The 72089-nt window shown below is 37.5% G+C and overlaps 1 pseudogene across 1 annotated transcript; it reads right to left on the bottom strand.

Moving 5' to 3' along the window:
- Positions 1–37683: 37683 nt before the first annotated feature.
- Positions 37684–38541, bottom strand: MGC134179 (ubiquitin conjugating enzyme E2 D3 pseudogene; annotated as a pseudogene). Its single transcript, NR_038137.1, has one exon. The product of NR_038137.1 is annotated as a ubiquitin conjugating enzyme E2 D3 pseudogene (transcript).
- Positions 38542–72089: the final 33548 nt, after the last annotated feature.

Genomic DNA, 72089 nt, shown 5'->3' with positions numbered 1-72089 from the left:
GTAGAATAACAGAGGCAGAAGATAGGATTAGTGAATTAGAAGATAGAATGGTAGAAATAAATGAATCAGAGAGGATAAAAGAAAAATGAATTAAAAGAAATGAGGACAATCTCAGAGACCTCCAGGACAATATTAAACGCTACAACATTCGAATCATAGGGGTTCCAGAAGAAGAAGACAAAAAGAAAGACCATGAGAAAATACTTGAGGAGATAATAGTTGAAAACTTCCCTGAAATGGGGAAGGAAATAATCACCCATGTCCAAGAAACCCAGAGAGTCCCAAACAGGATAAACCCAAGGCGAAACACCCCAAGACACATATTAATCAAATTAACAAAGATCAAACACAAAGAACAAATATTAAAAGCAGCAAGGGAAAAACAACAAGTAACACACAAGGGAATTCCCATAAGGATAACAGCTGATCTTTCAATAGAAACTCTCCAAGCCAGGAGGGAATGGCAAGACATACTTAAAGCGATGAAAGAAAATAACCTACAGCCCAGATTATTGTACCCAGCAAGGATCTCATTCAAGTATAAAGGAGAAATCAAAAGCTTTTCAGACAAGCAAAAGCTGAGAGAATTCTGCACCACCAAACCAGCTCTCCAACAAATACTAAAGGATATTCTCTAGACAGGAAACACAAAAACGGTGTATAAATTCGAACCCAAAACAATAAAGTAAATGGCAACAGGATCATACTTATCAGTAATTACCTTAAACGTAAATGGGTTGAATGCCCGAACCAAAAGACAAAGACTGGCTGAAAGGATACAAAAACAAGACTCCTACATATGTTCTCTACAAGAGACCCACCTCAAAACAGGGGACACATACAGACTGAAAGTGAAGGGCTGGAAAAAGATTTTCCTTCCTCTGCTTCTATGATACACTTTTCTACTGGTTTTTCTCTATCATTCTGGTGTTTTTATCTTACTCTCTTTTCAAGTACTTCTACATGGACATCCCTAAAATATTGATGATGTTCAGAGACCCAGCCTCACCTCCTGAACTTTTGACTCCTTGGCTTCTTCCTGGACAACTGCAGATATGCCCACGTCTACACTTTTATGCCTATAACCCCAAAGTTTCTACCTGAACTCACTACAGAATTCCAATCAACTTAATTCAACTTCCAACTGCACATTTCCATCAGAACATTCCAGTGACATCTCAATAAACAAACCTCTTTTCTCCAATTTTTTCTTCCTGCGTCCTGTCTTTCTTGTTTGTCTAAGCACTATCCAGTGCCCACTGAAGTTTAGGCTTAAAAAAACCCCAAAACCTCTGTGTTCTAATTACATGCATCCATGCCCCCTGGTGGCTGAAATGGTAAAGCATCTGCCTGCAATGAGGGAGACCTGGGTTCGATCCCTGGGTCGGGAAGATCCCCTGGAGAAGGAAATGGCAATCCACTCCAGCACTCTTGACTGGAAAATCCCATGGACAGAGGAGCCTGATAGGCTACAGTCAATGGGGTCTCTAAGAGTCAGACATGACTGAGCGACTTCACTATTACTATGCCCCTAAAAGTAAGAAACAATGCATAAGAAACAATGCAAGATAGAATATGAAATACCAGAAATAAAAGTGACTTCTTTTAAAAATATACTAGAACATGTTGGCTCATTATAATAATTGTAAAATTCAAGATGGACAACATATAATTATAATTAATATAGTGTCATGTGGCCTTCAAAATATCCTAGTTTAATGAGAGTCTTTAAGTGACAGCATATTAGCTAAAGACATATTCACTTCAGAAAGCTAAAGAAAACACCTTGAAATTATAGTGGCAACTTAATATTTCATTTGGGATAATCTAAGAGCATGTTACAGTTTACTTTTAAAATAGATTTCTAAGAATACCACTAATTATTATAAACTAATAAGCAAGTAGAGTTAATAATTATTTTCTTAGTCTTCTTCCCAAGTATATTCTCAAAGCAAGGGGAGTTTCTTGAGAGTAGTACCATTTTAAGCCAAATGCATGTTTTGGCTTAGGTCATAATTGAAATGAAATTGTGTGTTCTGATCTTATTTTCTAAAACAGTCTTCAGCTTCTTAATTTCTGTTTTTTATTTATAAAATATGTTTCTTCAGTTTCCTCATAACTTGCAATCAAATTTTGGGGTAGGGAGATGAAAAAGAAAAATAGTCAATTTAACATGGTTTATTCAATGTAAGATAACTGGCTTACTTGTTGGTTTTATATTAATTTATACTGAATTAATTTTCTCATAGAAATGTTTGAATTTTCTATTTATGTCAGTTTCCAATCCAGAAGCAGAGAATATAAAATAATTCTCTTATTGAAAAGTCCTAACTCATGTCATCAAGTTGAAACAAAGGATAAGGTATAAAATGGAGTCAGCAATAACTTTTGCCTACTAGAAATTAATAAAGTACCAGTTTTCACATTAGCTATAGCTGTTACTTATGTTCACCTTCTAGCCAGCCAATGTGTATGCTCTTTTATACCATATAGTACATTTTAAGTTGTTTATCAAAATAGCATATAGCTTTTTTTTTGCTTATACTAGCAGATCTTCAAGATATTAACAAATGATGTGCTTAAGCCTGAATCTCTTATTTTTAATGCATTTTTGGGTATCTAATGATCTTTGTGTTTCTTTCATTTATATTATTATCAAACATTTATTGAATAAATACTCTGTCAATTGCTGTTTTCTGAGAGATATAAAATTGAAAAAAAAAAAGGCAAGCTCTCTAAACATCAAGTTATTATAGTCAAGTGAAAGAGAGAGATATACCAACAACAATAAAAGTTTTTAGTAGTAAAATGACAGTGGATATTCCAAAGTTAGGAGTAGTTAATTTCTACCACAAGTTTAGATCAGGAAAAGCATCATGGAGGGAGTTTTTGAAAAATTTTAAGCTGGAAAATGACATTGTCAAATGGATATTATATATAGATTACTTTGATGGATGAATGAGGATCATTAGATAGATGTAAAAATGAGTCTGAGAAAAACCAGTTGCAATTATCTAGACAATAAGAATACAAAGGCCTGACTTAAAGTGCCGAGCATAGAGAAGAGAAGACATAAACAATGTGAAGGATGTTAAATCAGTTGGGTATGTGGAGGTTGAGGTAAGTTTTTGGAATGATTCCTAAGAAATGACTTGACATAGTAAGACATTAGTCAGGATATGAGATACAGGAAAACACAAGTATAAGAAAGGATGTTATGATAATGTAATTAATTTTGGTCATTTTAACTTTGAGAAATATGTGGGACATCCAGGTGAAAATGTCCAATTGAAGTTGGTTTTATTCATTTTAATCTCAGAAGCAAGGTCTGGGAGGAAGGAAGATTAAGACTTTTTGAGTTGTTAGCATATTGATGGGAATTGAAGCACTGATAGTGAATGAGATTATTCAGGGATAGTAAGATAAAAGGATTGAAGACAAAACTATAAAGAATGATTGCACTAAATAGAAAAAAATGAAAACAGTCAAGGAGAGAAGCTATTCCCCAAATGGTAAAATGTAGGAAAAAAGGCAGGGCAATGTGTTATCAAGGAAGCCTAATGCAAGAGACAGTTTAAAACAAAACAACAAAAAAAAGAGTACTTAGCTGTGTCAAATGTCTTATTCTGCCTGAGACTGCTTCTGAATAGGAGTGGAAAAGGAATATTTGCCTTATTTTCTTCATAGCAGCTCAGTTACCAAAAAGTGATATTTGAACCAAATATAATAATTAATTCTTGCTATATCTCTATTTATGGGAAGTTTTAATGGAGATGTGTGTGTGCTCAGTCGTGTTCAACACTTTGAGGCCCCATGGACTGTAACCCACCAGGCCCCTCTGTCCATGCAATGAAGGGGGTTGCCATTTCCTCCTCCAGGGGATCTTCGCTGATTCAAAGATCTAACTGGCCTCTCCTGCGTCCGACTCCTGCATTGGAAAGTGGATTCTTTAGGACTAAAGAATTCCCACCTGGGAAGCCCATTTTAATGGCGAGAGACTAAGCAAAAAGAAAAGAAGAATGGTTGGCTGGATTTATGTAAACATTCCTGTCGACCTAAGGACCAGAGTGGAATGAGTTGTGAAATTAAATTTTCATGTTAATTAATTTACTACCATGAGTTTCTAGGTTCAAAAGTGAATATGATGTGACTTTTATCCTCAAGGAACTTTTGGTTTAACCTAGAAAACAGATAGATTTTTAACTCTGGTACCATACAATGAGAGATAATTACACGTATTACTTCCTTTGAGAATTTACTCTTTAGTTTTCTAGTTCTTCCTGATTTCAGTGTTTACATCATATTTCCAAGTTTTTTGAAGTCTTACAAATTCCAAAAATACAAAACACATCATAGTCATATGCATGTTTAAATGACTTTTGGAATGTGCCATGAGTTTCCTAACTTCAAAATAACTTCAAACACTTCAAAATAGCATTTATATACGTATAGACAGCAAATACCTGCCTAAATTTCTCCCTACTAAAGAAAAAAGAGAGAGAGAGAATGAAATTAATCATTCCAAATTTAATAATTGTATTCCTCTACACATATACTCTCTCCTCTGGAATTGGAGCTTAGCTCACCAAAACATTTGATAGCAACAAAATATGTACATGATGTACTTTTAAGCAAAAACAGTAAAACAGACAATGCATTATACTGGCATGTAACACAGTAGAATACTGTTAACTTACATTACAAGAATAAGAATAACAACAATTTTAAAACTAAATTGTTTTTAGACATATGATCTATGTAGTATTTACTGTAGCAAAATAATGTGTCTGGTGAGCTAATCACCCAGTCTCATGAATTCATACTCAGCTGAATTTAAAGAATATTCCCCAAAGTATAATTTTCTCACTATTTCTCTCATTTCAAGAGTCTGAATTTTTCTTTATCTGGGGAACCATAAACTAAAAGATTGATATTAAAATAAAAACAGGTTCGTGTAGTGGAGAATATAGCCTATGTACAGCTATGAAAACCTGGAAGATTTAGAGTAATATTTAAACTTCAAGTCAAATGCCTTGATTAAAACATATTCTGTGAATTGGAATATATTTTTACTGAGAACATTTTGGCCTATTGTTTCTGTAGCATTAGGACCCAAGCATTAGGGCCTTGCAAATTACCTTGGTGAAACATTCTCTTCCTATGGTTATATTTCCTTTTCTGCTTCTTACATCTCTGGCAGCCATCTATTCCAGCTAGCTATTAACTTAATAATTTATCTGAGAAAATATTTTGAATCTTATTTATAGAGGTTTTTAGTCTATAATTTATTTTCCTTTGAATGTGATTCAGAACATAGTGTTTCAAGGAAAAGGATACATTTAGTTATTTAGTTATATGCTGTGCTGTGCTTAGCTTTTCAGTTGTATCAGACTCTTTGTGACCCCATGGACTGGAACCCACAGGCTCCCCTGTGCATGGGGATTCTCCAGGCAAGAATGCTGGAGTGGGTTGTCATTCCCTTCTCCAGAGGATCTCCCAACCCAGGGCGATCCCTGGTCTCCCACACTGCATGTGGACTCTTTACCATCTGATCCATCAGGGAAACCCTTTAGTTATTACACTAGGGATTAAAAGGTGACGGTGTTTCTGCTTTGGTCAATGTATCTCCTTGGAAATGTGGTAAATCCAAATTCTAATGAGAATTAATGCCCATCCACTGGGGCTTTTACTTGAAATTTATATATTTATAAATCAAATAATTTCTGAATTTATAAATTGAATCTAAAAAGGAAGCTGAGCATTAAGATATCCCAATATACAAAAAGAGGACTTCCCAAGTGGTAAAGAATCTACCTGCCAGTGCAGGAGACGTGGGAGATGCGACTTCGATCCTTCAGTCAAGAATATCCCCTGGAGAAAAAAATGTAACCTACTCCAGTATTCTTGCCTGGAATATTCCATGTACAGAGGAGCCTGGTGGGCTACAGTCCATGGGGTTGCAAAGAGTCAGACAATGACTGAGCGATTAAGCATGCATGTGATATAAAAAGTTTTTGTGGTTAGTTGTGGTTGAATTCAGTCATTGTTAAATATGATTATAAACCCTTAAATAGATGATTATTTCATGTTCAAGTCACTGTCTAATAACATGAAAGATTTAAGCTGTGACTGAGGTCCAGAGGGATGCAAAGAAAAGAACAATAAGGAAAGCTATCACACTCTGCAGTCCTCTCTCATGTCAACACTTAGAGAGGACAGAGTCCTCAGAGTCTTCTAGAAGCTGTTCTTTCAAACACTCAATAGGAGAGTTGGAAAGTGAGATTGAAATCGAATTATACATTTGTATTAAGGTTGGTGATGGACAGGGAGGCCTGGCGTGCTGCGATTCATGGGGTCACAAAGAGTCGGACACGACTGAGTGACTGATCTGATCTGATCTGATTCAAGGTTTTGAGTTTTCCATGCTTCCCACTCCAAGGATCTATCATGTTTTTATCACAATTTTCTATTTTATTCAAAAGCCAAAACAACTATATTTCTTCATGCCAATTAGGACAAGTTTAAACTACCAGTGTGCTTAGTTGCTCTGTCATGTCTGACTTTGCAACCCCATGGACTGTAGCCCACCAGGCTTCTCTGTCCATGGTGATTCTCCAGGCAAGAATACTGGAGTGGGTAGCCTATCTCTTCTCCAGGGGAAACTACCAATACATGTATTTGTTTACTTAAACATTCTTTAACATTGTTTAAATTGGAAAGTTGGAATAGAAATAGCACAAGAGCAAGGAATGTTGGATAGATCATTCATTAGCAAGTAATTAATTATAATTATAAAATGTAAATAATTATAAACCTATTAATCATCTCCTAAATTGACATATGTATATGTGTGCATGTGTGTGTGTGAATGGGTATATATGAAAATGAAACACTCAGTTTATAAATTAGGAATATCTACCCAATCTTTATTATTAAACAGATGGCTTACACTGTCTGCTAAGTCACTTTAGTCGTGTCCGACTCTGTGCGACCCCATAGACGGCAGCCCACCAGGCTCCCCCGTCCCTGGGATTCTCCAGGCAAGAACACTGGAGTGGGTTGCCATTTCCTTCTCCAACGCATGAAAGTGAAAAGTGAAAGTGAAGTTGCTCAGTCGTGTCTGACTCGTAGCAACCCCATGGAGTGCAGCCTACTAGGCTCCTCCGTCCATGGGATTTTCCAGGCAAGAGTACTGGAGTGGGGTGCCATTGCCTTTTCCTTACACTGTCTAGACAGTATTTATTGAATAATCATGCATAATCACAGAAGTGGTTCAATAACAATGAAGTGAAAAGGTCAAAATATTTGCACAAATAATTACTAAGATTGATTTTATAAAACTGATTTTTAAGTAATTGTGTTATGTTTCACATCTGCTTTAGACTCAATTTTCACTTCAATACATTTCCCCTAACTCTTTATATATTCTACCAGCTGTTCTCTACAGTTAAGTATTGTGCTTTGTGGCTTACTTAATTCTGGCCCCTCTAAATCAGGCTCTCTCTTTCACTGGGTTTGCACTCTTCTGAGTGTCCCTTTTCTGCCTTACCCATTTAATTTGTACTTCTCCTTTATTTCTGAAATTGAGTAAAATTCCTCTAGGAAACTTTCTCTGGGCTTCCTGACTAGGTTAAATTCATACTATATGCTCCCATAGCACTATTTTGCTGTCCTTCATATCAGTTTTCACAATTCTAATTTCACTATTTCTGAGAAATATATTTAATATATTGGATGCAAAGGTCATGACAATATTTCTCTTACTCTTTTTTAATGAAAGCATTCTGGAATGATGCTGACTGTAAACACATAGATAAATGAGAGAACCGATACATTCTCAAATGCTCAGCAGTGCTTCTTCTTTATTTGGGGATTAGTGGTTTGCTCCACTAAAAATCATAAGTCAGATGGAGACTGAAAATTTTTGTTTGAATATTTTTTAATGTTCAAGCACCCTTTAGGTTAAAATTTGTTTATTCAGTTCTCACCTTAACACTGTTACTTTGTTATTTCTTTCCCAATTGAAATTATAAATCTTGTTTTAAGAACCATTTAAACCTTTTGCATTTATGTGTTGTTTTCAATGTAACTGAAAATCTTTTTACCTTTGTCAATCACAACAACTGTTCTTCCTTTAAAAATTACAGTAAAATGTCAATCAGATGTAGAGATGAAAGTAGAGAGTGAGTGATAATATAGAATACAAAGGGCTCTTATATATTTTATTGATGATCAGATTAAATAGAACTTGAGAAAGAGGTTCCAAGATGCATGGCTCACTTTACCAAACATCCCCTTCCTATGGTCACCTTCTATTTTAAATGTAATTTAATGCAGAATTGGTTACAAAGTGCAGGGAAACATGGGCTTCCTAAGCAAAACCAAACAATATTGACTAAGTGTTGTGTCACTGGAAGCAGACATTCAGACTCCCCAATGTTTTAATTTTTGATTTAATTTTTGATAATGCACATAGTTGCATCTCTGTATCTCAGACAAGAAATAGAAAAAAATGACAAGCTAAACCATTAAAGCATTTGTATCTACTTGCCAAGGATTTTTATTTATTTATTTTTTAGTACATTTTCTATTTTTAATATCCCAAACCTTAAGGCCTCCCAGAATACTAAAATAGATGTGACTGGGTTATTATCTGTCAAAGATAAAATACAGTGACTCATACAACATGAAATCAAAGAGAACTGTAAAGTCTAAAATGATCTCACTATCTCCACATTCTCATAATCAAGTTCTCATTTACCTTGGGTATATAAATATGCAGTTAGGTGCTCTATCTTTCCCTATTTCCTGCACTCTGATCAATGTCTCTGTGACCTATATTGCTATATAGAACACACCTACTTCATGAGCATATATTTGGATCATAAAACAAAGCAAATAGAAAAATACTTTTCTCCTTCTAAAAGCATCTAGTTGATCATAAAAAGTCAAACCCACTGAAAGTTTTCCAATTGCTTGATTTCCAAACTTAAGGCCAAGGTCCAACTCCTCCACACTTTTAGCAGTTTATGAAGTTGTATTTTTTCTGTATCAATTTAAATCACTGGATTTTACAACTCAAGTTCTTAGATCCGAAAATTGTATGCTTTGATATATTTATTTCAAATAATAGCAAGGGGTTTTTAATAGAAACGTTTTCATGATTAATTAAAATTATTCTGTTACCTTTGGGGTTAGAATTAAAGAGCAGTGAGAAAGAGATAAGAGCTAGAAAAGGTAGTAACAGCCACTTTTTAAAATTATTACACACAAACACTACACATAATGGGCTTCCCTTTAGCTCAGCTGGTAAAGAATCTGACTGCAATGCAGGAGACCTGGGTTCGATTCCAGGATTGGGAAGATTTCCTGGAGCAGAGAATGGTTACCCACCTCAATATTCTACTGTGGAGAATTCCATGGACTGTATAGTTCATGGGGACGCAAAGAGTCAGACACGACTGAGCAACTTGCATTTTCACACACAAAAAATAGTTTGTCATAATATTTTTTGCCCACCTTGATAAAATGAATAGCAAATTTCTTTATTCAATGCCTATGTGCCATGAACTGTGCACTCAGTATCCATTGTAGATAGGTATAATTATTCATATTTTACATATAGATCAAGCATCTACATAATTAGACCTCAAGTCCCTCAAATAAAATTGGCTAAGGTTAAATTTGATTCAGTTAAACATCAAGGCTTGCTCAAATTGTTTCTGCACTTCACTGGCAGAGTAGGGTATAACCCATTCTTCATATACTAGTGACATTCAGCTTACTCCTTTAGCACAAATCAGGTGAATCTGTTATTTTGTAGCAAAGGATTCTGCTTTTCAATCTACTAACACAGTCAGATAAAGCTGCATATTTTTATACTTGGTGGAAACATTCAAGGGATGACTTGATTCTTAATTAGCAGGTAAAGGATTCTCACATGGAAGGTGTTTTCTCCCACCATAGCAGAGAATATATATTTATTCCTAGTAGAGTGGTTAAAAAAAAAAACAATGGGGAAGTCTGTGTATGTGTGTATAGAGGAAATTTTGTTACTCTCAGAGTTAGATGCCAAGGAAGGAAATATAATCTATTTAGTACAACACTAACAATCTCTCTTACAATGTTACAGAGAAGATTCTGCAGGCAATACACTGAGAGAGCTTGGAATTTTGACCTATCTTGACTGTTGATTTTGATAACTCTCCCTCTTAGCAAGTTTTACTTTAGTAAGTAACTCCTTACAAATGGTTAGTGACTTTCGAGTCCATGGACTGTATAGTTCATGGGGTATAGTTTTCTTCTGGATATAGTTTTTAGTTAATATGTTGGAAATGAATTCATAACTGATTTCACTGTGCTTTCCAAGATTATTACCACACTGAGTTGTGTGAAGAAAAATATGTGGTATTTTCTCATTGTCATTCTGGCTGTATTGTCCCAGGTCACCTAGACATCTGTTATGAAAATCATAGGTAGGTGTTGCTTGATTCTGCAAGGGGTGAAAAAATTAGGAGGCAAGGAGTTGTGTGCTGCTGCTGCTGCTAAGTCGCTTCAGTCCTGTCCGACTCTGTGCGACCCCATAGATGGCAGCCCACCAGGCTTCCCTGTCCCTGGGGTTCTCCAGGCAAGAACAGTGGAGTGGGTTGCCATTTCCTTCTCCAATAAGGATTTGTCTAGAGACCTAGATTGGAGAAGGCAATGGCCACCCACTCCAGTACTCTTGCCTGGAAAATCTCGTGGATGGAGGAGCCTGGTGGGCTGCAGTCCATGGGGTCGCAAAGAGTCAGACACGACTGAGCGACTTCACTTTCACTTTTCACTTTCATGCGTTGGAGAAGGAAATGGCAACCCACTCCAGTCTTCTTGCCTAGAGAATCCCAGGGATGGCGGAGCCTGGTGGGCTGCCATCTATGGGGTCTCACAGAGTCGGACACGACTGAAGTGACTTAGCAGCAGCAGAGACCTAGATAATTTCTTGCAGTGCATTTTGATGCTTTGATTCCACAATTTTGTGGTAATGGAGATGAGGATAATTTCTATGCTTTTTAGCTCCCCAAACCATTGCAGAACACATTCTGAAATTTCCCAGATGATGGAAGTTAAAGTTTCATTAATTTGAGAGTTGTGAAATAGTGCCTAGAGGGCATGCAGCGCAGTTAGTAAAATAATAAATCTCAAGTGAAAGTTTACTGTCTTCCTCAAAAGAAGGCCTAGAGTTAATAGTTCTGTTCTTGCTCCATGAATATCTGTAGTGCTGGGTCTTTTTTATTTTCCTGATGCTTGGTTAGTACCATAGAGTGAAATATGAAGATTATTGAATGAGAAATTAAGTCATGAACTGATTTGACTATTTCATATATACATTTGACATTTGGCCAAAATAAGGAAAATAAGTGATCGGGACTCTGTGTTAGATAATTCTTCACAGGAGAAAGAATATGGGAAATGATTCCATTTTTATCTATTATAAAGTCTTAGCCTTAGATTGGGAAAATTTCTCTGAAGAATAAGATAATAAATTTAATTTAACAAATACCTGAGTGCCTAATATGTGCCAAAAAGGAGGCTTGGGAGAATGCAAATATGAATTAGAGGAGAACTTTACTTTTGAGAAGATCTCAGTACAGCCAGAATGACAATGAGACAATATCACATTTTTTTTTCCCCACACAATTCAGTGTGGTAATAATCTTGGAAAGAACAGTGAAATCATTTATGAATTCATTTCCAGTGCATTAACTAAAAACTATACCCAGAAGAAAGGATTCAATATTCCTTTAAAGGATCAGGTAAATTTCATTTTTTTCAGAGTTTTCTCTTTCCTTCAAAGTCCACACTCCATTTTTTTTTTTAACTGTGGTGTTCGGTACTGCCTAAAATATATACATAAATTTGGTGCCATTCTGTCATGATTTACAATCTTTATGAATAAAATTTCCTATATTAGAATGTAAGCTATATGAGTAGATTTTTTGGGGGGGCTCTGGTATAATGTTTTGTATGGATGAAGTACTATGGATGGAAGTTCCTAACACTGTATAGGAGGCACTGATCAAAACCATCCCCAATAAAAAGAAATGAAAAAAGACAAAATGGTTGTCTGAGGAGGCCTTACAAATAGCTGAGTGAAGAAGAGAAGTGAAAGGCAAAGGAGAAAGAAAGAACTATACATCTGAATGCAGAGTTGCAAAGAATGCCAAGGATAGATAAGAGAGCCTTCCTAAGTGATCAGTGCAAAGAAATAGAGGAAAACAATACAATGGGAAAGACTAGACATCTCTTCAAGTAAATTAACTATACCAAGGGAACATTTCATGCAAAGATGGGCACAATAAAAGACAAAATGGGATGGACCTAACAGAAGCAGAAGATATTAAGAAGAGGTGGCAAGAATATACAGAACTGTACAAAAAAGATCTTCATGACCCAGATAATCACAATGGTGTGATCACTCACCTAGAGCCAGACATCCTGGAGTCTGAAGTCAAGTGGACCTTAGGAAGCATCACTATGATCAAAGCTAGTGGAGATGATATAATTCCAGATGAGCTCTTTCAAATCTTAAAAGATGATGCTGTGAAAGTGCTGCACTCCATAAGCCAACAACTGTGGAAAACTCAACAGTGGCCACAGGAATGGAAAGGTCAGTTTTCATTCTAATCCCAAAGAAAGGCAATGGTAAAGAATGTTCAGACTACCACACATTTGCACTCATCTCACATGCTAGCAAAGTAAGGCTCAAAATTCTCCAAGCTAGGTTTCAACAGTATGTGAACTGAGAACTTCCAGATTTTTAAGCTAGATTTAGTAAAGGCAGATGAACCAGAGATCAAATTGCCAACATCTGTTGGGTCATAGAAAAAGAAAGAGAATTCCATCAAAATGTCTACTTCTGCTTCATTGACTATGCCAAAGCCTTTGATTGTGTGGATCACAACAAACTTTGGAAAATTCTTAAAGAGATGGGAATATCAGACCACCTTACCTATCTCCTGAGAAATCTGTGTGCATAAGTAGAAACAGTTAGAAACAGACATGGAACAATGGACTGATTCCAAATTGGAAAGGAGTATCTCAAGGCTATATATTGACACCTTGCTTATTTAATATATATGCAGAGTATATCATGCTAAATGCTAGGCTGAATGAAACACAAGCTGGAATCAAGATTGCTGGGAGAAATGCCAATAACCTCAGATGTGCAGATTACACCACCTTTATGGCATAAAGTGAAAAGAAACTAAAGATGAAAATGAAAGAGGAGAGTGAAAAAGCTGGCTGAAAACTCAACATTCAAAAAACTAACATCATGGCATCATGATAGTCCCATCATTTCATGGCAAATAGGGGGAAAAAATGGAAACATTTTCTTGTTTTCTTGGGCTCCAAAATCACTGCAGATGGTGACTGTAGACATGAAATTAAAAGACGCTTGCTCCTTTGAAGAATAGTTATGACCAACTTAGATAGCATATGAAAAAGCAGAGACATTACTTTGCCATCAAACGTCCATCTAGTCAAAGCCATGGTTTTTCCAGTAGTCATGTATGGATATGAGAGTTGGGCCATTAAAAAAAAAGCTGAGTGCTGAAGAACTGATGCTTTTTTTTTTAATTTTATTTTATTTTTAAACTTTACATAATTGTATTAGTTTTGCCAAATATCAAAATGAATCCATCACAGGTATACATGTGCTCCCCATCCTGAACCCTCCTCCCTCCTCCCTCCCCATACCATCCCTCTGGGTCGTCCCAGTGCACTAGCCCCATGCATCCAGTATCATTTGAAATGTGATGTTAGAGAAGACTCTTGAGAGTTACTTGGATAGCAAGGAGATTAAACCGGTCAATCCTAAAAGAATTCAGTCCTGAATATCCATTGGAAGAACTGATGCTGAAGCTCCAATACTTTGTCCACCTGATGCGAAGAACTGACTCATTGGAAAAGACCTTGATGCTGGGCAAGATTGAAGGCAGGAGGAGGGGACAACAGAGGATGAGATGGTTGGATGTCATCAACCACTCAATGGACATGAGTTTGAGGAAGCTCAGGGAGTTGGTGATGGACGGGGAAGCCTGGCATGCATCCATGGGGTTGCAAAAAGTAGGACAAAACTGAGCTACTGGACTGACTGTTGTATCTGCTGCTGCTGCTGCTGCTGCTGCTAAGTCACTTCAGTTGTGTCTGACTCTGTGCGACCCTATAGACGGCAGCCCACCAGGCTTCCCCGTCCCTGGGATTCTCCAGGCAAGAACACTGGAATGGGTTGCCATTTCCTTCTCCAATGCATGAAAGTGAAAAGTGAAAGTGAACTCACTCAGTCGTGTCTGACTCAGCGACCCCATGGACTGCAGCCTACCAGGCTCCTCCATCCATGGGATTTTCCAGGCAAGAGTACTGGAGTAGGGTGCCATTGCCTTCTCCAAGGTACTTCTTACAATTGCCTAATTCTATTTTTCTTTTTGGTTCAAAGCAGTAGGATGCAAGGAGATGCCTCCTCCTTCCTTAAGGTGAGACTGATATACAAAACAATGAATTGTCCTTCAAATTATTTCCCACCAAAATGTGCCAAGATTTTGATCTTGAGATAATTGAAGATTCACAAACATCTGTAACAAATATTATAGACTGATGCTGCATACTTGTTGTTGTTATTATTGTTTAGTCGCTAAGTCATGTCCAACTCTTTTGTGACCCCATGGGCTGTAGCCTGCCAGGCTTCTCTGTCCATGGAATTTCCCAGGCAAGAATACTGGAGTGGGCTACCATTTCCTTCTCCAGGGAATCTTCACAACCCAGGGACCGAACCCATGTCTCTTGCATTGGCAGGTGGGTTCTCTACCACTGAGCCACCAGGGAAGGCCTGCATATGCATTACTGTATTTTAAACTATAAACACAATGTTATACAACATATCTTTACAACTTTTTCATCTTGTATGACTGAAACTTTACATTGAACAGCTATTTCCCATTTTCCCTTTTCTCCAGCCCCTGGCAACCCCTAGCTCCTGGCAAAACTACCCCTAACCCCTTAGCCACTAGCCCCACGCCCCTGGCAACACTCTGCTTCCATGAGTTTGACTATTTTAGATTCCTCATGTAAGTGATATCATGTAGTATTTGTCTTTCTGTATCTGGTTTATTTCACCTAAGATAATATCCTCCAGGTTCATCCATGTTATTGCAAATGACAGGATTCCCTTCTATTGTAAGACTGAATATTCCCTTGTTTATGTGTGTGTATACACACACATCATCATCATCTTCTGTATCCATTCTTTTTGTTGATGGATATTTAGGTTGCATGGTGGATGATGTATGGATAATGCTAGTGTGGATAATGTTTCCATGAACATGAAAATGTAGTTGCCTCTTCAAGATCCTGGTTGCAGTTCTTTTAAATATATACCCAGATGTGGGATTATTGGCTCATATGTCAGTTCTATTTTCAAGCTTTTCAGGACTTTCCATGTCACTTTCCATAGTGGCTGCACTAGTTTACATTCTCATCAACATTGTACAAGGGTTGTCTTTTCTCAACATCCTCCAACAGTTGATATTTTTTTAAAATAATAGCCAATATAAATAACAGGTGTGAGATGATATCTCGCTGTGGTTTTGATTTGCATTTCCCTGATGATTATATACCTGTTGACCATTTGAATGTTTTCTTTAGAGAATTGTCTATTCACACACTTTTCTCATTTATTAATGTTGTTATTTGATTTTTACCATTGAGTTCTAAGAGTCTCATATACTTTGCATATTGACCCGGCATCAGATATATGGTTTGCAAATATTTTCTTCCATTGTACAAATTGCCTTTCATTTTGTTAACTGTTTCTTTTCCTGTGGATAAACTTTTTGTTTGATGTAATCCTACTTACCTGTGTCAGCTTTCATTCCCTGTACTTTCGGCATCATATTCAAGAAATCACTGCCAAAGCCAATATAAAGAAAGTTTTCCTTTCTGCTTTCTTCTGGGAATTTTATGGTTTCAAGTCTTGCATTTTAGTTTTGATCCACTTCGTCTTACATTTTAGTTTTGATCCACTTCGACTTCATTTTTGTGTATAAGATAAGCGTTCAGTTTCATTGTTTTACACACAGATACCCAGTTTTGCCAAAATGTCAAAATATCTGATTAAACCTATTATATATTGGTTTGTCATCCTATAGAAGGATAATAGAAGTCACATATCCTTTAATTCCCATGTATAAATATTCTTATCTTTTATACTGCTCCAGTCAAAGAAACATTCATTCTTAATATTTTTTATCAGTTATGTTCTTTTTTTCTATTTAAAGATAAAACATCAATATTTTTCTGTTTACCACAAAGAATAAGGTTGGGAGATTCTAAGTTTAAAACTTTATGATTGAAATTTTATATGTCTGTTCCTCTTGTCTCAACATCTTATAGTATTTCAAATAAGGTAGCCCATTTCAACAAGAAATTAGTGGAAAACAATAGATTATTTTATACTCTGATTTATTAGATTATTTGTTCCTTTCCAATTGGGATGTCCTTTATTTATCTTTCTTTCTTTATGAACTGGCTAGAAAACCCAGTGCTGTGTTGAATAAGAGTGGTGATAACTGATATCTTTGACTTGTTTCTGAACCTAGAGGGAAAGCAGACAAGTTTTGTCCCATTTAGAATGATGTTAAATGTAGGTTTCCTGGTAAATGCTTTATATCAAGGTGAAACACTTTCCCTCCATTCCTAATTTGTTGAGAACTTTTTTTATGAATGAGTTTTGTCAAAAGCTTTGTCTGCTTCAATTGATACAATCATATGATTTATCTTTTTTAGCCTATTGAAATGGTGGATTACAGTGATTGATTTTCAAATATTGAAGCAGTTTTACATATTTGGAATGAATCCCCTTTCTAGTGGTGTATTATTTTAATATTGCTATATATGATTTGCTTATTTTTTTAATGTGGGACTTTTAAAGTGGGACTGGGGAACTAAAGTTTTGATTTTAAAGTGAAAGTCGCTCAGTCGTATCTGACTCCTTGCGACTCCATCGACTATACAGTCCATGAAATTTTCCAGGCCAGACTACTGGAGTGGGTAGCCTTTCCCTTTTCCAAGGATCTTCCCAACCCAGGGATCGAACCCAGGTCTCCCACATTGCAGGCAGATTCTTTACCAGCTGAGCCACAAGGGAAGCCCAAGAATACTGGACTGGGTAGCCTTTCCCTTCCAGTGGGTCTTCCCCACCCAGGAATCAAACCAGGGTTTCCTACACTGCAAGCAGATTCTTTACCAACTGAGCTATCGGGGAAGTCCAGTTTGCTGGGAATAAATTTTTGATTAAAAAAATCAAAAGTTTAAGGTTTTGATTTAAATTAATTTTAATAATTTAAACCCTGGTGGCTCAGTGGTAAAGAATTGGCCTGCCGATGCAGGAGACACAGTTTCAATTTCTGGGTCAGGAAGATCCCCTGGAAAAGAAAATGGCAACCCACTCTAGTATTCTTGCCTGGAAAACGCCATGGGCAGAGGAACCTGGTGGGCTACAGTTCATGGGGTTTCAAAAGAGTCAGACATGACTTAGTGACTTAGCTGCTAAACAACAACAAAACAATCACATATACCTAGTGGCTACCATATTTGACAGTGCAGGCAGCCCCTTCAACTGATATTTTGTTGAATTGTCTTTTTATTAACTCAAAAATTATTGAGGTATAATTGACATAAAACTTTATATTACTTTCAGGTGTATAACATAATTATTTGATATCTGTATGTATTATGAAATGGTCACAGGGTCTAGTGCATTGTTATCTTCCAATAAGTTGTATTATTGTGGGTCCACTGGTCTGCCATGGAAATGCCAAGGACCATGGTATGGAGTGGTGAAATTTGTCTGCTCATATCTGAGTGGTTTGGGTTAGGCCTGACTGAAGTGGTAGCCCTGACCATGGCTTCTGTTTCCCTAGGTCTTGCTGGCAATATCATGCTGCTTCCTACCTTTGATGTGCCCTGTGTAGGTTTCCAATAAAAAAGAAAGTGAGAGGGTGGGATGATTTGGGAGAATGGCATTGAAACATGAATAATATCATATATGAAACAAGTCGCCAGTCCAGGTTCGATGAACGATGCTGGTTGCTTGGGGCTGGTGCACTGGGACGACTCAGAGGGATGGTACAGGGAGGGAGGAAGGAGGAGGGTTCAAGATGGGGAACACATGTATACCTGTGGCAGATTCATGTTGATATATGACAAAACCAATACAATATTGTAAAGTTAAAAAATAAAATTAAATTTAAAACAAAGAAAGTGAAAAAATTTTAGACAAAAAGTAAATGAAAAATCACCTTTTATGCTCAGTGCCTTGCTGTGCATGATACTCAGTGATCAATAAATATTTGTTGATTACTAAGATTTTGTTAGAAGTTTTAGTTGGATAAGTTCTTATAGGCAGAGTTTGTTTTAGATATCTTAAAGAGATGTCTTCAGATTAGAAAAATTCCAGCTATGATGGAATATAGAGGCATGTTAGCCAGTACAGGAAAGTGTAAAAGGTCAACTGGGTATGATGATACAAGTGTGAAAAAGTTTTAAAAAGAAAGCAGCAAACATCCAGTATAAACTTGCAGCATAGGCTAATTTACTACACAGGCTAAAGGCCACTTTTTCTATTGATACCTAGGGAGTCAATAACAAGTACAAGTGCCTTTCCTACTCCCTGTTGGATTGCACCTACAACTATTTCATTTGTTCTTACCATTTCAGTGTCAGTTTATTGGACTATTGAATGCACTGTATGATGGCAACAGCTGGACAACTGCTGGACTATTGTGTCTAATTGTTGTAGCAGATGGTTCTGCCATGACAATTAGTCTTGAAATGTGCAACATGCTGAGGATATGAATTTTATCCTATTTATGTTTATAGTTTTAAGCTGTAAGAATCATAAGAAGCAGTACATATCAATAGGTCAGTACTAAGTTAAAACGACCACTGTTAACTATTTATTTTTAAATCACTTTTTAAAAAACCCTGATAATGAACTCATATCTTTAAATCCTGCCTTAGTTAATGAAACCAATGCTATATAATGATAGTTTTAGTATATTGCTAAGTTTGACTTTTTTCCCTTCAAAACACACTCAAAACAAGAATTTTATGGAGAAAATAAGTCATTTACCAAGTAATAAAAACTACTTCCCATTAATAATAAAATAAATAAATTTATTTAATGAACACCTATATTTGAAAAAAAAAACAAAAAACCAGCCTTTCTTTAGTGAGAAAATTCCTATAAAAAGAAATTTTTTTCAGGATAGAAATAAGTTCAGGAAATTCTTTAAGTGAGATACTTATTGCCAATGAGAGGCTTATTTGTATGACCAATTTTGTTTGCTATGGTGAAACCTTGTCTGATGGTATTAAACATTAGTAAATCAAATAAACCCCATCAGGCATTATTCATTTCTAAATTATTAAAAGTTCTTTATCTACTATTATAGTTCAGTCTGTGTCATTGTGTTTATTTTAATTTTATAAAATTTAAATTTATTTATTTTAATTAGAGGTTAATTACTTTACAATATTGTATTGGTTTTGCCCCAAACCACCCACTAGTGGAAAGCAACATGTTTGAATAGAAAGAACAATGGATTAGGAATTAGAAAATATAATTTTAGCAATATCTCTTGCTGACTAATCATACCACTTTAGTAAGAAACAGTGCTACTGAATTTCAATTTTCTAATCAGTTAAAAAAGTATATTCAATAATATCAGTCTTGTTCTCTTCAAGGCTGTTCTGATATTTCAAATGAAGTCATGTCAAAGAAAACATTTAGAAAATGTAAATAAAGGTATAGGTATAAAGACAGAATTTTACCATTACTGCATTACCAACTACTGCTCCTTCTTTAAAAGTTATCAAAACAGCTGAGTCTTCAAAGAAGTTAACTCATAGACACCATAGTCACTGACAATTTAAACAATGAAGACATTCTAAGATTTGTACAGGTAATTTGGATTTATAAATTTAGCAGTCTTGCAGATTTATAGATCTTAAAATCATAGACTCTAACAAGAAAGGACTTTCAAAATTATGATATCCCTCTGCAGCATTCTTGACTTCTCATCTTCCACTGCAGGCTCAAGTATATAGAGTAAAAGAGAGTTTATTTCCTTAAGTAAATATTAGAAAAAAGTTTCTTTATACTGACCCGAAAACTATACATCTTCTTTCACTTGGGGTTCTGGCTTTCTTGAAGACCACAAAGGATAATTCTAATCACTTTTCTCCATGACAGCTTTTCAGATATTTAAAAGTAGCTTTCAAGGCTATCTACTTTTGTTTATTCCAAGTTAAACGTTTGGTATTTCTTCAGATGCTTCCTATGTTCCCAGTTTAGGTCATAAGGAAGCTATTGCACTGATCAAGAGGAGAGACAGTGAGAACCTAACCTAGGGTACTTACTCTGGGTATGAAGAGGAAGGATCAGTGCAAAAATATGTTATGGAACTTGAAGCAATAGTACTTGAAAAACAATTAATTTTGTGTGACAAAGAAGGATTCAAAGATAAAACTGAAGTTTCAAGCCTAAACCAATGGGACAATATTAAGTAGGATGATACTGACACAGCATGAATTAAAATATTAGAAAGAAGAGTTTTAGAGAGGAGGAGCTAAGCTGATTTTTAGAAGCATAGCTTTAGATGCTAAAAGATAAAGAAATGGGTAATGCTAGGTTTTAGAACGTAGATTTAGAACTCAAGAGACTATAGACATGGAAAACAAAGTATTTGAGACTGATTGGCAAAAATAAGTATGCAAAATAGATCAGTTATAGCACAGTGGCAAACTAGAGAATAGTTTGCTCAATTTGAATGCTTAACAAACATCCTGTAATTCATGTTTGGTGTAGAGACTGCCAGTTTATATGTTATCTATAGAAAAGAGAGCTAAGAAAAAATACTCCCAGAAAACATACATCTTGCTTGGGAGGAAATGAGAGCAGAAAAGCGTACTGTATCATGCATGAGACTGAGAGGGAAGGGAACAGCTGGGAGAGTAAACAGAATGGCAACAGCCAGGAGGGTGTCAACATTGTAAATCAACTATACTCCAGTAAATTTTAAAAAATGCACATACTACTATATGTAAAATAGATAACCAACAAGGACCCACTGTATAGCACAGAGGACCATGTACTCTGTAATAATCTATATGGGAAAATAATCTGAAAAAGAATAGATATGCATAATGAACTCACTTTGCTGTACACATGAAACTAACACAACATTGTAAATTGACTATACTCCAATATAAAATTAAAAACAAATAAGTTAAATTTAAGGCAGATGATAAACAGTCCCAAGATGAAGAATGAGAAGAGATTCCTGGCCCTGTTTGATAATATTTAAATCAAGAAGAACTAGAAATACAATTAAACATCAAAAGACTATAAGCTGAACATGTTCCATATAAGCTTTATTACCTATTGATATAGTAACAAATTTCTAATTAACAGATAAGTTAAATTTAACAGCTGTAATCATAATGACAAGAATTGTATTCAGTATATTTCTTAATAGTAAGATATATTTAATGCTTACTTGCAAAAACAAAGGCTCTTAACCAAGAACACAAAGAATAAAACAAAACTCCAGAATAATTTTATTGAAGTGTAGTTGATTTACAATACTCTGTTAGTTTCAGGGTAAGAACAAAGTGTATATATATATATATATATATACACACATATATATATACATATATATAAATATGTATATATAAATACATATATATATATATATAGAGAGAGAGAGTGATGGACACTTAGGCTATTTTCCATTATAGGTTACTATAGGATATTGAATATAGTTCCTTGCAACAAATCATTGTTGCTTATCTATTTTATGTATAATAGTTTGTATCTGTTAAAACTAAACTCCAAATTTGTTCCCCCACATATACACCTTCACCCTTTGGTAATCATAAGTTTATTTTCTATGTCTTTGAGTCTGTTTCTATTTTGTAAATAGATTCATTTGTTCATTTGTATTATTTTTTCTTAGATTTCACTTTTAAATGATCTTATATAATATTTGTGTTTCTCTGATGCCACTCAATATGATATTCTCTAGGTCATTCTGTGTTGCTGCAAGTGGCAGTATTTATTCTTTTCATGCCTGAGTAATATTTCATTATATGTGTGTGTGTGTGTGTGTGTGTGTGTGTGTCTTCTTAAACTAATCATCTGTTGATGGACACTTCGGTTGTTTCCGTGTCTTAGCTATTGTAAATAGTGCTGCAGTGAACATTGGGGTGCATGAATCCATTTGAGCCCTGGTCTTCTCTGGATATGCCCAGGAGTGGTATTGCAGGGGCATATGGTAACTCTGTTTTTAGTTTTTTAAGGAACTCCCGTACTGTTTTCCATGGTGACTGCAGCAGTTTACATTCCCACCAACAGTGTAGACAAAGCTCTAGGATATTAACTCACTTTGTGTACATAATATTTTGTGTTGTAAAATATTTACTAAGATAAATTTCACCATTTTTTATCTTCATGTTTTTTCTTAAAATGAATCACCAAATAGTATATTATGAACAGTTTTTGACATTGATTGTCTTAGTTCCTGTGCAATATACCCCTAATGAAAAAGTAATAAATGGCCAAAGAAGTATAGTTATCCTGTGGTACATTCATTTCTTAAGCAGTAAAGAGGTTCAGGCAACGTATTGCTTTTCTCTTGTGAGATTTTTTTTTAGCAGCTTTATTGAGGTTTAATTGGCACATGAACTGTATATACATTTAACATGTGAAACTTGATGTTTTGGTATGTATACATTATGAAATGATCACCAACCATAATCAAGCTATTTAATATATCCATCACCTTCACAGGTTTACAATTTTCTTCTGTGTTTATATATGCTTGGGGGGTGGATAAAATTACTTAATATAAACTTTACTTTCTCAGGAAATTTCAAGTATATGACAGTGCTTTCTTAACTGTAATCTCCAAGCTTTATATTAGAATATATTTACCTTGCATAACTGAAACTTTGCTGATGTTGGTCAAAGAATACAAAGTTTCACATAATTTTTGGTCAGATTTTCCAGAAACTCTGATGCCTAGACCTGCTTCTGAAGCAATGGATTGATAATATTTTATGCCAATGGAAGATAAAATTTACAGCTTATAAATATGAACATCTTTTGTAATTTAAAGTGATTTTCTTTGTAGGTATTCTTTTTTCCAAATAGTTTTATATAATTCCATTAATATATCCCAAAATGTGTGAATATGGCATGAATTATTTACACTAACAGATTGGAGTTTAAAACAACATATCTCTAGGGATCTCAGAAGGATGCTTTTGTTGCATATACTGTGCACAATAGTGTGCACCAGCGTCATAGTGTGATGTTCTTACAGAGACCAAATTTTATGTTCTTTTTCAGAATATTTGGTCATGGCAAACCTCTGAAACGTGTTTTTATTATTATTTCAAGACCTGTATTGGATATCAGATTTCTCTATGGATAAAACCAAAAGCAGTGTGCAAATGCACACATTTCTGTGAACCCACTTTTTCTCTATAAAAGAAATAAGTAAATGTAAAATCATTTCTCCTAGCTCTTAAAAAAAAACACCAATTTTCTCTAGAACTCATTTAGTAATTATACTCTATTATCTAGACAATATTCTTATAATGAAGAAGAATCTAGTTATAGGCATAAAATCGTGATATTCTTATGTATGCAATTTCTTGAATGGAACAGCTGAAACAATTTATCCTCCCAAATAATATTACTGAAAACTCTGTATAAAGTAAGGTATATTGAAGACATAGAGTCTTATTCATTAAACTAGAAGTGCCAGAGTCATACTGACATTATGGAATGCTGCTACTAAATACGGGAACACTTGCATACAACACCTGAGTCATTCAGTTCAGTTCAGTTCAGTTGCTCAGTCGTGTCCAACTCTTTGCAACCCCATGAATCGCAGCATGCCAGGCCTCCCTGTCCATCACCAACTCCCGGAGTTCACTCAACTCACGTCCATTGAGTCAGTGATGCCATCTAGCCATCTCATCCTCTGTTGTCCTCTTCTCCTCCTGCCCCCAATCTCTCCCAGCATCAGAGTCTTTTCCAATGAGTCAACTCTTCACATGAGGTGGCCAAAGTACTGGAGTTTCAGCTTTAGCATCATTCCTTCCAAAGAAATCCCAGGGCTGATCTCCTTTTGAATGGAGTGGTTGGATCTCCTTGCAGTCCAAGGGACTCTCAAGAGTCTTCTCTAACACCACAGTTCAAAAGCATCAATTCTTCAGCGCTCAGCTTTCTTCACAGTCTAACTCTCACATTCATACATGACCACTGGAAAAACCATAGCCTTGACTAGACGGACCTTTGTTGGCAAAGTAACGTCTCTGCTTTTCAATATGCTATCTAGGTTGGTCATAACTTTTCTTCCAAGGAATAAGTGTTTTTTAATTTTACGGCTGCAGTCACCATCTGCAGTGATTTTGGAGCCCAAAAAGATAAAGTCAGCCACTGTTTCCACTGTTTCCCCATCTATTTCCCATGAAGTGATGGGACCAGATGCCATGATCTTCATTTTCTGACTGTTGAGCTTTAAGCCAACTTTTTCACTCTCCTTTTTCACTTTCACCAAGAGATTGTTCTGCCTATGTTTTTCTCTAAGAGTTTTATAATGTCTGGTCCTCCATTTAGGTCTTTAATCCATTTTGAGTTTATTTTTGTGTTTGTTGTTAGGAAGTGTTCTAATTTCATTCTTTTACATGTAGTTGACCAATTTTCCCGTCTCCACTTTTTAAAGAGACTATCTTTTCTCCATTGCATATTTTTCCTTCCTTTGTGAAAGATAAGGTGTCCATTGGTGCATGGATTTATCTTGGGACTTCCTATTTTGTTCCATTGATCTATATTTCTGTCTTTGTGCCAGTACCATACTGTCTTGATGACTGTAACTTTGTAGTATAGTCCGAAATTCGGAAGGTTGATTCCTCCAGTTCCATTCTTCTTTATCAAGATTGCTTTGGCTATTCTGGTTTTTTATTTTGTGTTTCCATGCAAATTGTGAAATTATTTGCTCTAGTTCTGTGAAAAATACCATTGGTAGCTTGGTAGGGATCTATAGATTGCTTTGGGTAATATAATCATTTTCACTATATTGATTCTTCCAATCCAAGAAAATGGTATATTTTTCCAGCTATTTTTTTGTCATCTTTGATTTCTTTCATTAGTGTTTTATAGTTTTCAGTATAAGGTCCTTATTTTCCTTAAGTAAATTTATTCCTAAATATTTTATTCTTTTTGTTGCAATGGTGAATGTGATTGTTTCCTTAATTTCTCTTTCTGATTCTGCATTGTTAGTATATAGGAATGCAAGTAATTTCTGTGTATTAACTTTATATCCTCCAACTTTACTAGTAGCTCTAGTAGTTTTCTGGTGGCATCTTTAGGGTTTTTTATGTAGAGGATCATGTCATCAGCAAACAGTGAGAGTTTTAATTCTTTTTTTCCAATCTGGATTCCTTTTTATTTCTTTTTCTTCTCTAACTGCTGTGGCTAGGACTTCCAAAACTATGTTTGATAGTATTGGTGAGAGTGGGCACATTTGCCCTGCTCCTAATTTTAGAGGAAATGCTTTCAATTTTTCACCTTGAAGGATAATGTTTGTTGTGGGTGTGTTGTACATGGCTTTTATTAGGTTGAGATATGTTCCTTACATGCCTACTTTCTGGAGAGGTTTTTTTTTTTTGGATTATAAATGGGTGCTGAATTTTGTCAAAAGCTTTCTCTGCTTTTATTGTGATGATCACATGGTTTTTATCTTTCAATTTGTTAATATGGTGTATCACATTGATTGATTTGAGAATATTGAAGAATCATTTCATCTTTGGAATAAAGCCCACTTAATCATGATGTATGATCTTTTAAATATATTGTTGGTTTCAGCTTGATAGAATTTTATTGAGGATGCTTGTATCTATGTTCATCAGTGATATTGGCCTGTAGTTTTCTTTCTTCCTTTTCTTTTTTCTTTTTTTGTGGCACCTTTTTCTGGTTTTAGTAATAGTGTGATGGCGGCCTCATAGAACGAGTTTTGGGGTTTACCTTCCTCTGCAATTTTCTGGAAGAAAATTGAGTAAGATAGGTATTACCTCTTCTATAAATTTTTGGTAAAATTCACCTGTGTATCAATCTGGTCCTGGGCTTTTGTTTTTTGAAAAATTTTTTATTACAGTTTTGACTTCCATTCTTGTGATTGGTTTGTTCAAATTTTCTATTTCTTCCTGGTTCAGTTTTGGAAGGTTATTGTTTTCTAAGAATTTGCCTATTTCTTCAAAGTTTTCCATTTTACTGGCATATACTTGGTCATAGTAGTCTCTTATACAACTCCGTTTCATGTTAACCTAAACTATGTTGTGATGTAAATATCCTAATCTTCTATATTTCAAAAATCTTTCCTGTTGTTTCTGTCTTCTGCATCCTTATTGACACTACTTTCATTTAGACCCTAATCATCTCTCATCTAGAGTCTCAACATACTTTTCAGTCTAGTCTGTACTTTTTCTTTCTGGCTTACTTCACTCTGTATAATAGGCTCTAGTTTCATCCACCTCATTAGAACTGATTCAAATGTATTCTTTTTAATGGCTGAGCAATACTCCATTGTGTATATGTACCACAGCTTTCTTATCCATTCATCTGCTGGGGTTCAGGAAGGGGAACATGTGTACACCTGTGGTGGATTCATGTTGATGTATGGCAAAACCAATACAATATTGTAAAGTAAATAATAATAAATAAATGATAAATTGTTTAAAAAAAAGAAATGCTACTTCCTATAGTAAGTGATGATGAAAATAACTCAGTATTTTAACTGGAAAGCAATATTTTTTAAGAGCTCACTCAAATTTTCAAAATGATTTAAACATTTATTGCATTCATTATTTGATGAATCAAATGGTACACTTAATTCCTACCTTTTATGTAGTCTGTAATGAGATCTAAAAATCTCTTATTTGCATAGCTATGAAATATTTAAGCTATGTCAATAAAATAAATGGGTCCAAATATTGCAAGTAAAGTTAGTCAAAACATCCTTATGAAAAAAATAAATGCACTTGGAAAGAGTAATTTGTAAGTCAATCAAAGTACATTAAACCTTGGCAACCTGGGAACTTCTTTGGTGGTCCAGTAAGTGTCCACCTTGCAATGCAGGGGACATGGGTTTGATTCCTGGTTGGGGAACTAGGATCCCACAGGCTCTGGAGCAACTAGGCTTGTGTGCACAAGGAAGATCAATCTACTTTAGTATAGGTCTCACTCTCTTTTGTTAATAAATGATAACTCAAGTAGTACACTGAAATGCATTGTCATTTAAGTGTCATTTAAGTCTAGTTTCTCACCTGTTTAAAAATCATTTTTGGTGATTGCAAATGCAGATCACTGGGCCCTTCTAGAGGTAGGATTCAGGAATTTGCATTTTTTTAAATTTGTTTATTTTAATTGGAGGCTAATTACTGTACAATATTGTAATGTTTTTTTTTTTGCCATACATTGACATGAATCAGCCATGGGTGTACATATGTTCCCATCCTGAGCCTCCCTCCCACCTACCTCTCCATCCCACCCCTCTGGGTCATCCCAGAGCTCTGAGAACCCTGTCTCATGTATCGAACCTGGACTGGTGATCTGTTTCATGTATGATATTTCATGTATGTTTCAGTGATATTCTCTCAAATCATCCCGCCTTCTTCCACAGAGTTCAAAACACTGTTCTATACATCTGTGTCTCTTTTGCTGTCTCACATATAGGGTTATCGCTACCATCTTTCTAAATTTCATATATATGCGTTAGTATCCTGTATTGGTGTTTTTTTTTTTTTTTTTTTTTTTCTGGCTTACTTCACTCTCCAGTTTCATCCACCTCATTAGTACTAATTCAAATGCATTCTTTTTAGGGCTGAGTAATATTCCATTGAGTATATATAACACAGCTGTTTTATTGATTCATCTGCTGATGGACATATAGGTTGCTTCCATGTCCTTGCTATTATAAACAGTGTTGTGAGGAACATTGGGGTACACGTGTCTCTTTCAATTCTGGTTTCCTTGGTGTGTATGCCAGGAGTGGGATTGCTAGGTCATATGGCAGCTCTATTTCAAGTTTCTTAATGAATCTCCACACTATTCTCCATAGTGGCTGTACTAGTTTGCATTCCCATCAACAGGGTAAGAGGGTTCCCTTTTCTCCACACCCTCTCCAGCATTTATTGTTTGCAGACTTTTGGATAACAGCGATTCTGAATGGCGTGAAATGGTACCTCATTGTGGTTTTGATTTGCATTTCTCCATGGCAACCCACTCCAGTATTCTTGCCTGGAGAATCCCATGGACGGAGGAGCCTGGTAGGCTACAGTCCACGGGGTCACAAAGAGTTGGACACGACTGAGAGACTTAACTTTCACTTTCACTTTCAATAATGAGTGATGTTGAGCATCTTTTCATGTGTTTGTCAGCCATCTGTATGTCTTCTTTAGAGAAATGTCTGTTTAGTTCTTTGGCCCACTTTTTGATTGGGTCATTTATTTTTCTGGAATTGAGCTGCAGAAGTTGCTTGTGTATATTTGAGACTAGTTCTTTGTCAGTTGCTTCATTTGCTATTATTTTCTCCCATTGTGAAGACTGTCTTTTCACCTTGCTTATGGTTTCCTTCATTGTGCAAAAGCTTTTAAGTTTAATTAGATTCCATTTTTTATTTTTGCTTTTATTTCCAATATTCTGGGAGGTGGGTCATAGAGGATCCTGCTGTGATGTGTCAGAGAGTGTTTTCCCTATGTTTTCCTCTAGGAGTTTTATAGTTTTTGGACTTACATTTAGATATTTAATCCATTTTGAGTTTATTTTTGTGTATGGTGTTATAAAGTGTTCTAGTTTCATTCTTTTGCAAGTGGTTGACCAGTTTTCCCAGCACCACTTGTTAAAGAGATTGTATTTTCTCCATTGTATATTCTTGCCTCCTTTGTCAAAGAAAAGGTGTCCATAGGTGCGTGGATTTTTCTCTGGGCTTTTTGTTTTGTTCCATTGATCTATATTTCTGTCTTTGTGCCAGTACCATAATGTCTTCACGACTGTAGCTTTGTAGTAGAGCCTGAAGTCAGGCAGGTTGATCCCTACACTTCCATTCTTCTTTCTCAAGCTTATTTTGGCTATTCAAAGTTTTATATATTTCCATACAAATTGTGAAATTATTTGCTCCAGTTCTGTAAAAAATACCGTTAGTAGCTTGATAGGGATTGTACTGAATCTATAGATTGCTTTGGGGAGTATACTTATTTTGACTATATTGATTCTTCCGATCCATGAACGTGGTATATTTCTCCATCTATCTGTGTCCTCTTTGATTTTCTTCATCAGTGTTTTATAGTTTTCTATATATAAGTCTTTTGTTTCTTTAGGTAGATATATTCCTAATTATTTTTTTCTTTCATTGCAATGGTGAATGGAATAGTTTCCTTAATTTCTGTTACTGTTTTCTCATTATTAGTGTATAGGAATGCAAGGGATTTCTGTGTGTTGATTTTATATCCTGCAACTTTACTGTATTCAGTGATTAGCTCTAGTAATGTTCTGGTGGAGTCTTTAGGGTTTTCTATGTAGAGGATCATGTCATCTTAAAACAGTGAGAGGTTTACTTCTTTTTTTCCAATCTGGATTTCTTTTATTTCTTTTTCTTCTCTGATTGCTGTGGCCAAAACTTCCAAAACTATGTTGAATAGTAGTGGTGAGAGTGGGCACCCTTGCCTTGTTACTGACCTTAAGGGAAATGTTTCAGTTTTTTAACCATTGAGGCTAATGTTTGCAATGAGTTTGTCATATATGGCTTTTATTATGTTGCTATGAGTTTGTCATATATAGCTTTTATTATGTTGAGGTATGTTCCTTCTATCCCTGATTTCTGGAGGGTTTTTTTTTTTTTTTAAATCATAAATCGATGTTGAATTTTGTCAAAGGCTTTCTCTGCATCCATTGAGATAATCCTATGGATTTTATTATTCAATTTGTTAATGTGGTATATCACATTGATTGATTTGCAAACATTGAAGAATCCTTGCATCCTTGAGATGAAGTCCACTTAGTCATGATGTATGATCTTTTTAATATGTTCTTGGATTCTGTTTGCTAGAATTTTGTTAAGGAATTTTGCATCTATGTTCAACAGTGTTATTGGCCTGTAGTTTTCTTTTTTTATGTGATCTTTGTCTGGCTTTGCTATTAGGGTGATGTTGGCCTCATAGAATGAGTTTGGAAATTTACCTTCCTCTGCAAATTTCTGGAAGAGTTTTAGTAGGATAAGTGTTAGCTCTTCTCTAAATTTTTGGTAAAATTCAGCTGTGAAGCCATCTGGTCCTGGGCTTTTGTTTGTTGGAAGATATCTGATTACAGTTTCAATTTCTGTGCTTGTGATGGGTCTGTTAAGAATTTCTATTTCTTCCTGGTTCACTTTTGGAAAATTGTACATTTCTATGAGTATGTCCATTTCTTCCAAGTTGTCCATTTTATTGGCATATAGTTGCTCATAGGAGTCTCTTATGATCCTTTATATTTCTGTGTTGTCTGTTGTGATATCTCCATTTTCATTTCTAATTTTGTTGACTTGATTCTTCTCCCTTTGTTTCTTGATGAGTCTGGCTAATGGTTTGTCAATTTTCTTTATCTTCTCAAAAAACCAGGTTTTAGCTTTGTTGATTTTTGCTTTCCTTCTACTAACCCTGGGGTTTTTCATTTCTTCCTTTTCTAGTTGCTTTAGGTGTAGAGTTAGGCTATTTATTTGACTTTTTTCTTGTTTTTTTTTTTTTTTTTTTTTTTAGGTAAGCTTGTAGTGCTATGAATCTTCCCCTTAGCACTGTTTTAAAGTGTCCCATGGGTTTGGGTTGTTGTGTTTTCATTTTCATTCATTTCTATTTTGATTTCTTTTTTGATTTTTTGGTTAGTCAGCAGCGTGTTGTTCAGCCTCCGTATGTTGGAATTTTTAATAGTTTTTTTCTTGTAATTGAGATCTAACCTTACTGCATTGTGGTCAGAAAAGATGGTTGGAATGATTTTAGTTTTTTGTTTTTTTTTTTTAATTTACCAAGGCTATATTTATGGCCCAGATGTGATCTATCCTGGAGAAGATTCCATTTGCACTTGAGAAAAAGTTGAAATTCATTGTTTTGGGGTGAAATGTCCTGTAGAAATCAATTAGGATAACTGGTCTGTTGTATCATTTAGAGTTTGTGTTTCCTTGTTAATTTTCTGTTTAGTTGATCTATCCATAGGTGTGAGTGGGGTATTAAAGTCTCCCACTATTATTGTTTTATTGTTAATTTTCCCTTTAATACTTGTTAGCATTTGCCTTATATATTGCAGTTCTCCTATGTTGGATGCATATGTATTTATAATTGTTATATCTTCTTCTTGGATTTATCTTCTGATCATTATGTAGTGTCCTTCTTTGTCTCTTTTCATTGCCTTTATTTTAAAGTCTATTTTATCTGATATGAGTGTTGCTATTCCTGCTTTCATTTGGTCTCCGTTTGCATGAAATAACTATTTCCAGCCCTTCATTTTCAGCCTGTATGTGTCCTTTGTTTTGAGGTGGGTCTCTTGCAGACAACATATATAGGGATCTTGTTTTTGTATCCATTCAGCCAGTCTTTGTCTTTTGGTTGGGGCATTCAACCCATTTACATTTAAGATAATTATTGATAAGTATGACCCTGTTGCCATTTAGTTTGTTGTTTTGGGTTCCAGTTTATACACCCTCTCTGTGTTTCCTGTCTAGATAAGATCATTTAGCATTTTTTGGAGAGCTTGTTTGGTGTTGGTGAATTCTCTCAGCTTTTTCTTGTCTGTAAAGCTTTTGATTTCTCCTTCATATTTGAATGAGATCCTTGCTGGGTCCAATAACCTGGTTTGTAGGTTTTTCTCTTTCATCACTTTAAGTATGTCCTGCCATTCCCTTCTGGGCTGAAGAGTTTCTATTGGAAGATCAGCTGTTATCCTTATGGAATTCCATTGTGTGTTATTTGTTGTTTTTTCCTTGATGCTTTTAATATTTGTTCTTTGTTCTTGATCTTTGTTAATTTGATTAATATGTGTCTTGGGGTGTTTCACCTTGGGTTTATCCTGTTTGGGACTGTCTGGGTTTCTTGGACTTGGGTGACTACTTCCTTCCCAATTTTAGGGAGGTTTTCAACTATTAGCTCCTCAAGTATTTTCTCATGGTCTTTCTTTTTGTCTTCTTCTGGAACTCCTATGATTCGAAGGTTGGGGCATTTAATACTGTCCCAGAGGTCTCTGATTGTGTTAATTTCTTTTAATTCTTTTTTTCTTGTTTCCTGTCTGCTTCATTCATTTCTACCATTCTATCTTCTGCATCACTTTTCCTATCTTCTGCCTCCATTATTCTACTGTTGGTTCTCTCCAGAGTGTTTTTTATCTCATTTATTGCATTATTCATTATATATTGACTCCTTTTTATTTCTTCTAGGTCCTTTTAAAACATTTCTTGCATCTTCTCAATCCTTGTCTCCAGGCTATTTATCTGTATCTCCATTTTGTTTTCAAGATTTTAGATCATTTTTACTATCATTATTCTGAAATCTTTTTCAGGTAGACTCCCTATCTCTTCCTCTTTTGTTTGGTTTGGTGGGCATTTATCCTGTTCCTTTGAAATGAAGTGAAGTCACTCAGTAATGTCCAACTCTTTGCTACCCCATAAACAGTAGCCAACCAGGCTCCTTCGTCCATGGGATTTTCCAGGCAAGAATACTGGAGTGGGTTGCCATTTCCTTAGATTGCTGTGTTTGGGGTGACCTTTCTGTATTCTGGCAGTTTGTGGTTCCTCTTTATTGTGGAGGTTCCTCACTGTGGATGGGGTTGGATGGGTGGCTTGTCAAGGTTTCCTGGTTAGGGAAGCTTGTGTTGGTATTCTGGTGGGTGGAGCTGGATTTCTTCTATCTGGAGTGCAGTGAAGTATCCGATAGTGAGTTTTGAGTTGTCTGTGGTTTGGTGTGATTTTTGGCAGCCTGCATATTGAAGTTCAGTGCTATGTTCCTGTGTTGCTGGTGAATTTGCATGGTATGTCTTGCTCTGGAACTTGTTGGCTCTTGGGTGGTGTTTGGTTTCAGTGCAAGTATGGGGGCTTTTGGATGGGCTCTTTTCGATTAATGTTCCCTGAAGTCAGGAGTTCTCAGGTTTTTGAATTAAGCCTCCCACCTCTGGTTTTCCATCTTATTCTTATAGTAGCCTCAAGAATTCTCCATCTATACAACACCAATGATAAAACATCTAGATTAATGAGGAAAAGTTTCTCCACAGTGAGGGACACCCAGAGAGGTTCACAGAGTTACATGGAGAAGAGAAAAGGGAGAAGGGAGATAGACACGATTAGGAACAAAGAGGGGGAATCAACAGGGAAGAGAGCAAGCTAACAAGTAATCAATTCCCTATGTGCTTTCCAGTCTGGGCCCCTCAGAGAGGTTCACGGAGTTACACAGAGAAGAGAAGAGGGAGGAAGGAAACAGAGGTGACCAGGAGGAGAAAAGGGAGAATCAAAAGGAGAGAGACAGATCCAGCCAATAATCAGTTCCCAAAGTGTTCTCCACAGCCTGAAACACACAAAGAGATTCACAGAGTTGAGTAGAGAAGAGAAGGGGTAGGGAGGAGACAGAGGCAACCTGGTGGAGAAAAAGGAGATTCAAAATGGGGAGAGAGAAATCAAGCCAGTAATCACATTCCCAAGTAAAAATGGGTAGTGAAGATTGGGTTCTTAAAGGTACAAAGTTTGATAACAAATACCAAAAAGCAAAGATTAAAAATCTAGAGTAGGGGTTAGACTCTCAAAAATGCAATATTTAAAAAAAAAGTCACAAAACTTATAAAATATATATATGAAGTTTTCTTTAAAAATAGGGTCTTTTTTTTTGCAAGGTAATAGTAGGTTATAAAAATAAAAATTAAAGGAGTAATAGAGGACTTAAAATTTAAAAAATAAATAATTTAAAAAATGATAATAGTAAAAATATATCTAGGAATTTCTCCGGAGCTGTTGAGGGCAGTGTGGGGTCAGTTCAGTAACAGTTAGTTCCTTGATCCGGTTTATACTTCTCAAGATCTATACGCCCCTTCCAATGTAGTTGGTGCTAACTACAGGGTTTTAATTTGTTGCACCTGTCACTTCCAAAGCTGTTCCTTCTGTTTATTTTAGCTTCTTCTGTTTGTTGGTCTCTTCAGTGTCTAATTTCCACCCTGACACAAGGGGGCAAAAGTGGTCACTTATTTAGGCTCACTTGTTCAGTCGTGCTGTGGGGAGGAAGGAACACTGCAAACAAATATCCCTGTCGTGTGTGGGGATTGCTCACAGTGTCTTGGCCACACTGGGTTTGCCCCCGCTCACGGTGTTTGTGCTTTTCCAGTCTACATTGCTCAGGCTTCAGGCTGCGGGCCCTGGGTTGTATGCACTTCCCAGATCTAAGACACTCAGGTTCAGGTTCTCAGGTACTCTGCAAAGGTGCAGACTTGGTTGGGCCTGTGTTTTGTGCCCTTCACAGGTCCTAGCAGCTCAGGCAACCAGGTGTTTGGTGAGTGCAGTCTCCCCCAGGTGGGGGGTGCATCGTATCTCCTCCCCCATCCCAGCCACTAGGTTTTCTGGGTGGCTGAGAGCACGCCCCTCTCAGGTGTGCTATGTATCTCTTCTGGGGAGCTAGTCTGGCTGCGACCCTCCCAGTGGATGTCAACCACACAGAATCCCAAGAACTCTTGGTTAGCAACAGAGCCTGCTTGCAGTTTAGTAGAGGATGCCTCTCTGGGGCCGAGTTTGCCCCTTTCTGTCTCTGGCTGCCACCCACCTGCCTGACTCTGGTGGGGGATGTGCTGGTCTGCAGCCTGCTAAGTCCTTTGTTCTGTGAGCCAGCCTGGTAGTGCCTTAGGTTAGGGCTTTTCATGGGATAGTTCTCCCTCCCTCCCTCTCTCTCTTTCTTTTTTTTTTTCCTCTCTCTGGCTATCCCACAGTTTGGGTTTCTATCTTACCTTAGGTCCCTCAGATTGCCCTCAGGGCATTCAGGCCTGGTCCTTACCCTGAATAATGCATCCCACACCTCTCTGTTCAGCTCCCACTTGCTGGTGGCAGCTGAGAGCACTGGCAGTTGCCATTACCCAGGTAATCTGTGGGGTTTATTTATTTATTTTTCCTCCCGGTTATGTTGCCTTCTGAGATTTCAAAACTCCCCACAGACCCAACGCTGAGAGGGTTTTCTGGTGTTTGGAAACTTCTATTTTAAGACTCCCTTCCTGGGATGGATCTCTGTCCCTATCTCTTTTGTCTCTCTTTTTATCTTTTATATTTTGTCCTACCTCCTTTTAAAGACAATGGGCTGCCTTTCTGGGTGCCTGATGTCCTCTGCCAGCATTCAGAAATTGTTTTGTGGAATTTGCTCATTGTTCAAATGTTTTTTCGATGAATTTGTGGGAGAGAAATTGGTCTCCCCATCCTATTCCTTCATCATCTTAGGACCACCCAGGAATTTGCATTTGTAACAAGATTTCAAACTGATATATTTTTTTTTTTTTTTTTGGATTCTAAAGTTTGTATGTATTTCTTTTAAAAGTTGAGAAAGGATACTTTTTGACATCCTTGTGAATGCACCCTTTCATGAATTACCAAATCAATTAAGCATCGAGATTTTCTTAGTCCCTTCCTTCTCCCCCAACCTTCCTAGGGATATCTGAAGTACAGATTTGACATGTGAAATCATCTTGCTGGCTTCCCAGAACAAGGTTACCTAAAATTATAAATACAATGTAGAGAAATAATAAATACAACACCAATTATTAAATGTGTATTCAATGTTACTGGTTAAGTGTTTTTTCAAATATAATCTTACTCTTCAAACTAGGAAGTGTAATAGACCATATTCTGATTTAGTATTTGAAGAAACTAAGGTTCATAAGGGTTGCATGCCTGTTCAGTAATATCTGACTCTTTGCAACCCCATGGGCTGTAGCCCACCAGGCTCTTTTGTCCATAGGATTTCTCAGACAAGAATACCTGGAGTGAGTTGCCATGTCCTCCTCTAGGGGATCTTCCTGACTCAGGGATCTAACCTGTGTCTTCTGCGTTGGAAGGCAAATTCTTTGCCACTGAGCCACTGCTACTGCTGCTGCTAAGTCGCTTCTGTCATGTCCGACTCTGGGCGACCCCGTAGACGGCGGCCCACCAGGCTCCCCCGTCCCTGGGATTCTCCAGGCAAGAACACTGGAGTGGGTTGCCATTTCCTTCTCCAATGCATGAAAGGGAAAAGTGAAAGTGAAGTCACTCAGTCGTGTCCGACTCTTCGCGGCCTCATGGTCTGCAGCCTACCAGGCTCCTCCGTCCATGGGATTTTCCAGGCAAGAGTACTGGAGTGGGGTGCCATTGCCTTCTCCACAATGAGCCACTAGAAGCCCTCATATGGGTAAGATAACATGTTTAGAGTCACAATTAGTTATTTGTGAAGCCTGGATTAGAACACAGGTTTTTTGCTCCAAGCTCTCGTGCTTTTTCCACACTATCTCTGAAAAATGTCCCTATGTCACTAAATCCTCAATTTCTTTCATGATGCAGTAGCAACTGGCCATACATGTCTATTCTAATGTAATTTAATATTTTAATTTAAAATTGAATACAAATCCAGTTGCCTGATCACACTAAGTAGATTTCTCATCTACCTAGTAGGTTTCAGGAAACATTTTTAAAAGCAAGCTGAAGGATAGGAGTTGCAGGATTTGTGATCAGCTTGTGCACAGTTTGCTGGTTGATGGTGAGGTAAGAGGGTAATGTCACAGGGGTTAACATCAATGCTCAGGCTCCAGTAGGTCAGAGTCTACATGTTCATGGTCATCAAGTAGTTAACTTCTTCCATTTGGTGGGGTTTTTATCATCTGAAAAACAACTCATGAAATATGCCTCAGACACTGTTATCTATGTATTTCAGGGACGAGCTAAAGATTCTGTAACTGCCACATGGCTGCTTTACCATTTAAATTATTGCCACTTCTCCTGGTCTAACTGCTACTTTTGTAATTACATGGTCATATCCTTTCAATCATTAATTCTTGTGTTAGGCTTTTGTGATTCAGGGGAGGCCTAAGAAACTGGCTTTTCTACAAATAAGAGGCAGGGAGAGGGAATGGCGGTAGGGGGTCTGTCCTGGGAAGGCCTCATATAATCATGATCAAAACCAAAATACCTAAAGTTTCTTCAGAATAAAATGGATACCTATCTAGCTTTGTAATCTTTACTGTTTTCCTCAGCATTGTCAGTTCTAAAAGACTCTACATTAAAAATTATACCTCAGGTTGGTGAAAATTGCTCTCCTTATCCTAAAGCCACTAACTCCTTATTCTTGCTTTCCCAATCCTCAACAAAGCAAACTTTTAGTTAAAACTGGATTAACCCTGGTTGTAAACCCAAACCCCAACCTTATCCCCATCCACTAATCCTTCCTCCAACTCACCAGCATCCTCAGACTCCCTTCATCCCCTCCACACCCTGATATAGAAGCTGTAACAACTGTGCCCAGAAGAATGAGGAGACCTCCTTTCATACAAAACAGACAAAAGACAACAAATTGAACTCCCAGCTTTATTAGGGCGATGGAATTATCATTTATTTTTAAATTACATGAGGTATTTCTGAATCTATTCCAGAGCAATTCTATCAAACTTCCACTTATCCTTTCTGTAGAGCTAATCTATTTCAGGCACCAAAGGATCACCTGAGTTGGGATAGCACAACATGGAGCAAATGAATAACAGTACTTTCGAGATGGTCAGTGCTGGCAACCACTCAGATCTAAGAATGTCCAGACAGATGTTTCCATTTCTGTTAATGTTTGGATGGTAAATTCAGGCGGAGAACATGATTTTCAGTGGTTTGAAAGGATACTTTGAAGGGAACTGTATCCTTAAGAAGAAGACTCCTCCCTGATAGGGGCTATCCTTGGGCCCCATTATCTTCACTTGCCAGTGAAACATGTCGTTGTCCACTGGCCCTCCCGAACATGGGGAGTGGGGGTATCTGTGGCACAGGTTTAGAAGCTCCTTGCAGATGCAGTTTAGGGCCATCATCTGCTACATGTGACCAGTCTTTGGCTCCAGGCCTGGCGGCAGGAAGAAGGCCACCAGGATGGTCACGGGGTGGAAGGAGCAGCAACAGACTATGCAGGCAGATGGGTGGGCTGAGGGTCTGCTAGCGGGAGGGTTGAAGCAGGCTTCATGGGAGGTGGATGGGTGGCAGAGAAGGTAACTGAGGAGGGAGGGAGTGGAACCCTTGACCAGACCTGATGAGCTACTGGATGCTAGTTGTTTGTGGCCACTGCCTCCTCCTGCTGTCCAGAGTTGGAGACTGCCGCCTAGAAGCCACACAGCTGGGAGGACACACCGCCCGGAGCTGCCAGCCTCTGCTGCTCACCTCTGCTGACTACACTGGGGCCTTGGGGCCAGGCGAGGAGCATTTCCGTGAGATCACAAAGGCCACATTGATGACGCAGCTCAGTGTCTCGCCTGGGTGGCAGGGGGTGGAGTTTACTGTAAACGGGGAGGGGTGGAGTAGGTGAAGAGAGGAAGGGATTGGGTTGGGAATGGAAGAGGGAGAAGACAGAGAGGGGAGGTTCAGTGTCGAGGACTGGGGAGTGAGTGAGCATTGGACAGGCCGGGATCTGCCTGACACACTAAGCCCTGGTGCTCTGGGCTGGGAGGGTGGGCCACACAAACTGTCCACCAGTGAGAGTTACCTCGTTAGGCAAGAGCAGTTCAATGTATTCCCCTCTTCCCTCTCAATAACACAGACTCGCCATTGGTTTTCTACACATTCATCCTCTGTCTCATATATATATATATGTATGCTGCTGCTGCTGCTAAGTCGCTTCAGTCATGTCCGACTCTGTGCGACCCCATAGACGGCAGCCCATCAAGCTCCCCCATCCCTGGGATTCTCCAGGCAAGAGTACTGGAGTGGGGTGCCATCGCCTTCTCCACATATATATGTATATATACATATAATTGTAAGTTAACTACATACTTCTGGCCTTTATTTCAAAGTATTTCTATGTTTCCTAAGAGAAACATTGTTTTATATGAGCATGAAATTTAGCATCATTCAACATGTTTATTTATTTTTTTAAATTCATTTATTTTAGTTGGGCCCCCTTCCCTGGTGGCTGCCTACAATGCAGGAGACCCAGGTTCCATCCCTGGATTGGGAAGATCCCCTGGAGAAGGAAATGGCAACCCACCCCAGTACTCTTACCTGGAAAATCCCATGGATGGAGGAGCCTGGTAGGCTACAGTCCATGGGGTCACAAAGAGTTGGACACTACTGAGCGACTTCTTAGTTGGAAAATAATTACTTCACAATATTGTGATGATTTTTGCCATATATCAGTATAAATCTGCTGCAGGTATACATGTGTCCACCCCTCTTCATCTTGAAACCCCCTCCCACCTCCCTAACTACCCTATCCCTCTGGGTTATCCCTGAGCAGTGACTTTGGTTGCCCTCCTTCATGCATCGAAACTTGCATTGGTCAGCTATTTTACATATGGTAATATGCATATTTTAATGGTATTCTCTCAAATCATCCCCTCTTGCCTTCTCCCACTGAATCAAAAAATCTGTTCTTTACATCTGTGTCTCCTTTGCTGCCCTGCATGTAATATTGTTGGCATTGTTTTTATAAATTCCATATATATATGTGTTAATATACAGTATTGTGTTTCTCTTTCTGACTTACCTCACTCCATGTTAGTTTTCTTTCCCACTCCTCTCTACAAACCATATACTTTGGATAGAGTTCTTATCTACTCAATATTCACTCCTCTCCCAGAACACAATATTCTTGTCTGTACATCACAGTGATTCTCAGAGCAATGTGGGCTGGGACCTAATGGGATGAATCTTTGGGAGTGAAACTACTGTGTTTTATCCATCATTAAAATTGATATACTCTTTATCTGTGAATTTGAGGAACGCTGAGTATAAACAGCAATATCACAGATGGCAGTGTATTTTATCTGTGAATGTTCTGTACAAATTGGAATCATGCCCTTCTTTCAATGTCTGATGTTCTTTTGTCTCTTCCTTTTGAACGTCCGAGAATTCATTTCATGTTGCTTTCAGTTAACTATATCTTTCAGCAAGAAAATTATAAAGAAGATAACTTTCATATCCAATTTATTCTGAGCATCCATATATAAGTTATCTAAGTTTTGTGTATCTCAGTCTTTACATCTGTGAAAAGGAATGAGAAATACTGAATATATATCATTAGCTATTTGTAACTAAAGTAATGTGTTTGAATATAGAATGCTTCTTGAAATGAATATACATGCTCCACTATTCACCAGTCTCATGCTGATTTTGTATCACTAATTAAGATCATGTATATGAAATCTCTTTTTAAAGCTGTAAGGCATTGTACAAATATAAGGTACCATTATAAAAGAACAATATGATATTTTCATCTTTGCCAAGTATTCTCTGTAATATTATCTCATTTAAAGTTCTTAGCAAAATTATATTCAATGAGTGCATGGGCATTGCACTCAATTAATGCAATTACTCTAAATAATAATAATTTACATATAAAATGTTAATATTATTATATATGAAATATACTTAGCTTCAAGCTAAGTGGTTAGGGAAGCTTAAATTACAGATAGAACATATTTTGAACTATCTTGCCCTAAGTATAAATGGATATATAGTTTAATATGTTGACATATAAACACTAAGATAGTATCATCCTTAGAAATTTAGTGACTAGAAAAATAAAACCACTTCCCTAACTTAAATGGTTAAATGGTTTGTCTCTATGTTTAAAAGTAGACAAAAAGATAACTACAGGTTCTTGTTTCAGTGAGTTAAAAGCAAGTGTAACCCAAAGTGGATGACATCTTGACTGACATCCAATGAGTACTGTAATCTGCATACATGGATTTGTTTGTATATATTTTAAGGAGTATAGCCTTTTTCAGATATGAATTGAGTGTCACTGGAAGATATTCCATATCAATGAAAGCTAGTTTGTTGAGAAAATTGATACAAAGCATTATTTGGATATTATTTTACATATGTATATTAGTATATGGATGTGTGTAATGCATGTGTGTATACATATACCTGTGTTTTGTATTGATTTGCAGTAACTTTGACATATTTAGCATAAGAAGAAAGAACACAGGACAGAAAGATAACACATTTCATTAGTCAATTGAAGGAGTTGGAGATTTATGAGCCCTTTTCTAGTCCTTGGTTTGAAAATTATAGTAATAATGACAATGACAATAATAGCTCCACTTATAAGTACATACTGCATCTCAAGATTTTCTCATTTTATCACTTAACTATGTTGTTGTTCAGTTGCTCAGTCATGTCTGACTCTTTGTGACCCCATGGACTGCAGCACTCCAGGCTTCCCTGTCCTTCATTATTTCCCAGAGTTTGCTCAAACTCTTGTCCATTGAATCGGTGATGCCATCCAACCATCTCATCCTCTATCGTCCCCTTCATATTTGATATCACTTGTGGTAGCTTAGTGGTAAAGAATCTGCCCGCAGGAGATGCAAATTCAATCCCTGGGTCAGGAAAGTCCTCTTGAGAAGGAAACAGCAACCCACTCCAGTATTCTTGTCTGGAGAATTCCATGGACAGAGGAGCTTGGCGGACTACAGTTCATGGGGTCACAAAAGAGTTGGACAGAGCTTAGCAATTAATAACAACAGCACATCTCCTAAGTAGATAACAAAAATCAAACTCAGAGAGGCTTAGTAATTTGCCTAAATCCACACAACCAGTAAATAGGGGAACTGAATGAGTTTTTTTTTTTTTTTATGTTGTGCTTTTTAATGACAGTATTTTTATATTGAGGTATCATTTACATGTTGCAAAATTCACCCTTTTAAGTGTACAGTTTTAAGTAGTTTTTCAGTATATTCACAAAGGTGTGCATCCATCACCACTATCAAATTATAGAACATTTTCATGGCAATCATTTTCCATTCCCTCCTCTTCTCAGTCCCTGGCAACCATGAACCTATTTTATTTCTCTGTAGCTTTGCCTATCCTTGGCATTTCACATAAATGACAGCAAACAATATGAGACATTTTTCTGCTTGGATTCTCTCAGCATAATGTTTTCAAGTTTCATTCATGTTATAGAATTTATCAATAGTTCATTACTTTTTTAACATCAAATGATATTCCATTGCATGGATATTTCATATTTTATTTATTCATTCATCAGTTGGACATTTTTATTCTATTTTTAATACTATTATGAATAATGCTGCTATGAATATCCATGTACAAGTTTTTATGTAAACTTATTACTTTATTTCTTTTGGATATATACTTAAGAGTCAAATTGTTTGGTCATGTTGTAATTCTATCCTTAACTTTTTGAATAACTGACAAATTGTTTATGAAAGCCCAATAGAGTTTTTAAACAATTTGATAGTTAAGAAGTATCACTATCAAATAGCTTCCAAAATTCAAAGCAACAAGATGAAAAAAAAAAATACAGTTCTCCCTTTTCATAAGTGAAAATGCCCAAGGGTAGCTCAATGAACTAAATAAAAAATGATTATTCTACTCACTCATATAAATATTGGCCAAACAGCCCTGAAGTTTTGAAGATTCAAAGTGGTGCAAGAAAGGAGAACCCTCTTTAGTGAAGATATGCTTATTTTCCTAATTACACTACCTCTTTTTTTGGTTTTGTTTTGCACTTTTAATGTAAATGTGCATGCTATTTTAAATAATTATGTGTGTAGCATTAAAAAGCTACATTAACTCAGTTACTGATTATTCTGTATATTTAAAGCTGTGTGTTTGAAAAGCCTGCATTACTTTGCACCATTCATGAATGGAAAATCTATATTCTGTTATTTACTTGTACAAAATCAAAGAAAGAAAATTAATTGCAAAAGGAATTTATAATTGAGTGATCTGTGAACATTAGTAATACTCTTATATAGTTGTGTGAGGGTGCAGTTTATTGTTTCTGAATGACAATAGAACACATATTTTCTCTATAAGTCATTTTGTTTAATGTTATTTCTCTTAAAACTTGCCAGTTGAAAGGATTGTATCCACTGTAACCTGTATTTTTCTCTCTGTGCTTTCATTAATTGGATCAACCATGATGTTAAATAACTGGTAGTTAACTAAACCCAAGATCCCAAACTAATAAGCTGGACAACAGACTTAAACTTATCCTCTATATCAAGATGTGGACATGTACACTTTTTAAAAAATTTCTTATTTTATCACTTTTTTTGGAGGGTGGTTTAGAGTGGTGATTGGAAGCAATAACCAGAAGAAAAGCAAAATCTTTCATGCTTTCAATACTGGAATGTCACAGACAGAAAGGATAGGTCTTATAGTACATGAAATAACTCTCTGGGAAATGAAAGGAAGCTTATGGTTGAAGTCTCCTTATTTGGAGGATGTACAGAATGTGAGCTTTGAATGGATTTGGGGATTTTTTTTCTCTTTCCTATTTGTTTTAAAGTGAATTGAAAGTATTAATATGCCAGCCACTGTGATCAGTATGGTTTATAATATACACTTATGTACAATTGAACTGAAAATACATGTGCAGGAAAGAAATAGTAGATGAATTAATATTAAGGATAATATTAAAAAGAAAGATGTCAAAATACACAGTTGGATGAGATACTGAAGAATGGGAAGCTAATTTATCCCAATATTCAAAACACTCCTGGATCTAATAATCTACTCTCAAGGATTAAAGAGAACAATTTCAAGTTAAGCATGAATAATAAATAAAACTCCATGCATTATTGATAAGTTCATAGGATGATCTCAAAGACTGACCTTTTTAGAACCTCCCTTTATCAGAGTTTGGTCAATGGAAGAGGGAGTTTTACAGTGACACTGTCTTATCAGATAATGTCATTGTGTGGCATAGGCAAGCTACTCACAAGTGTCTTTTACCACAGAGCTACAATAAGGTGTTCCTTAACCTGTTTCTTATCAGGTTTTCCTGTAAAAGAGCTTGAAGGTATGAAGTTGATTCAGTTTTAGTGAAACCATTTCCTTGTTATATTTTCTCATTACTTTTTAAGAACAGTGTAAATAGATTGTAAGCTCCACTGAAGGCAGTGTTTTTATTTCATCCTCTTTTGCTGACTGCTAGATCTCCAGCACTTATAACGGTGACTGACACATAGTAGGTACTCAATAAGTATCTTTTGAACAAATAATTTTATGGCTAATTAATCAAAAATTATTGAAAGGATGGGAAAAAGGTTCAAGAGGGAGCTGATATATGTATAATTAAGGCTGATTTGCATTGTATGGCAGAAACCAATGCAACATTGTAAAGAAGTTTCCCCCCCACACACAAATTTTAAACAGAATAAGTTTTACTCTGAAATATTCATAGACTAACTAATTGAAAATTGAGATTCCTGGAATGATAAAAATGCTGTACAAATTGTGTGAATAAAGTAAAATTACTTAGATTATGTCAAAGATATTTACTTTTATAAAAGAATTTGGTAATGATCGAGGCAACATCTAAACACAAAAATACATTTTTATTTCAGGATGTAGAAATCCTCTTAAGTTCTCAAGATGGATTTATGACAGTAAGAAGAATAGTTTTTAATCAAGGCCAATACTATTTGCAGGATTTTACTTTTTGTATTCATGCTAAGTATTTTGGTCATTCGATTCAAATAGCTGACTCATTGAAAAAGTCCCTGGTGCTGGAAAAAATTGAGGGCAGAAGGAGAAGGGGATCACAGAGGATGAGATGTTTGGATGGCATCACTGACTCAATGGATATGAGTTTGCACAAGCTCCGGGAGCTGGTGATGGACAGGGAAGCCTGGAGTGCTGCAGTCCATGGGGTTGCAAACAGTTAAACAAGACTGGGCAACTGAACAACAACATTCATGCTAAAGACTCTTTAAATTGTTTACTTGTTTTTAGACTATCTCTGAGGACAAATGTTTATGATTTATGATGGACTTCTTGTATTTTGAGTTTCCTTTATACGTTTGGCGGTTCCTCCCTATTTTGCCTCTCTTTTCAGAACATGGACAGCTTAGATGATTTTCAAACAATGCTGATTTTCCATAAAATGTCAATTTTATGTTGACATAAATAATATACATTCTTATTTTCACAGAGGGGTTCTCATTGCTTGGAGAAAGGGAGTTTTTCCTTTACAGGAAATGCTACTATTTGTTTTTTTGTTTTTTGTTTTTTTTACTTTTCTACAAATCTAAAATTATTCCAAAATAAACTGGTTTTTATAGGACTTACTTTTATATAACTACATATAAAATGCAAAACTACAAAACTACTGAAAGATTTTTTTTTTAATAAGGCTGTTTTAACTGCTATAACAAAACACCACAAATTTGGTAGTTTATAGACAACAGAAATCTATTTCTCACAGTTCTGGAGGCTGGTAAGTCTAGGATCAAGATGCCACCATGGTTTCCTGTATCTCCCTTAACTGGTTTCTTCACTGTTAACTTTTTGCATCACTGTGGTACATTTGTCAAAACCTGGAAATTAACATTAGCTCATTACTATTAACTAAGACCTATGTTTTAATAACTCTGTCCAACTTATTTGATAAATAGAAAATCATTTTGGAAAAATTATTTTGGAGATAGGCCCTTCCAAACCATATAATAAAAACTCAGTTGATCAGACATTTTTGTGTATACTTTCTTTTTTTTTTTAGATTTATTTATTTTTTATTTTTTACTTTACAATATTGTATTGGTTTTGCCATACATCAACATGCATCCACGACGGGTGTACACATGTTCCCCATCCTGAACCCCCCTCCCACCTCCTTCCCCGTACCATCCCTCTGGGTCATCCCAGTGCACCAGCCCCAAGTTTCCTGTATCCTGCATCGAACCTGGACTGGCGATTCGTTTCTTATATGATATTATATATGTTTTAATGCCATTCTCCTAAATCATCCCTGCCCCCCCCACCCGCTCAGAGTCCAAAAGACTGTTCCATACATCTGTGTCTCTTTTGCATATAGTTTCAATGGACATGAATCCTTTGAAACAAATTAAATGGAACTGTCCAGCTTTGTATAGCAAAGATTACAATGAGAAATGTAAGCTAACTTATTAATATTAAAAATATATGAATTCTGTGGGATACTCATTTTGTGTCCCTTTGAATTGCCTTATGCTTGGCAGCATTTGTAGACTTGAATTTAATTGCAACATTCTTATTTTTCCTTATAATTTTTGAAGTTCAAGGATGAATCTACTGATTTTGTTCCTATCGATGTTTAAGAACTAAGCTAGGAATAACATCTCTGCTTAGTAGCCATTGAACTTGCTCTTAGAACTATGACTAGACTATGTGATATAATTAAAACCCAAAGTTTGAAAACTATTTAGGAAGGATTGTAATATTCTTTACTTTTTCCACCAACTGAAGATATTTATTTTTGTATAGTGAAAAGACTGGTTTCCAGGATAGGCACTGAAATTTGACTAGAGAAGAAAACTGTTTCATTGAAACCTGAGCCAAAACATACAATTTTTAAAATAAAATTTTCCACTTGAATACACTCATGGAAAAATGGCTTAAGGAAATGATCTTTCTTAACCTCTAAACACAGTTTGACTGTTCTTTAAATATTTTAGAATAGAAAGCAAATTACTGAGTATTTCAATTGGCAGTCACTTTCTGTACTAAAGAATAAAAGACACCATCCTTGTGGAAGAGGACACTGACTTTCTCACTAATGTCACTAAAAACCATTCTGTATATATCGCGCATCGAACCTGGACTGGCAACTCGTTTCTTACATGACATTCTACATGTTTCAATGTCATTCTCCCAAATCTTCCCACCCTCTCCCTCTCCCACAGAGTCCATAAGACTGTTCTATACATCAGTGTCTCTTTTGCTATCTCGTACACCAGGTTATTGTAAAGTTTAAAAATAAAATAAAAATACATGCCTGCTGTATATAACATGAATGAAGTCACCATTAGTCTACCTGCCAGAATGTTCATTTCAAGGAGTTCACATATATTCCTTCCAACAACTTCCCAACTGCCTCCTACTCTTCCTAGCCAAAATAGTTATACAAAGTATGAGCTTAGTCTTTTTTTTCGAAACACTTAAAATTTCCAGATTTGATTTCCATTCTGCTCTTTTTAAATTGTTTTTTATTGTGGTAAAAGTCATCTAATAGAAAACATACAATTTAAACCATATTTAACTGTACGTTTCAGTGGTACTAAGTACATTCACATTGTTGTGAAACTCTCACCATCATCCATCTCCTAAATTTTTCACTTTCCTGAACTGAAACTGTCCCCACTTAAACACAATGTCTAGATTTCCCCTTCCCCACCTGCTTCCAACCCCTGGCATCTACCAATGTACTTTCTGACTCTATGAATTTGACTATTCTAAGTACCTCATATAAGTGGAATCAGACAGTATTTGTCTGCACCTACTTTATATTGGAATGCATTTTTAAGGTTAACTTACTTTATTTCCTACAGACAGATTGTACTTTCTTTTCTTTCCCCCTGAGCTATACAGTAGGTCTCATCAGTTATCATTATACACATAGTAGTGCGACCGGGGCACTAAGCGCAGCCGAGAGGAGACACCCCACATCCGAGGTCAAGGGCAGAAGCCGGGAGGACCCCATGCCAGAAGGATGGCGGCCAAGAGGAGTTACCCCTCGTCCAAGGTCAGGGGAAGTGGCCGAGAGTACCAGACTGCAACCGCGCAGGAATGGTCGAGAGGAGATACCCAGCGTCCGAGGTCAGGGGCAGTGAAGAGAGGAGTTACCCCGTGTCCGAAGTCTGGGGCTGTGGCCTGGAGGAGCTACCCCAGGCCCCTAAGCCCGAGGCCAGTGGTGGCGGGTGGGAGGAGCAATCCACGCCTGAGGCCAGGGGTGGCGGCCAGGAGGACCAACCCCATGTCCACAGAGCCCTGGCTGCGCGGGCGCAGGAGGGCCTAGAGGAGCTATCCCATGTTGAAGGTCAGGAAGGGCGGCTGTGAGGAGATACACCTCGTCCAAGGTAAGGAGCAATGGCTGCACTTTGCTGGAGGAGCCATGAAGAGATACCCCACGCCCAAGGTAAGAGAAACCCAGGTAAGACGGTAGGTGTTGCAAGAGGGCATCAGAGGGCAAATACACTGAAACCATACTCACAGAAAACTAGTCAATCTAATCACACTAGGACCACAGCCTTGTCTAACTCAATGAAACTAAGCCATGCCCGTGGGGCAACCCAAGATGGGGGGGGGGGGGTCATGGTGGAGAGATCTGACAGAATGTCGTCCACTGGAGAAGAGAATGGCAAACCACTTCAGTATTCTTGCCTTGAGAACCCCATGAACAGTATGAAAACGCAAAGGGATAGGATACTGAAAGAGGAACTCCCCAGGTGAGTAGGTGCCCAATATGCTACTGGAGATCAGTGGAGAAAAAACTCGAGAAAGAATGAAGGGATGGAGCCAAAGCAAAAAGAATACCCAGCTGTGGATGTGACTGGTGATAGAGGCAAGGTCCGATGCTGTAAAGAGCAATATTGCATAGGAACCTGGAATGTCAGGTCCATGAATCAAGGCAAATTGGAAGTGGTCGAACAAGAGATGGCAAGAGTGAATGTCAACATTCTAGGAATCAGCAAACTGAAATGGACTGGAATGGGTGAATTTAACTCAGATGACCATTATATCTACTACTGCGGGCAGGAATCCCTCAGAAAAAATGGAGTAGCCATCATGGTCAACAAAAGAGTCCGAAATGCAGTACTTGGATGCAATCTCAAAAATGACAAAATGATCTCTGTTCGTTTCCAAGGCAAACCATTCAATATCACAGTAATCCAAGTCTATGCCCCAACCAGTAATGCTGAAGAAGCTGAACAGTTCTATGACGACCTACAAGACCTTTTAGAACTAACACCCAAAAAAGATGTCCTTTTCATTATAGGAGACTGGAATGCAAAAGTAAGAAGTCAAGAAACACCTGGAATAACAGGCAAATTTGGCCTTGGAATATGGAATGAAGCAGGGCAAAGACTAATATAGTTTTGCCAAGAAAATGCACTGGTCATAACAAACACCCTCTTCCAACAACACAAGAGAAGACTATATACATGGACATCACCAGATGGTCAACACTGAAATCAGATTGATTATATTCTTTGCAGCCAAAGATGGAAAAGCTCTATACAGTCAGCAAAAACAAGACCAGGAGCTGACTGTGACTCAGACCATGAACTCCTTATTGCCAAAGTCAGACTGAAATTGAAGAAAGTAGGGAAAACCACTAGACCATTCAGGTATGACCTAACTCAAATCCCTTATGATTATACAGTGGAAGTGAGAAATAGATTTAAGGGCCTAGATCGGATAGATTAGAGTGCCTGATGAACTATGGAAGGAGGTTCATGACACTGTACAGGAGACAGGGATCAAGACCATCTCCGTGGAAAAGAAATGCAAAAAAGCAAAATGGCTGTCTGGGGAGCCCTTACAAATAGCTGTGAAAAGAAGAGAAGTGAAAAGCAAAGGAGAAAAGGAAAGATATAAACATCTGAATGCAGAGTTCCAAAGAATAGCAAGGAGAGATAAGAAAGCCTTCCTCAGCGATCAATGCAAAGAAATAGAGGAAAACAACAGAATGGGAAAGACTAGGGATCTCTTTAAGAAAATCAGAGATACCAAAGGAGCATTTCATACAAAGATGGGCTTAATATAGGACAGAAATGGTATGGACCTAACAGAAGCAGAAGACATTAAGAAGAGATGGCAAGAATACACAGAAGAACTGTAAAAAAAGATCTTCACGACCCAGATAATCACGATGGTGTGATCACTGACCTAGAGCCAGACACCCTGGAATGTGAAGTCAAGTGGACCTTAGAAAACATCACTACGGACAAAGCTAGTGGAGGTGATAGAATTCCAGTTGAGCTATTCCAAATCCTGAAAGATGATGTTGTGAAAGTGCTGCACTCAATATGTCAGCAAATTTGGAAAACTCAGCAGTGGCCACAGGACTGGAAAAGGTCAGTTTTCATTCCAATCCTCAAGAAAGGCAATGCCAAAGAATGCTCAAACTACCGCACCATTGCACTCACCTCACATGCTAGTAAAGTAATGCTCAAAATTCTCCAAGCCAGGCTTCAGCAATATGTGAACCGTGAACTTCCTGATGTTCAAGGCGGTTTTAGAAAAGGCAGAGGAACCAGAGATCAAATTGCCAACATCAACTGTATCATGGAAAAAGCAAGAGAATTCCAGAAAAACATCGATTTCTGCTTTATTGACTATGCCAAAGCCTTTGACTGTGTGGATCACAATAAACTGTGGAAAATTCTGAAAGAGATGGGAATACCAGACCATCTGATCTGCCTCTTGAGAAATTTGTATGCAGGTCAGGAAGCAACAGTTAGAACTGGACATGGAACAACAGACTGGTTCCAAATAGGAAAAGAAGTACGTCAGGGCTGTATATTGTCACTCTGTTTATTTAACTTATATGCAGAGTACATCATGAGAAACACTGGACTGGAAGAAACACATGCTGGAATCAAGATTGCTGGGAGAAATATCAATAACCTCAGACATGCAGATGACACCACCCTTATGGCAGAAAGTGAAGAGGAACTAAAAAGCCTCTTGATGAAAGTGAAAGTGGAGAGTGAAAAAGTTGGCTTAAAGCTCAACATTCAGAAAACGAAGATCATGACATCTGGTCCCATCACTTCATGGGAAATAGACGGGGAAACAGTGGAAACAGTGTCAGACTTTATTTTTCTGGGCTTCAAAATCACTGCAGATGGTGACTGCAGCCATGAAATTAAAAGACGCTTACTCCTTGGGAGGAAAGTTATGACCAACCTAGACAGCATATTGAAAAGCAGAGACATTACTTTGCCAACAAAGGTCCGTCTAGTCAAGGCTATTGTTTTTCCTGTGGTCATGTATGGATGTGAGAGTTGGACTGTGAAGGAGGCTGAGCACCGAAGAATTGATGCTTTTGAACTGTGGTGTTGGAGCAGACTCTTGAGAGTCCCTTGGACTGCAAGGAGATCCAACCACTCCATTCTGAAGGAGATCAGCCCTGGGATTTCTTTGGAAGGAATGATGCTAAAGCTGAAACTCCTGTACTTTGGCCATCTCATGAAAAGAGTTGACTCATTGGAAAATACTCTGATGCTGGGAGGGATTGGGGGCAGGAGGAGAAGGGGTCGACAGAGGATGAGATGGCTGGATGGCATCGCTCACTCAATGGACATGAGTTTGAGTGAACTCAGGGAGTTGGTGATGGACAGGGAGGCCTGGCGTGCTGCGGTTCATGGGGTCGCAAAGAGTTGGACATGACTGAGCCACTAATCTAATCTGATTTGAGTGTATATATGGGCTTCTCAGCTGACGATAGTGGTAGACAACCGGCCTGCCAATGCAGGGTTAGGAAGTTTCCCTGGAGGAGGGCATAGCAACCCACTCCAGTATTCTTACTTGGAGAATTCCCTCAATAGCTGAGCCTGATGGACTACAGTCGATAGGATCACAAAGAGTTGGACACAACTGAAGAGACTTAGCATGCTTAGCATGCATTGTGTATATGTCACTGCTGCTAAGTCGCTTCAGTCATGTCCGACTCTATGCGACCCCATAGACCGCAGCCCACTAGGCTCCTCTGTCCCTGGGATTCTCCGGGAAAGAATACTGGAGTGGGTTGCCATTTCCATCTCCAATGCATCAAAGTGAAAAGTGAAGTCGCTCAGTCGTGTCCGACTCTTAGCGACCCCACGGACTGCAGCCTTCCAGGCTCCTCCGTCCATGGGATTTTCCAGGCAAGAGTACTGGAGTGGGGTGCCATTTCCTTCGCCAATATATGTCAAAACCATCACTCAATTTATCTTCTGTCTCTCCCTCTTTGTACCCATAAGTTTATTTTCTACATCTATATCTCTATTTCTGCTTTGCAAATATGTTCATCTGTATTTTTCCCCTAGATCCCAAATACATACTTTAATATGATATTTTTCTCTTTCTGACTTACTTCACTCTGTATGACAATTTCTAAGTCCATGCATATCGCTTCAAATGACATTGTTTTCTTCCTTTTTATGGCTGAGTAATGTTGTTCAGTTGCTAAGTTGTGCTTCTGTGACACCATTGACTGCAGCACATCAGACTTCCCTGTCCTTCACTATCTCCTGGATTTTGCTCAAAATCATGTCCATTGAGGCAGTGATGTCATCCAACCATCCCATGCTTATCTCCCTCTTCTCCTCCTGCCCTCAATCTTTCCCAGTGTCAGGGACTTTCCAATGACTCAACACTTCAGATCAGGTGGCCAAAGTATTGCAGCTTCAGTTTCAGCATCAGTCCTTCCAATCAATATTTAGGTTTGATTTCCTTTGGGATTGACTGGTTTGATCTCCTTGCTGCTCAAGTGTCTCTCAAGAGTCTCTTTCAGCACCATAGTTTGAAAGCATCAATTCCTTGGCATTGAGCCTTCTTTATGGTCCAACTCTCACACTCATAGATCACTACTGGAAAAAATAGTTTGATTACGTGGACCTTTGTTGGAAAAGTAATGTCTCTAGGTTGGTCATAGCTTTTCTTCCAAGGAAAAAGTGTCTTTGAATTTCTTGGCTACAGTCACTGTTCGTAGTGATTTTGGAGGTCAAGAAAACACATTTTCCCACAGTGTCCAAGTTTTCCCCATCTATTTGCTATGAAGTGATGGGATCACAATCATAGAAAACTAATCAAACTGATGACATGGACCACAGTGTTGTCTAACTCAATATGGGCCATGTTGTGTAGGTCCACCCAAGATGGACAGGTCATGGTGGAGAATTCTGACAAAATGTGGCCCACTGGAGAAGGGAATGGAAAACCACTTCAGTATTCTTGTCTTAAGAATCCCAGGAACAGTGTGAAAAGGTAAAAAGCTATGGCCCTGAAAGATGAACTTCCCAGGTCGGTAGGTGTCCAATATACTACTGGAGAAGAGTGGAGAAATAACTCCAGAAAAAATGAAGAGACAGAGCCAAAGCAAAAACAATGCCCAGTTGTTGATGTGACTGGTGATGGAAGTAAGTCCAGTACTGTAAATAACAATATTTTATAGGAACCTGGAATATTAGGTCCATGAACCAAGGCAAATTAGAAGTGGTCAAGCAGGAGATGGCAAGAGTCAACATCAACAGTTTAGGAAATCAGTGAACTAAAATGGATGGCAATGGGCGAATTTAACTCACAGGACCATTGTATCTACTACTGTGGGCAATAATCCATTAGAAGAAATGATGTAGCCCTTATAGTCAACAAAAGAGTCCAAAATGCACCACTTTGGTGCAATTTAAAAAATGACAGAATGATCTCTATTCATTTCCAAGGCAAACCATTCAATATCACAGTAATACAAGTTTATGCCCTGACCAGTAATGCCAAAGAAGCAGAAGTTGAAAGGGTCTATGAAGACCCCCAAGAACTTCTAGAACTAAAACCAGAAAAAGATGTCCTTTTCATCATAGGGGACTGGACTGCAAAAGTAGAAAGTCAAGAGATACCTGGAGAAACAGGCAACTTTGGCCTTGGAGTACAAAATGAAGCAGGGCAAAGGCTAACAGAGTTTTTTCATGAGAGTTTTGCCAAGAGAATGCACTGGTCATAGCAAAGACACACTTCCAAAAACACAAGTAATAATTCTACACATGGACATAAAAAGATGGTCAATAACAAAATCAGATTGATTATATTATTTGCAGCCAAAGATGGAGAAGCTCTATATAGTCAGGAAAAACAAGACTTGGACCTGACTGTGGCTCAAATCATGAACAGCTTATTGCCAAAGTCATACTTAAATTGAAGAAAGTAGGGAAAACCACTATACCATCCAAGTATGACCTAAATGAAATCACTTATGATTATACAGTGAAAGTGATGAATAGATTCAAGGGATTAGATCTGATAGAGTGCCTGATGAGCTATGGATGGAGGTTTGTGACATTGTATAGGAGGCAGTGACCAAGACCATCCCCAAGAAAAAGAAATGCAAAAAGAAAAAATGGTTGTCTGAAGAGGCCTTACAACTAGCTGTGTAAAGAAGAGAAGCAAAAGACAAAGGAGAAAAGGAAGGATATACCCATTTGAATGCAGAGTTCCAAAGAATACCAAGGAGACATAAGAAAGCCTTCCTCAGTGATCAGTGCAAAGAAATAGAAGAAAACAAAAGAATGGGAAAGACTAGAGGGCTCTTCAAGTAAATTAAATATCAAAGAAACATTTCATGCAAGGATGGGCACAATAAAAGACAGAAATGGAATGGACCTAGCAAAAGCAGAAGATATGAAGAACACATGGCAAAAATACAGAGAAGAACTATACAAAAAAGATCTTCATGACCCAGATAATCATGATGGTGTGATCACTCACCTAGAGCCAGACATCCTGGAGTGTGAAGTCAAATGGGCCTTAGGAAGCATCACTATGAAAAAAGCTAGTGGAAGTGATGGAATTCCAGTTGAGCTATTTCAAATCCTGAAAGATGATGCTGTAGAAGTGCTGCACTCAGTATGCCAGAAAATTTGGAAAGCTTAGCAGTGGCCACAGGACTGGAAAAGGTCAGTTTCTCATTCCAATCCCAAAGGAAATGTCAAAGAATGCTCAAACTACCACACAATTGAACTCATCTCACATAGAAGTAAAGTAATGCTCAAAATTCTCCAAGCCAGGCTTCAACACTACATGAGCTGTGAACTTCCAGATGTTCAAGCTGGTTTTAGAAAAGGCAGAGGAACCATAAGTCAAATTGCCAACATCTGTTGGCTCATACAAAAAGCAAGACAATTCCAGAAAAACATCTGCTCTATTGACTATGCCAAAACCTTTGACTGTGAATAACAAAAAATCTGTGGAAAATTCTTAAAGAGATGGGAATACCAGACCACCTGACTGGCCTCCTGAGAAATCTGAATGCAGGTCAAGAAGCAACAGTTAGAACTGGTGATGTAACAACAGCCTGGTCCCCAATCAGGAAAGCAGTACATCAATGCTGTATATTGTCACCCTGCTTCTTTAACTTATATGCAGAGTACATCATGAGAAATGCTGGACTGGATGAAGCACAGGCTTGAATCAAAATTGCCAGGAGAGATATCAATATCTTACTTATCACATACTTATCACAGAAAGGAAAGAAGAACTAATGATCCTCTTGTTGAAAGAGAAAGAAGAGAGTAAAAAAGATGGCTTAAAACTCAATATTCAGAAAACTAAGATCATGCCATCTGGTACCATCACTTCATGGGAAATAGATAGGAAATAAATGAAAACAGTGATAGATTTTATTTTCTTGGTCTCCAGAATCACTGCAGTTGGTGACTGCACCCATGAAATTAAAAGACATTTGCTCCTTGGAAGAAAAACTTGACCAACTTAGACAGCATATTAAAAACCAGAGACCTTACTTTGCCAATAAATGTTCATCTTGTCAAAGCTATGGTTTTTCCAGTAGTAATGTATGATTGTGAGTGTTGGACCATGCTGCTGCTGCTGCAGCTAAGTTGCTTCAGTCGTGTCCGACTCTGTGCAACCCCATCGACGGCAGCCCACCAGGCTCCGCCATCCCTGGGATTCTCCAGGCAAGAACACTGGACTGGGTTGCCATTTCCTTCTCCAATGCATGAAAGTGAAAATTGAAAGTGAACTTGCTCACTTGTGTCCAACTCTTTGCGACCCCATGGATTGCAGCCTACCAGGCTCCTCTGTCCATGAGAGTTCCCTGGCAAGATTACTGGAGTGGGTTGCCATTGCCTTCTCCAGTGTTGAACCATAAAGGTAGCCAAAAACTGGTGCTTTTGAACTGTAGTGTTGGAGAAGACTCTTGAGAGTCCCTTGGACTGCAAGGAGATCCAACCAGTCCATCCTAAAGGAACTCAGTCCTGCATGTGCATTGGAAGGATTGATGTTGAAGCTGAAGCTCCAATACTTTGGCCACCTGATGCAAAGAACTGACCCATTGGAAAAGACCCTGATGCTGGGAAAGATTGAAGGCAGGAGAAGAAGGGGAGGATGAGATGGTTGGATGATATCACCAACTAGATGGACATGAGTTTGAGCAAGCTTTGAGAATCGGTGATGTACAGGGAAACTTTTGTGTGTTGCAGTCCATGGAGTTGCAAAGAATAGGATATGACTGATCAACTGAACTGACTGACTGGCTGACTGAGTGATGGGACCAGATGCCATGATCTTAGTTTTTTGAATGCTGGGTTTTAAACTAGCTTTTTGACTCTCCTCTTTCACTTTCATCAGAAGCCTATTCCTCTTTGCTTTCTGCCATGGTTGGTATTATCTGCATATCTGAGGTCGCTGATACTTCTCCCAGCAATCTTGATTCCAGTTTGCATGTCACCCAGCCTGGCATTTTACATGATGTACTTTGCATATAAGTTAAATAGGCAGGTTGACAATATATAGTCTTGACATACTCCTTTCCCATTTTGAAACAGTTGGTTGTTCCATGTCCATTTCTAACTGTTGCTTCTTGACCTGCATACAAGTTTCTCAGGAAGTAGAAAAGGTGGTCTAGTACTCATAGCTCTTTAAGAAATTTACACTTTTTCGTGATCCACATAGTCAAAGGGTTTAGCATAGACAATGAAACAGTAGTAGATGTTTTTTCTGGATCATAGTAAAAGAGCGAGAATTCCAGAAAATTTTAACAGTAAAAATGCATTTTATATATATACCACATCTTCTTTATCCATTTCTCTGTTGATGGACAAATAGGTTACTTCCATGTCCTGCCTATTGTAAGTAATGCCATTCTCCTCTTGAAGTACATCTGAGAACTGTCTATCAAGAGTGAACAGAAATGGGAATATACATGAGAACTGTGAAATGATTCATGCCTTAAAATTAATATAGTCATAATTTAGTCTAGAGTTCAATTCAGTTCAGTCACTCAGTCGTGCCCTACTCCTTGTGACTACATGGACTGCAGATGGCCAAGCTTCCCAGTCCATTACCAAGCCCTGGGTTTACACAAACTCTTGTCCATCGAGTCAGTGATGCCATCCAGCCATCTAATCCTCTGTTGTCCCCTTCTCCTCCTGACTTCAGTCTTTCAAAGCATCAGGGTCTCTTTCAATGAATTAGTTCTTCACATCAGGTAGTCAAAGTATTGGAGCTTCAGCTTCAGGATCAGTCCTTCCAATGCATATCCAGGACTGATTTCCTTTGGGATGGACTGGCTTGATCTCCTTTCAGTCTAAGGGACTCTCAAGAGTCTTCTCCAACACCTCAGTACAAAAGCATCAGTTCATTGGCACTCAGCTATCTTTATGGTCCAACTCTCACAATCACACATAACTGTATGTCAAAACCATAGTTTTGACTAGACGGACCTTTGCTGGCAATGTATTCTCTCTGGTTTTTAATATGCTATCTAAGTTGGTCATAGCTTTTCTTCCAAGGAGCAAGTGTCTTAATTTCATGGCTGCAGTCACCATTTGCAGTGATTTTTAGAGCCCAGGAAAATAAAGTCTGACACCACTTCCATGGTTTCCCCATCTATTTGCCATGAAATGATGGGACTGGATGCCATGAAATTAGTTTTCTGAATGGGTTGAGTTTTAAGCCAACAGTTTCGTTCTTCTCTTTCACTTTCATCAAGAGGCTTTTTAATTTCTCTTCACTTTCTGCCATAAGGGTGGTGTCATCTGGATATCTGAGAATATTGATATTTCTCATGGCAATCTTGATTCCAGCTTGTGCTTCAGCCACCCCAGCATTTCACATGATGTATTATGCATATAAATTCAATAAGTGAGGTGACAACATACAGCCTTGATGTATCCTTTCCCAATTTAGAACCAATCCATTTTTACATGTCTGGTCCTAACTGTTGCTTCTTGACCCGCATATAGATTTCTCAGGAGGCAGCTAAGGGGGTCTGGCATTCCCATCTCTTGAAGAATTTTTCACAGCTTTTTATGATCCACACAGTCAAAGGCTTTGATGTAGTCAATAAAACAGACAGATATTTTTGTGGAACTCTTCTTTTTCTATGATCCAATGGATGTTGTCAATTTGATCTCTGCTTCCTCTGCCTTTTGTAAATCCAGCTTGAACATCTGAAAGTTCTTGGTTCACTTGCTATTGAAGATTAGCTTGGAGAATTTTGAGTATTACTTTACTGACGTGTGAAATGAGTGCAAATCTGTGGTAGTTTGAACGTTCTTTGGCATTGCCTTTCTTTGGGATTGGAATGAAAACTGATCCTTCCCAGTCCTGTTGCCACTGCTGAGTTTTCCAAATTTCCTGGCATACTGAGTGCAGCACTTTCACAGCATGATCTTTTAGGACTTAAAATAGCTCAGCTGGAATTCCATTACCTCCACTAGCTTAGTTTGTAGTGATGCTTCCTAAGGCCCACTTGACTTCAGACTCCAGAATATCTGGCTCTATGTAAGTGATCACACCATTGTGGTTATCTGGGTCATGAAGATCTTTTTTTGTATAGTTCTGTGTATTCTTGCCACCTCTTCTTAGTATCTTCTGCTTTTGCTAGGTCCATCCCATTTTTGTCTTTTATTGTGCCATTCTTTGCATGAAATATTCCTTTGGTATCCTAATTTTCTTCAATTGATCTCTAGTCTTTCCCATTCTGTTGCTTTTCTCTATTTCTTTGCGTTGATTATTGAGGAAAGCTTCCTTATATCTCCTTGGTATTCTTTGGGACTCTGCATTCAGATGGGTATATCTTTCTTTTTCTCCTTTGCCTTTCACTTCTCTTCTCAACTGTTGTAAGGCCTACTCAGACAACCATTTTGCCTTTTTGTATTTATTTTTCTTGGGGATGGTCTTGATCCCTGCTTCCTGTACAATGTCACAAAATCTGTCCATAGTTTTTCAGGTACTCTATCAGATGTAGTCCTTTAAATCTATTTGTCAGTTCTGCTGTATAATCATAAGGGATTTGATTTAGGTCATACCTGAATGGTCTAGTGATTTTTCCCTACTTTCTTCCATTTAAGTCTGAATTTGGCAATAAGAGTTCATGATCTGAGCCACAGTCATCGCCCAGTCTTGTTTTTGCTGACTGTATACAGCTTTTCCATCTTTGTCTGCAAATATAATCAATCTGATTTCAGTATTGACCATCTGGTGATGTCCATGTGTAGAGCTTACGCTTGTTTTGTGAAGGAGGATGTTCTCTATGACCAGTGCATTCTCTTGGCAAAACTCTATTAGCCTATACCCTCCTTCATTTTGTACTCCAAGGCCAAACACGCCTGTTAATCCAAGTACATCTTGACTTCCTACTTTTGCATTCTACTCCCCTATGATGTTGAGGACGTCTTTTTTTGGTGTTAGTTCTAGAAGGTCTTGTTGGTCATCACAGAAAGATTCATCTTCAGCTTCTTCAGCATTAGTGGTTGGGGCACAGATTTAGATTACTGTGATATTGAATGGTTTGTCTTGGAAATGAACAGAGATCATTCTGTTTTTTGAGATTGCACCCAAGTACTGAATTTCAAACACTTTTGTTGGCTATAGGGCTACACCATTTCTTCTAAGGGATTCTTGCCCACAGTAGTAGATATAATGGTCGTCTGGATTAAATTCACCCATTCCAGTCTGTTTTAGTTTAGTGATTTCTAAAATGTTGATAATATAATTAAGTATGTTAATTTTAACTTATTCCACTTCTGGTCATTTTATTAGTACTTCTGTGAAAAACGAGATAAGATTCAGTGCTACCAAGTATATTTTAACTTCATTTTTTTCCCTATGAATACAATATAGGAGCTTGTATATTGGATTGGCCAGAGGCTTCAAATCATGTCTAACTTCACCTGCCTCCCTTGGGCTAGCAGAGGCAGTTAAGATTAAGGTATACATGAAAATATATCACAGTATTTATACAATAGCAGCTTATTTGGGCTTCCCTGGTGACTCAGCTGGTAAATAATCTGCCTGCAGTGTGTGAGACCTGGACTTGATTCCTGGTTTCAGCGGATCCCCTGGGGAAGGGAATGGCTACCCACTCCAGTATTCTGGCCTGGAGAATTACATGGAATATATAGTCCATGGGGTCACAAAGAGTCGAACATGACTGAGCAACTTTCACTTTCAGCTTATTTGGTCGAGTCATGATAATGGCTTAGAGCAATACTGGAGACCTGAACTGTGGTTGTTGTTGTTTTTTCTGAATCATAAAGATAATATGGGGACACAAATATGAGGCATTTCTAAATTCTAGACAATGTATATACATATATATATATATATACATACATACATATATTCTTTAAAACAATACTCGACATCCTTTTTGAAGTATGGCTCAATAGACAAAATTTCTGTTTTCAATCAGTCATTTTCCTCACAGGATTCAATACAATGTGTTATATTACAATTTTGTTTTTCTAAAATAATAATCTTGTTTGGCTTCAAATTTTGAGTTACAAATGTTATGTTGTTCTTCTTTCCTTCAAATATTATAGCATTTTGGGGGGCAGTCCTAAGATGGCAGAGGAATAGGGCGGGAAGACCACTTTCTGCCCCACAAGTTCATTGAAAGATCATTTGAACCCTGAGCAAATACCACAAAACAACGTCTGAACGCTGGTGGAGGACACCAGGCACCCAGAAAGGCAGCGCATTGTCTTCGAAAGGAAGTGGCACAAAATATAAAAGATAAAAAGAGAGACAAAAGAGACCTGTCCTGGGGAGAGAGTCTTAAAAGAGGAGAAGTTTGCAAACAACAGGAAATCCTCTCACCAGCAGGTCTGTAGGGAGTTTTGGAATCTCAGAGGGCAACATAACCAGGAGGAAAAAAAATAAAATAAAACCCACAGATTACATGCCTAACTGCAATTCCCAGTGGAGAAGTAGCCCAGATGCTCGTGTCCACCACCAGCAAGCGGGGGCTGAACAGGCAGGTGCAGGCTGCACTGCTTAGGGTAGGGACCTGGCCTGAATGCCCTGAGGGCAATCTGAGGGAGCTAACTTGAGATAGCAACAAAAATTGTGGGATAGCCAGAGAGGAAAAGTAAAGAGAGAGAGAGAACTTTCCTGAGAAAAGCTCTAACCTAAGGCACTTCCGAGATCACTTACAAAAGAAAGGACTGAGCAAATATCAAAGGAGAGTTGGCAGGCTGGGGACCAGCCCATCCCCCGCCTGAGGCAGGGAGGCAGGCAGGGACAGCCAGTGCTGGAAGACAAGGGGCAAACTCAGCCCCGTAGACTGCATCATCTACCAAACTGCGAGTGGGCTCCAAGTTGATAACCAAGTCTTCCTGGGATCCTGGACGGTTGACATCTGTCAGGAGGGTTGCAGCCAGAGATCAGTGCTCCAGAAGAGACACATGGCATATCTGAGATGGTGCCTCTGCTGCGCACCCAGGAAACCTAGCTGCTGGGACCAGGGAGGTGATAAGATGTACTGCCCAGCTGGGAAGAATGTGCTAACCAAGCACCTGGTCACCTGAGCTGCTTAGACCTGGGAAGGGCACAAAACGCAGGTCCAACTTAGTCTGTGCCTTTGTGGAGTATCCAAGCAGTACTCCTGAACCTTAGTGGCGTCAATATGGGAAGTGCACACAACCCAGGGCCCACCTTAGACACTTCCCTGGCAGAGCAACCTTTAGCCTAAGCAGTGTGGACTGGGAAAGCACACATGCCATGAGCGAGGGCAAACCCAGTGTGGCTCAGACACTGCAAGCATTCCCCACACATGCCAGTGATATTTATTTGCAGTGTTAATCCCTCCCCACAGCACAATTGAACAAGGGAGCCTAAATAAATGACCACCTTTGCCCCCTTGTGTCAGGGTGGAAGTTAGATACTGAAGAGACTTGCACAGAGGAAGCCAAAATAAACAAAGAAGAGGGAACAGCTTTGGAAGTGACAGGTGCAACAGATTAAAATCCTGCAGTTAGCACTGACTACATTGGAAGGAGCCTAAAGAGCTTGAGAAGTATAAGGTGGAACAAGGAACTATCTGAAACTGAACTTACCCACACACTGCCCTCAACAGCTCCAGAGAAATTCCTAGATATATTTTATCATTATCATTTTTAATTTCTTTTTAAATTCTTAAGTTCTTTATTACTCTATTAGTTTTCATTTTTAAAACCTATTACCTTAAAAAAAGACATTATTTTAAAGCAAATTCCCTATTTTTTTTAATATAACCTTTGATTTTATTTTCTTTTGTTATTGTATTTGTGAGAGTCTAACCTCTACTCTATATTTTTAATCTTTGCTTTTTGGTATTTGTTATCAATTCTGTACCTTTAAGAATTAAATCTTCAGTACCTATTTTCACTTAGAAATGTGATTACTGGCTTAATTACTTTCTCCCCTTTTGACTCTCCTTTTTCTCCCCCAGATCACCTCTGTCTCCTCCCTCTACCTTCTCTTCTCTACTTAACTCTGCAAATCTCTTTGAGTGTGCCAAGCTGTGCAGAAAACATAGGGAACTGGCCACAGGCTAGATTTGTCCCTCTCCTTTTGACTCCTGCTTCCCTCCTCCTCGTCACCTCTATCTCCTTCTTCCCTCTTCTCTTCTCTATGGAAATCCGTAAAACTCTCTGAGTGTTCCAGACTGTGGAGAGAAAATAGGGAATTGATTACTGGCTAGACTGCTCTCACCCCTTTTGATTTCTCCTCTTCTCCTCCTGGTCACCTCTATCTGCCTCCTCCTTCATCTCTTATTCATGTCACTCTGTGAACCTCTCTGGGTGTCCCTCACTGTGGAGAATCTTTTCACCATTAACCTAGGTGTTTTATCATCGGTGCTGTATGGATGAAGAAGTGTTGAGGCTACTATAAGAATAAGACTGAAAGCCAGAGGCAAGAGGCCTAAATGCAAAACTTGAAAACACCAGAAAACTCTTGTCCCTGGAGTCAACCTGAGCATAACCCTGAGCACAAAAATTCAGGTGGCCACAAATCACACCAAATGGATAGACATCTCAAAACTCATGACTGGACACTTCATTGCACTCCAGAGAGAAAGGATCCAGCTCCACCAACCAGAATACACACACAAGTTTCCCTAACCAGGAAAACTTGACAAGCCACTTGTCCAACCTCACCCACAGGGAGGAACCTCCACAATAAAGAGGAACCACAAACTTCCAGCATACAGAAAGGCCATCCCAAACACAGGAACCTAAACAAGATGAAAAGGCAGAGATATATTCAGCAGGTAAAGGAACATGATAAAAGGCCACTAAACCAAACAAAAGAGGAGGAGATCGGGAGTCTAATTGAAAGAGAATTCAGAATAATCATAGTAAAAAGATCCAAAATTTTGAAAATAAAGTGGAAGTACAGATAAATAGTCTGGAGACAAGGATTGAGAATATGCAAGAGAAGTTAAACAAGGACATAGGTGGAAAAAAAAAATCAATAATGAATAATGCAATAAATGATATCAAAAGCAGTCTGGAGGGAACCAACAGTAGAATAACTGAGGCAGTAGAATAACTGAAGATAGGATAAGTGAGGTGGAAGATAGAATGGTGGAAATAAATGAAGCAGAGAGGAAAAAGAATGCAAAGAAATGAGGACAGCCTCAGAGACCTCTGGGACAATGTCAAATGCCCCAACATTCAAATCATAGGAGTCCCAGAAGAAGACAAAAAGAAAGGCCATGAAAAATACTTGAGGAGATAATAGTTGAAAACTTCCTTAAAATGGGGAAGGAAGTAGAAACCCAAGTCTAAGAAATGCAGATAGTCCCAAACAGGATAAACCGAAGGAAAAACACCCCAAGACACATATTAATCAAATTAATGAAGATCAAACACAAAGAACAAATATTAAAACAGCAAGGGAAAACAACAAAGAGTTCACAAGGGGATTCCCATAAGAATAACAGCTGATGTTTCAATAGAAACTTTTCAAGCCAGATGGGAATGTCAGGACGTACTTAAAGTGATGAAAGAGAAAAACCTACAACCCAGATTATTGTACCCAGCAAGGATTTCATTCAAATATGAAAGAGAAATCAAAAGGTTTACAGACAAGAAACAGCTGAGAGAATTCAGCACCACCAAACCAGTTCTTCAACAAATGATAAATGATCTTATCTAGACAGGAAACACAGAAAAGGTTTATAAACTCCAACCTAAAACAACAAAGTAAATGCCAATGGAATCATACTTATCAATAATTACCTTAAATGTAAATGAGTTGAATGCCCCAACCAAAAGACAAAGACTGGCTGAATGGATACAAAACAACACTCCTATATATGTTGTCTACAAGAGACCCACCTCAAAGCTAGGGACACAAACCTAGTGAAGGGCTGGAAAAAGATATTTCACGTAAGTGGAGACCAAAAGAAAGCAGGAGTAGTAATACTCATATAAGATAAAATAGACTTTGAAATAAAGGCCGTGAAAAGAGACAAAGAAGGACACTACATAATTTTCAAAGGATCAATCCAAGAAGAAGATATAACAACTATAAATATATATGCACCCAACATAGGAACACAATATGTAAGACAAATGCTAACAAACATGAAAAGGGAATTAACAGTAACACAATAATAGTGGGAGACACTAATACCCCACTCACACCTATGGATAGATCAACTAAACAGAAAATTAGCAAGGAAACACCATCTTTAAATGATACCTTGGACCGATTAGACCCAATTGATATCTATAGGATGTTTCAACCAAAAACAATGAATTTCACCTTTTTCTCAAGTGCACACGGAAACTTCTCCAAGATACATCACATCCTGGACCGTATATCTAGCCTTGGTAAATTAAAAAAAAAATGAAATCACTCAAGCATCTTTACTGATTACAATGTGGTATGATTAAATGTCAACTACAGGAAAAAAAAAAAAAAACTATTAAAAATTCCAACATATGTAGGCTAAACAACACACTTCTGAATAACCAACAAATCACAGAAAAAATAAAAATAGAAATCAAAATATGCATAGAAACGAATGAAAATGAAATCACAACAACCCCAAACCTATGGAATTCAGTAAAAGCAGTGCTAATGAGAAGGTTCATAGCAATACAAGCCTACCTCAAGAAACAGGAGAGAAATCAAATAAAAAACCTAGCTCTACACTTAAAGCAACTAGAAAATGAAGAATTGAAGAACCCCGGGTTAGTAGAAGGAAAGAAATCAGAAAAATAAATGAATAAATAAATGCAAAAGAAACAAAGGAGACCATTGCAAAAATCAACAAAGCTAAAACTCGTTCTTCGAGAAGATAAGACAGATAAGCCATTAGCCAGACTCATCAAGAAACAAAGGGAGAAGAATCAGAACAACAAAATTAGAAATGAAAATGGAGGTATCACAGCAGAAAACACACAAATACAAAGGATCATAAGAGACTACTATCAGCAACTATATCCCACTAAAATGGACAACTTGGAGGAAATGGACAAATTCTTTGAAAAGTATAACTTTCCAAAACTGAACCAGGAAGAAATAGAAAATCTTAACAGACCCATCACAAGCACAGAAATTGAAACCATAATCAGAAATATTCCAACAAACAAAAGCCCAAGACCAGATGGCTTCACAGCTGAATTAATGTAAAAATATACAAGCAACTCCTGCAGCTCAATTCCAGAAAAATAAACTATCCAATCAAAAAATGGGCCAAATACCTAAACAGATATTTCTCCAAAGAAGACATACAAATGGCTAACAAACACATGAAAAGATGCTCAACATCAGTCACTATCGAGAAATGCAAATCAAAACCACAATGAGGTACCTTGTAACATCAATCAGAATGGCTACTATCAAAAAGTCTACAAAAAATAAATGCTGGTGAGGGTGTGGAGAAAACGGAACCCTCTTACACTGTTGGTGGGAATGCAAACTAGTACAGCCACTATGGAGAACAGTGTGGAGATTCCTTACAAAACTGGAAATAGAACTGCCATACGACCCAACAATCCTACTGCTGAGTATACATATCAAGAAAACCAAAACTGAAAGAGACATGTGTACCCCAATGTTCATCACAGCAGTGTTTACAATAGCCAAGACATGGAAACAACCTAGATCTTCACCAGCAGATGAATGGATAAGAAAGCTGTGGTACTTATACACAATGTAATATTACTCAGCTATTAAAAATACTGCATTTTTATCAGTTCTAATGAGGTGGGTGAAACCGGAGCCTATTATACAGAGTGAAGTAAATCAGAACGGAAAACACCAATACAGTATATTAATGCATATATATGGAATTTATAAAGATGGTAACAATGACACTAAATGTGAGACAGCAAAAGAGACACAGATGTAAAGAACAGACTGTTGGACACTGTGGGACAAGGCGAGGGTGGGATGATTTGAGAGAATAGCATTGAAACATGTATATTATCATATGTGAAATAGGTCACCAGTCCAGGTTCGATGTATGAGGCAGGGTGCTCAGTGCTGGTGCACTGGGATGACCCTGAGGAATGGGATGAGGAAGGAGGTGGGAAGGAGAATCATGATGGGGAACACATGTACACCTGTGGCTGATTCATGTGAATGTATGGCAAACACCACAATATTGTAAAGTAATTAGCCTGCAATAAAAAGAAACACTTAAGGGAATGAAAGGAAAAAATTAAAATAAGAAATATTATAGCATTTCATCATATCTTAGTCTTTGATATGATGAAATATTGACATGTGGAGTTACTCTATTACAGAACTTAAAGTAAATATCATAAGAAATTTAGAGTCATAGATAAGAATAAAAGGACAGCTAGAACAACATAAATGTATTTCAGTATCTTTGTGCTCTATATTTTAGTTATTCCTTTATTATCCTTTGGGTCAGATGCTTTATTTGTATATAATGGGGCAGAAAATTAAAAGCATAGAAACAAAGTGAAATTTACATGTGATATATATACTGATAATAATTATTTGAATTATAAGGAAGATATATTAAATCTAGGGGCTTCCCAAGAGGCACTTGTGGTAAAGAACATGTCTTTCAATTCAGGAGACCAGAGAGATGCAGGTTCGATCCCTGGGTCAGGAAATCCCTTGCAGGAGGGCAAAGCAGCCCACTCCAGTATTCTTGCCTGGAGAATCCCATGGACAGAGGAGACTGGTGGGCCACAGTCCATAGGATCACAAAGAGTCAGACATGACTAGAGCAACTTAGCACACATGCATGCATGCTGTATCTAAGAACACATTATTGTAATTATAGGTATCTACCATTAAATTGAGTAGAGAAATACTGGAAAGGAAGAGAAAAGTCAATCTTGTTTTAAAAGAAAAAAACTAAAGAACACCAAAAGACACTGAAAAATCTAGGAATTCTAGATTTAAAAAAAATATAAATTTAAACACTAGCAGAGAAAATGTGGTTGTGGCACAGCTGAAATTTTATCTTCCTTTAGGACAACCTCCTGTACCAGTTGTTTTATTTAGTGCGCACTGGTAAACAATACATTTGTAATCTCTTGCTCACAGTTCAATTATAAAATATGTTTCTTCTTTCTCATCTGCTTTTCATTTGAAGGAACTATTGCCACTGCTAAATTGCAGCTCAGCTGTTAATATTGTTTCAATGACTCACAAGACCAGTAACAGTATCACAACTACTTTTAGATGAAGCAAAAAGAAAAAAAAAAAGTACACATAATATTAGAAAAATAACCCATGGTCATACCATTAGTACAATTACAAAAGGAGACAAGATTCAGGTTCTCCAGTGTTTTAAGGAGATATAGAGGTGTTGTTGAAAATTGTTACTCCTTTTCTGGGGTGTTAAGTTTGGGATTCTCTTTACTCAAGTTACCTTCATGTTGATCTATGTTTTTCTTCTTCCAGAGGTATTAATAACACATGGTCTTGAACTGCTTATGAATTACTCAGTGAATTTTCTGACTCCAGATTTATAAAAGGGACTTTGTTGTATTTTAGTGGCAATAAGATTTTCATCTATTTTAAAGTCATAGATAGTTGTATCAAGTTTTCATTTTTAAATTGTTTAAAGGTGATTATTTTATTTAAACATGACCAGGAGTCTCCATTACAATTTGAAACGATGGTAAATCTGTGCTATTTTACATTAGGTGACTCTCAGGAAAACAAGGGAGGAATTTAATAGCCACATGAGACATTGTAAACACTGCCCTCCCCCGAAAACAATTCTTTTGTGGTTATTTAGGGACTATAAATATTTAAGACTATGGAGAAGTTTGTCTTATGACATGTACATTGTGGTAAAGCTAAAAAAAAATTTATGTGTTTCAACGTTTCATACATTATATAAAATTAAGATTATGTACATAATTCATTAGGTATTTAAAATAAAAGAGACACAGACTCCAGTAAAGCTTAATAAAACAAAATTATTTTGTGCCTTATAAATCAAAAGAACACAATTAATTCTACTTTATCTAAACTGGCTATATTTCTTTTTATATACTCTTAGCCTCTTAGAAACTTGTGTGAACTTTTGAAAAATTTTAATTTAAAACTCAGACATTTCTTTGGGTGCTGCAGTACAAGCAATCAGTTAATTATCTGATAAAGATTAAGTTTGCAATACAAAATGCAACTAAATCACATATGATTGCTTAATATGTTGACAGCTGTTTCTACAGGCAACCAAAATTATAATTATGAGTAGCTAATGAAGTATTGTTTTATTTTCCATATCTGTATTTTCCATTGACTTTTTCTCTATTTTATTTTATTTTTTAAAATTTTATTTTATTTTTAAACTTTACAATATTGTATTAGTTTTGCCAAATATCAAAATGAATCTGTCACAGGTATACTTGTGATCTCTTCCCAGCTTCCCTAAAAAGCTGCTACTATGGTCATCCTCTTAGTTATTTTACTGCAATACTTGCCTTGGTGTTTTTATTAAACTGGAGACAAGTGTTTAACCATCAGGATGTTTCTAAAGCAGTTTAATTACCAACACTGAAGAAGATGACACATCATGTTTATGCCCCTGTTTAATTGAGCACCCACACCTTTTAGACACAGTGAGAACACTTTGTTCTTCAATGGAGTTGTTCATTGCTGTGTATTCTCTGCCTATGTAAAAGAATGTGATGAATACTAGGTTTTAGCATCTTACTGACTTTCATTTTTTAAGGTGTTCTACCCGTGATTAAAGGATAAAAATAGTGCATAATGCTAATTTTATAGGTAGAATGGCCAATAAGCAGTTGGGTAAGTAAGAGCCTTTTCTTAACAAGATTCTGTATTTTCAGATAAATTCAAAAGTCTACCAGCTGAAATACAGACTTCAAAGTATTTTATAAGATGACAGTTACCTCTTGGGACTAGAATTAGGAGAGGGAATATGGCCCCGGGGATTTCATTATTTTACACCTTGCCTAAACGTTAGAAATTATTATAATAAACACATCACTTATAATGATTCTCTTTATAAAAAGCAAACTAATGAAAGAGTTTTCTAGTCACAAAATTTCATTCTCCAAATCCAGCTTAGGCAGTGTTTTATGTGTTTTAGCTTTGCCATACTTCCTTACCCTACAGTCTCTGCTGCTGCTGCTAAGTTGTTTCAGTCATGTCCGACTCTGTGTGACCCCATGGACTGCAGCCCACCAGGCTCCTCCTTCCATGAGATTTTCCAGGCCAACGGTACTGGAGTGGGGTGCCATTGCCTTCTCCACTACAGTCTCTACATTTCTACAAAATTTATCTATCTACAGCTACATTTCTCCTAAATTTGTAATGTATACTTTTGAGTTAATTTGGACAATTAATCCTTTTTACTGTGTTATAGGTAGTGTTTTGTAGTTCTCTAAATTCCTCTCATATATTGGCTCAGCTAATTTACAGCCTAAAACAAGAACCTTAAGGTGTCAGAATATTCCAGTTAGGAGACAAGCTTTGGTGGTGAAATATTTGGTAACTCTCAAATTGAACCATGTAATTATTATTATTTTTCTGGTTACCTCTAAGGTTAGCTTTGTTACTATGTTACAGTTCAGTCAGTTCAGTTCAGTTGCTTAGTCATGTCAGACTCTTTGCAACCCGATGGACTGCAGCGTACCAGGCCTCCCTGTCCATCACCAACTCCCAAAGTTTACTCAAACTCATGTTCATTGAGTCGGTGATGCCATCTAACCATCTCATCCTCTGTTGTCCCCTTCTCCTGCCTTCAATCTTTCCCAGCATTGGGGTCTTTTCAAATGAGTCAGCTTTTCGCATTAGGTGGCCAAAGAATTGGAGTTTCAGCTTCAGCATCATATACCAAATATCCAGAAAATGTAAAAACTCTCACAGACCCATTTGTGAATTGTACATTTACTTTTTATTTTAAATTATGATTTTCAAGTATATAGGATTTTCATCCATTCATGTTTGATACACTCATTTGGGAGGGAGGATTGGACAAATCCATGTCCATTTCCTTTTTGGAAATGACATAATCTCATTATACCAAAAGAGCAATTTTCAAATGCAGTTAGTGAAGGGAGAGATAATATATTGAGACTTTTACACCTTAGTGAAAATTAGATTTTATTAGCTCAGAGAGTTTGGTGAAGAAGAAAAGTGAACGTTGATCTCATATGTTAATTGATTATCTTCATGCATAGAAAAGAACAGTGTTGCTATCTTTTCCAAATTAAATGTTTGATTTTGCAGCTTGGGAAAAAAAAAAGTTCTTTGGCATTAACAAGCCACAGTTACCAATTGCTCTTTTAAAAATTACACTATCTCAAGAAAGCTTTTTGTAAGTATTCTCATCATTTTCATACATTCTTTCTTGAAAACAAGAGTTAACACAGTATAAGTTCCTTAAGTACCAGTAATAAAGGAAGCTTTGGAATATCTGAAAAATGCAAACTATGGTTTGATTTACAATGTTGAAGGATTGCTTTTTTTTTCTTCTTCTTCTTCTCATCAACAGGCAATGGCAACCCACTCCAGTACTCTTGCCTGGAGAATCCCAGGGACGGGGGAGCCTGGTAGGCTGCAGTCCATGGGGTCACTAGGAGTCAGACACAACTGAGTGACTTCACTTTCACTTTTCACTTTCATGCATTGGAGAAGGAAATGGCAACCCAGTCCAGTGTTCTTGCCTGGAGAATCCCAGGGACGGGGGAGCCTGATGGGCTGCCATCTCTGGGGCCGCACAGAGTCGGACACAACTGAAGCGACTTAGCAGCAGCAGCAGCAGCAGTAGAAAAGTTACATGAAATGTAAAGCCAGAAACTATAAAACTCCTAGAGGAAAACATAGGCAAAACACTCTCTGACATAAATCACAGCAGGATACTCTATGATCCACCTCCCAGAATATTGGAAATAAAAGCAAAAAAATAAACAAATGGGACCTAATTAAAATTAAAAGCTTTTGCACAACAAAGGATACTATAAGCAAGGTGAAAAGACAGCCCTCAGAATGGGAGAAAATAATAGCAAATGAAGCAACTCATAAAGAATTAATCTCAAAAATATACAAGCAACTCCTGAAGCTCAATTGCAGGAAAATAAATGACCCAATCAAAAAACGGGCCAAAGAACTAAATAGACATTTCTCCAAAGAAGAAATACAAATGGCTAACAAACACATGAAAAGATGCTCAACATCACTCATTATCAGAGAAATGCAAATCAAAACCACAATGAGGTACCTTGTCACATCAATGAGAATGGCTACTATCAAAAAGTCTACAAAGAATAAATGCTGGTGAGGGTGTGGAGAAAAGGGAATCCTCTTACACTGTTGGTGGGAATGCAAACTAGTACAGCCACTATGGAGAACAGTGTGGAGATTCCTTACAAAACTGGAAATAGAAATGCAATATGACCCAGCAATCCCACTGCTGGGCATACACACTGAGGAAACCAGAATTGAAAGGGACACGTGTACCCCAATGTTCATCACAGCACTGTTCATAATAGCCAGGACATGGAAGCAACCTAGATGTCCATCAGC

This window comes from Bos taurus, chromosome X (assembly GCF_002263795.3).
Source record: "Bos taurus isolate L1 Dominette 01449 registration number 42190680 breed Hereford chromosome X, ARS-UCD2.0, whole genome shotgun sequence".
Classification (NCBI taxonomy): Eukaryota; Metazoa; Chordata; class Mammalia; order Artiodactyla; family Bovidae; genus Bos; species Bos taurus.
Note: the sequence above shows the minus strand (reverse complement) of the source record. Positions and strands in the feature narration are given on the sequence as shown.